Source organism: Dermochelys coriacea, chromosome 1 (genome assembly GCF_009764565.3).
Source record: "Dermochelys coriacea isolate rDerCor1 chromosome 1, rDerCor1.pri.v4, whole genome shotgun sequence".
Taxonomy (NCBI): domain Eukaryota; kingdom Metazoa; phylum Chordata; order Testudines; family Dermochelyidae; genus Dermochelys; species Dermochelys coriacea.
In genome coordinates this window covers 3,430,715-3,502,803 of record NC_050068.2, presented here as the reverse complement: position 1 = coordinate 3,502,803, position 72,089 = coordinate 3,430,715, and the positions used below count along the sequence as shown (strand labels likewise).

The 72,089-nt window shown below is 44.8% G+C and overlaps 1 protein-coding gene and 3 pseudogenes across 1 annotated transcript; 1 reads left to right on the top strand and 3 right to left on the bottom strand.

Annotated features, from left to right (window-relative positions):
- Positions 1-4,162: 4,162 nt before the first annotated feature.
- Positions 4,163-5,314, bottom strand: LOC119847008 (annotated as a pseudogene).
- Positions 5,315-25,712: 20,398 nt separating this feature from the next.
- LOC119849821 lies at positions 25,713-26,649 on the bottom strand (annotated as a pseudogene).
- A 25,438-nt stretch (positions 26,650-52,087) lies between these two features.
- LOC122457845 (olfactory receptor 52N2-like) lies at positions 52,088-53,519 on the top strand. Its single transcript, XM_043503932.1, has 2 exons — positions 52,088-52,125; positions 52,589-53,519. The coding sequence occupies exons 1-2, from the start codon at positions 52,088-52,090 to the stop codon at positions 53,517-53,519; spliced, it is 969 nt and encodes a 322-aa protein (XP_043359867.1).
- A 13,762-nt stretch (positions 53,520-67,281) lies between these two features.
- LOC119849253 lies at positions 67,282-68,787 on the bottom strand (annotated as a pseudogene).
- Positions 68,788-72,089: the final 3,302 nt, after the last annotated feature.

Sequence of the window (72,089 nt, the reverse complement as noted above, 5' to 3'; positions counted from 1 at the left end):
AACTGTTCCCTTGATGCTGGAGACATCAGTTCCTCATTGTATTGTGGACTTGGGCTTCGTCCCTCTGGAAGCAATGCAGGTAATGGGGCTGTTTCCATTGACTGTCAACCTCTCTCCGCTGGTGCACTATGTTGGGGTTCAGGTTCCAGCTGAGTCTCATGTGTAGGGTTATCTGCTGCTGCCAGTGGAGGTTTGGTGGGGCCCTCTGGTGACGTCTTTCCCCAAAATATCCCCCCAAGCCCTTACACCCCCTTTCCTGGGGATGCTTGAGAATATACAAGATGAGCACAAACCAGCCTTGGATTTTTAAGACCCAAAATACCCAGTCAGATTCTTAAAAACAGAATTTTATTAGAAGAACAAAAAAAGATAAGAGAACAACTCTGTAAGATCAGAATGGAAGATAATCTTAGTCCAATCTTGGTCCATCACCTCTGACAGGTCCTGGTAGAAGTTTCCAGAACAGAGCTAGGCGTGACGGCTGGTTTAGCCTGGCTGCGGGTGACCATTCCCACCCTCTTGGCTGACTTCACACAATTGGCCAAGTCTTCCCCCAACAGCGTGGGGATGGGATAATCAACATAGATTGCAAAATCATCATAGACTGAGTTTACATGCCCCGTCTCGTTACATTTAAACATCGTCCAGCTGATGGGTCACTGGGGCGAGGGGGGTTGCTGGAGAACAGTCTGGCGGGATGATAAGGTGTGTCATAAATATAAAGTGAAGGGTAAACACCTTTAAAATCCCTCCTGGCTAGAGGAAAAACCCTTGCACCTGTAAAGGGTTAAGAAGCTAGGATAACCTCGCTGGAACCTGACCACAATGACCAATGAGGAGACAAGATACTTTCAAAAGCTGGGAGGAGGGAGAAAAAAATCATCTCTCTGTCTGTCTGTGTGATTCTTTTGCCGGCAGACAGAACAGGAATGGAGTCTTTGAACTTAGTAAGTAATCTAGCTAGAGATGTGTCAGATTCTGATTTCTTTGAACGGCTGAGAAAATAAGCTGTGCTGAATGGAATGCATATTACTGATTTTTGTGTCTTTTTGTAACTTAAGGTTTTGCCTAGAGGGATTTTCTATGTTTTGAATCTAGTTACCCTGTAAGGTATTTACCATCGTGATTTTACAGAGCTGATCCTTTTTAATTTTTCTTCTATTAAAATGATTTTTTAGAGAAACTGAATGTTTTTTCATTGTTCTTAAGATCCAAGGGTTTGGGTCTGTGATCACCTATGCAAATTGGTGAGGATTTTTACCAAACCTTCCCCAGGAAAAGGGGTATAAGATTTGGGAGGATTTTGGGGGGAAAGACGTTTCCAAACTGACTTGTTCCCAGTAACCGGTGTTAGAGGTTTGGTGGTGGCAGCGAAAGTCCAAGGGCAAAAGGTAAAATTGTTTGTACCTTGGGGAAGTTTTAACCTAAGCTGGTAATAGTAAGCTTAAAAGTAATGAGGCTCCTCCATTAATGATGTCTCTGGTATGACTCAGTCACAAGCACCTGGCTGAAGGTGTGGGGGAAGGGTGGGTGTCCATGCCCCTTGAATAGCCCCGTCCACAGCTGGTGCAGTCCCCAGGGTTCACACAGCTCCCAGAGTGCTCAGGAAGGGCCAGAACTGTGACCACAAAACAGCATTGCAGCTTTTTTCATGGCCCAAGGATGTTTAACCAGAGAAGGGACAGTGACAGGCCAGGTATAATGGGATACAAAATCCACATCCCTTCTCTTTATTGAGAGTACTGACAGGATTTCTGAGATTGGAGCAGCTATCGATATGGCTCTTTATGGGCCAATATCCCATCAATCCCCTGGCTTTTCATGAACACAGTAACTCTGTAAATGCTGCTGCCTGCCTTGGTCTCCTTCCACCAGTGCACTGTCCTCCCAGACCAGTGGGTGGAATCATAGAATCATAGAATCATAGAATATCAGGGTTGGAAGGGACCCCAGAAGGTCATCTAGTCCAACCCCCTGCTCAAAGCAGGACCAAGTCCCAGTTAAATCATCCCAGCTAGGGCTTTGTCAAGCCTGACCTTAAAAACCTCTAAGGAAGGAGATTCTACCACCTCCCTAGGTAACGCATTCCAGTGTTTCACCACCCTCTTAGTGAAAAAGTTTTTCCTAATATCCAATCTAAACCTCCCCCATTGCAACTTGAGACCATTACTCCTCGTTCTGTCATCTGCTACCATTGAGAACAGTCTAGAGCCATCCTCTTTGAAACCCCCTTTCAGGTAGTTGAAAGCAGCTATCAAATCCCCCCTCATTCTTCTCTTCTGCAGACTAAACAATCCCAGCTCCCTCAGCCTCTCCTCATAAGTCATGTGCTCTAGACCCCTAATCATTTTCGTTGCCCTTCGTTGTACTCTTTCCAATTTATCCACATCCTTCCTGTAGTGTGGGGCCCAAAACTGGACACAGTACTCCAGATGAGGCCTCACCAGTGTCGAATAGAGGGGAACGATCACGTCCCTCGATCTGCTCGCTATGCCCCTACTTATACAACCCAAAATGCCATTGGCCTTCTTGGCAACAAGGGCACACTGCTGACTCATATCCAGCTTCTCGTCCACTGTCACCCCTAGGTCCTTTTCCGCAGAACTGCTGCCGAGCCATTCGGTCCCTAGTCTGTAGCGGTGCATTGGATTCTTCCATCCTAAGTGCAGGACCCTGCATTTATCCTTATTGAACCTCATTAGATTTCTTTTGGCCCAATCCTCCAATTTGTCTAGGTCCTTCTGTATCCTATCCCTCCCCTCCAGCGTATCTACCACTCCTCCCAGTTTAGTATCATCCGCAAATTTGCTGAGAGTGCAATCCACACCATCCTCCAGATCATTTATGAAGATATTGAACAAAACGGGCCCCAGGACCGACCCCTGGGGCACTCCACTTGACACCGGCTGCCAACTAGACATGGAGCCATTGATCACTACCCGTTGAGCCCGACAATCTAGCCAGCTTTCTACCCACCTTATAGTGCATTCATCCAGCCCATACTTCCTTAACTTGCTGACAAGAATGCTGTGGGAGACCGTGTCAAAAGCTTTGCTAAAGTCAAGAAACAATACATCCACTGCTTTCCCTTCATCCACAGAACCAGTAATCTCATCATAAAAGGCGATTAGATTAGTCAGGCATGACCTTCCCTTGGTGAATCCATGCTGACTGTTCCTGATCACTTTCCTCTCCTCTAAGTGCTTCAGGATTGATTCTTTGAGGACCTGCTCCATGATTTTTCCAGGGACTGAGGTGAGGCTGACCGGCCTGTAGTTCCCAGGATCCTCCTTCTTCCCTTTTTTAAAGATGGGCACTACATTAGCCTTTTTCCAGTCATCCGGGACTTCCCCCGTTCGCCACGAGTTTTCAAAGATAATGGCCAAGGGCTCTGCAATCACAGCCGCCAATTCCCTCAGCACTCTCGGATGCAATTCGTCCGGCCCCATGGACTTGTGCACGTCCAGCTTTTCTAAATAGTCCCTAACCACCTCTATCTCTACAGAGGGCTGGCCATCTCTTCCCCATTTTGTGTTGCCCAGCACAGCAGTCTGGGAGCTGACCTTGTTAGTGAAAACAGAGGCAAAAAAAGCATTGAGTACATTAGCTTTTTCCACATCCTCTGTCACTAGCTTGCCTCCCTCATTCAGTAAGGGGCCCACACTTTCCTTGGCTTTCTTCTTGTTGCCAACATACCTGAAGAAACCCTTCTTGTTACTCTTGACATCTCTTGCTAGCTGCAGCTCCAGGTGCGATTTGGCCCTCCTGATATCTTTCCTACATGCCCGAGCAATATTTTTATACTCTTCCCTGGTCATATGTCCAAGCTTCCACTTCTTGTAAGCTTCTTTTTTATGTTTAAGATCCGCTAGGATTTCACCATTAAGCCAAGCTGGTCGCCTGCCATATTTACTATTCTTTCGACTCATCGGGATGGTTTGTCCCTGTAACCTCAACAGGGATTCCTTGAAAAAATTCCTTGGAGTCATCTGCTATACTATTGCTTCAGGCCTTAGACCCCATCTGAACCTGTCTGTACAGAGTGGAGATTAGTAGCTCATGTCATCACATATATAAGGGTCCAGGATGAAATAAGTTGTCGTGTCCTGTGTTTCTTGTATCCTATGCCACCAATGCTGGGGCTGGGTCATAAACTGACCTTTCACTTCATGAACACCCTGATTATCCTTGAACTAAGGTGTTTGCTTTTCACGCTGTACACAATTGGGTTCATCAGAGGAGGAACCAGCAGGTTGATGTAGCCCAGGACAATCTGAAGTAAGGGAGAAGAGCCCGTCCCAAATCTATGTATCAAAGTCAGGCTGAACTCTGGTGTGTAGAAGAGCAGGACGGCGCAGAGATGGGAGATGCAGGTGTTCCGGACCCTGAGGAACTCCTTGTGGGACGCGATGCTCAGCACTGTTTTGAGGATCATCACATAAGAGAAAAAGATGAGCAGCGAGTCCAACCCCACTATTAAGACTGTAATAATCAAGCCATAGATATTGTTGACTCTGATATCTGAACAAGCCATCTTCATTACCTCCTGGTGCATACAGTAAGAATGGGAGAGGACATTCGCTCGACAATATCGGAACCGTTTCAGGAGAAGGGGGAGTGAGAGCATCACGGCCACCCCTCTTAGAACACACACCAGTCCCATCTTGGCTATTCTCGGCAGGGTTAAGATGGAAGAATATCTCAGTGGGTCACAGATTGCGATGAAGCAGTCAAAGGCCATCAACAAGAGCATGGATGATTCAATGCAGTGAAGTGACTGGATAAAGAACAACTGGACAAAACAGGTGTCGAAGCTGATCTCCCTAGAGTTAAATAAGTATATGCCCAGTATAGTCGGTATGGTGGCTATCGATAAGCCAAGGTCTGTGATGCCCAACATTGAAAGGAAAATGTACATGGGCTCATGGAGGCTTGGATCAGTTTTTATAATGAACAGAATGACTGAGTTTCCTAATATTGAAATGACATACATTAAGCACAAGGGGAGAGAGATCCAGAGATTTTGGACGTCTTCCTGCCCAGGTATCCCGTGAGAAGGAACACTGCAGATTTGAATTTGGTGTCATTGACAGCTGATATTATGTACTGGACAGATCCAAGGAGTTTTGAACTTTCCTTCCTGAAAGGAAAAAGAACAGGCAACTAGATGATATTTAATGAGACATCTTTCCTTTCTCTGTACAAGTCTAGAGACTCCCATGAGCTAAAGAAAAATCAGCAAAAACAAAGTCTAGGATTTACACCACCGATACCAAAATAGACATTCCCAGACTGCATGAGACCTGTAGTCCATCTAGCCCAGTATCCACTGGCCAGTTCCACATGCTTCAGAGGAAGGTGGAAGGAGTTCTGCAACAGGCATCTATGAGATAACCTGCTCCCAAAGTTTCCCCCTTACACCCACTAGTTAGAGATGGTGGTGTAAATCAGGAAGGTTTAGAGCCATTCCAACAGTTTTTAAAACAGTCCTCACTAGCATAATTGGAATTTCTGGTTACCCATATAAACATCCAGTCCCACTTTTAATCCTGCTGAGCTCTTTTTCCCATTGATATCCTGTGGCTGGGAGTTCTGCAGCCTACTTGAGTACTGTGTGATTTTACAATTGTGACCTTCCCACAGACAGCCTTTCTGGCCCTCCACTTCTGAGTGTGGCCCATTATATACAGTGGATGGTGAATACGGTCATTATATTTATCTGTGTTACATTGAAGATATTTTTAAACATGGTTCATTGCCTCATTATAATTTTTTTTCTCCACTCCTGAGACTCCAAATTATGCCACTGCCTTTCTGCAGCACGTGGGATAAATTTCCAGGGTCATGTTCTGTATTAACTAACATTGACTTCAACTGTGTCACTCCAGATTTACATGTGTAAATTCAATAAGAACCAGTCTCTATTCACAAAAAGAAAAGGAGTACTTGGGGCACCTTAGAGACTAACAAATTTATTTGAGCATAAGCTTTCGTGAGCTACAGCTTCATCGGATGCATTTGGTGGAAAATACAGAGAGGAGATTGATATACACACACACAGAGAACATGAAACAATGGGTTTATCATACACACTGTAAGGAGAGTGATCACTTAAGATAAGCCAACACGAGCAGCGGGGGGGTGGGGAAAGGAGGAAAACCTTTCATGGTGACAAGCATGTTTCCAAGCAAGTTTCCAGCAGTTAACAAGAATATCTGAGGAACAGTGGGGGGTGGGGTGGGGAGAAATAACATGGGGAAATAGTTTTACTTTGTGTAATGACTCATCCATTCCCAGTCTCTATTCTACCTGGTGGCTGAACTTTGTGACTTTGTCCTCACCCATAACTATTTCACATTTGGTGACAATGTATACCTTCAAATCAGCGGCACCTCGATGGGTACCCGCATGGCCCCACAGTATGCCAACATTTTTATGGCTGACTTAGAACAACGCTTCCTCAGCTCTCATCTTCTAATGCTCCTACTCTACTTGCGCTACATTGATGACATCTTCATCATCTGGACCCATGGAAAAGAAGCCCTTGAGAAATTCCACCATGATTTCAACAATTTCCATCCCACCATCAACCTCAGCCTGGACCAGTCCACACAAGAGATCCACTTCCTGGACACTACGGTGCTAATAAGCGATGGTCACATAAACACCACCCTATATCGGAAACCTACTGATCGCTATTCCTACCTACATGCCTCTAGCTTTCATCCAGATCACACCATACGATCCATTATCTACAGCCAAGCTCTACGATATAACCGCATTTGCTCCAACCCCTCAGACAGAGACAAACACCTACAAGATCTCTATCATGCATTCCTACAACTACAATACCCACCTGCTGAAGTGAAGAAACAGATTGACAGAGCCAGAAGAGTACCCAGCAGTCACCTACTACAGGACAGGCCCAACAAAGAAAATAACAGAACCCCACTAGCCATCCCCTTCAGCCCCCAACTAAAACCTCTCCAACGCATCATCAAGGATCTACAACCTATCCTGAAGGACGACCCATCACTCTCACAGATCTTGGGAGACAGGCCAGTCCTTGCTTACAGACAGCCCCCCAATCTGAAGCAAATACTCACCAGCAACCACACACCACACAACAGAACCACTAACCCAGGAACCTATCCTTGCAACAAAGCCCGTTGCCAACTCTGTCCACATATCTATTCGGGGACACCATCATAGGGCCTAATCACATCAGCCACACTATCAGAGGCTCGTTCACCTGCGCATCTACCAATGTGATATATGCCATCATGTGCCAGCAATGCCCCTTTGCCATGTACATTGGTCAAACTGGACAGTCTCTACGTAAAAGAATAAATGCACACAAATCAGACATCAAGAATTTTAACATTCAAAAACCAGTTGGAGAACACTTCAGTCTCTCTGGTCACTCGAGTACAGACCTGAGGGTGGCTATCCTTCAAAAAAAAAACTTCAAAAACAGACTCCAACGAGAAACTGCTGAATTGGAATTAATTTGCAAACTGGATACAATTAACTTAGGCTTGAATAGAGACTGGGAATGGATGAGTCATTACACAAAGTAAAACTATTTCCCCATGGTATTTCTCCCCCTGACCCCACCCCACCCCCCACTATTCCTCAGATATTCTTGTTAACTGCTGGAAATAGCCTACCTTGCTTGTCACCATGAAAGGTTTTCCTCCTTTCCCCCCCTGCTGCTGGTGATGGCTTATCTTAAGTGATTACTCTCCTTACAGTGTGTATGATAAACCCATTGTTTCATATTCTCTTTGTGTGTATATCAATCTCCCCTCTATATTTTTCACCAAATGCATTTGATGAAATGAGCTGTAGCTCACGAAAGCTTATGCTCAAATAAATTTGTTAGTCTCTAAGGTGCCACAAGTACTCCTTTTCTTTTTGCGAATACAGACTAACACGGCTGCTACTCTGAAACCAGTCTCTATTCACTTTCCGTAATAAATGCCTCCAGTGATAAACTCTGACCCCCAAGAATCCCTCAAGGAGAAGCTGAAGTACTTTGCCTGGCCAATGTTGACTGAATACAGAAAGTTTGATCATCCTATAGGTTTCTCTTCATCCTCACAGGAACTGCTCCCTCTCCCAGTGCAAGGATCTGTAGCTATCTGCAAAGATACAAACTGACAAGAAGAGTTACTTCAGATGGATTGGGAAGGGGTTGGCATCACAAATGTGCAAATAGTGCAAACAGTAGGTTTGCACGAATACCCTCTTCAGTGTGCAAGTTACTTCTGCCATGCTCATGTAACAGCTAGTGGTGAGAATTGCATACAACCACTATTACACTCCACTTTCCTGCACCTCTGCTCTGCTCTTCCCTGAAACACAGACCAGTGGTCTTTTTCTCAAAACTTTCTGCAAAGTCTTGCACAGGTATTGCACAGGTATTGTGTTCATGACCGTGATTAGAAACAGCTTCTTGTTAGTTACTATGAGAAAGTATCTTACAACTACTCAACACCTTTATTAATGATCTGGATGATGGGATGGATTGCACCCTCAGAAAGGTCACAGATGACACTAAACTGGGGGGAGCGGTAGATACACTGGTGGATAGGGATAGGGTCCAGAGTGACCTAGACAAATTGGAGGATTGGGCCAAAAGAACTCTGATGAGGTTCAACAAGGACTGGCTCAGCTGCAGTTCTGCAGAAAAGGACCTGGGGATTACAGTGGATGAAAAGCTGGAGATGAGTCAGCAGTGTGCCCTTGTTGCCAAGAAGGCTAATGGCATATTGGGCTGCATTAGTAGGAGCATTGCCAGCAGATCGAGGGAAGTGATTATTCCCCTCTGTTCGGCACTGGTGAGGCCACATCTGGAGTATTGTGTCCAGTTTTGGGGCCCCACTACAGAAAGGTTGTGGGCAAATTGGAAAGAGTCCAGTGGAGGGCAACAAAAATTATCAGGGGGCTGGGGCACATGACTTATGAGGACAGGCTGAGGAAACTGGGTTTGTTTAGTCTGCAGAAGAGAAGAGTGAGGGGGGATTTGATAGCAGCCTTCAACAGCTATCTGAAGGGGGGTTCCAAAGAAGATGGAACTTGGCTGTTCTCAGTGGTGGCAGATGACAGAACAAGGAGCAATGGTCTCAAGTTTCAGTGGGGGAGGTCTAGGTTGGATATTAGGAAACACTGTTTCACTAGGAGGGTGGTGAACCATTGGAATGACCTAGGGAGGTGGTGAAATCTCCATCCTTAGAGGTTTTTAAGGCCCGGCTTGACAAAGCCCTGGCTGGGATGATTTAGTTGGTGTTGGACCTGCTTTGAGCAGTGGGTTGGACTAGATGACCTTCTGAGGTCTCTTCCACCCTAATCTTCTACAATTCTGTGATTCACTGAACAAGTTCATAGCATAAAACCTTTCCAAATAGTATGTGGGGTATTTCTGAAATACTTTCTAAAGCAAAAGCCATTAGGCAGTAAAGTTACACTGCTCCTTCCTGTAGAGATTCTATCAACTCTGCTACTGGCTTTCAGTATATATACATGTCATGAAAGTTTGATGTGTAAATTTGTATTACAATTAAAAGTTTTGACATAACATTTACACATCTGAACTGTAGCACACACATGTCAACCCATTCTTTCCCCTCTAATCTTCTCTCAAACACGATTTTGCGGTAGCTGTCAGTAAACAAAAGTCTAGTGTCTCCCCATGTCCCTGGGTTAATAGCTGACGGGTTCTCCTCAGGTTCTGTTCTGTCAGTCTGTAGCCTGTATCCGTAGAGGTAACAGGCATTAATATCAGTACAGAAAATTCCATTCCCTGAGCTCTCACTCTCTAGTACGGGGTAGGCAAACTTTTTGGCCCGAGGGCCACATCGGCTTTGCAAAACTGTTTGGAGGGCTGGGTAAGGAAGGCTGTGCCTCCCCAAACAGCCTGTCCCCTGTCGCCTATCAGCCCCTCCAACTCCCCACTCCATGACTGCCCGCCTCAGAACCCCCAACCCATCCAACTCTTCTTGTCCCCTGACCGCCCCCTCCCGGGTTCCCCGCCCCATCTGCCCCCTGGGACACTATCCCCATCCAACCCTCCCTGCTCCCTGTCCCCTGACTGTCCCAACCCCTATCCAGACCCCCATCCCCTGACAGCCTCCCTGGGATTCCCACGACTATCCAAAGCCCCCTGTTCCCTGTCCCCTGACTGTCTCTACTCCAGAACCTCCACCCCATCCAACCATCCTCTGCTCCCTGTCCCCTGACTGCCCTCCAGGACCCCCTGCCCCTTATCCTTTCCCCTCCCCTCTGCCCCCTTACCATGCTGCTCAGAGCAGCAGGAGCTTGTAGCCACGATGCCCGGCTGGAGCCAGCCATGCTGCCCACATGGCCAGGCAGGAGTGGCAGGTCAGAGCTCTGGCGTTGTGGCACACTGAGGCTGCGGGGGAGGGAGGGCAGCAGGGGAGGGGCCGGGGAGTAGCCTCCCCAGCCGGGACCTCAGGGGCCAGGCAGGATGGTCCCACAGGCCGGATGTGGACTGCGGGCTGAAATTTGCCCACCTTTGCTCTAGTACATAGCAACCACAGCAGCAGTTATTCAGCCAGGATGAGGGTTTGCAGGAAGCGGATTTGAAAGTCAAATGCAGGAGTATTCATGGAAATGGAACTTCATTTCCCATAGGAAATAGTCTATTGCTCTCTCTCTCGCTCTCTCTCGCTCTCTCTCTGACTGTCTCTGTCCTGTTCTCCTAAATCCATAGCATCAGGGAACGGCATTGGGACAGACAAGGAGCTGAGCTGCCATAATGAATGTGGGTGTTAAACCTAGTTCTGGGGATGTTTGCTGTCTAACTATATTGGGTTAACCTTTGGGATGTTTATGTTACGACGATATTGGGTGAAACCAGTGTGGCTCTTCTTAATTTTATAGCAGGCTGCTGGAAAACAAACAGGATGGGAAGCCAAAAATCAAGAAAAGCCATCTCTCAGTCAGCACTTCAGGGAGGGTGCGAGACAACACCGGAGCTACAAGTTGGGAAGAGCCTATTTCCAGGCTCCAGCCACATTACTCAGCTTGTTTTCCAGTGCTGGGAGCCTGTCCAGAGATGGGGCAGCTTTTGTTGAGAAGCTCTTCAGACTGCAAGGACAGACACTGCTGGGGAAACCTGAAGGCCCTGGGCCTGCCCATGTTTGCTTCAGTGTGGGAGGACTTGGGGTCAGAGAGGTGTACAGACTGTTGTTTGAAAACACTCTTATTCTCCCATGATACACTTTCTTCCTGCTGTCTGATTAAACATTATTTTGGTTCAAGAAGGCTGACTGGTCACTCGTCTCAGCATTAGTCACATGCTCACAATGGGAAAAACCACAGGCGCCGAACCCACTGGAACCTGCTGAGCCAGGACAGTCCCCGCACAGTGAGCTGTAGCCAGGGCCCAGTCTGAGGGTGGGAGGATCGCAGGATTAAACCCCATGAAAGGCAAGGTTATGAGGCCTGACATCTGGCTCTTGGAGACCAGAGAAGGGGCAGACATGCAGGTAGTCCTGTAACTCTGAGGGGTATCTACAGGGCAGATGTGCTGGAGCCCTCAGCCAGTCAGGAATCAGAAATATGCCCTAGCAGACCTATTACACAGAGCAACACAGCTCTGAATTCCTTCCTTTACAATCGAGCCAGAGAATAAAACCTTTGAAAATGCATTTGCTGGTTCCATTTCCAGGAGCAAATAAACCTTAGGTGAGTTGGGAATTAGTCACGGATATTCCCCGGGGTCTCCTCTCACTCAGCCCCTGGTAGAATGGGGCCCAGAGCAAAGGACAATGAGACCGCTCTAGAAATGGAAGCCCTTGAGAAATCCTGACTCGGGGCATTAGGGTTTTAACAGTCCAAGCTCCCTTTGAATGTCAGGTTTCTGTGTAGCTTGAACAACCTATCGTGGAGCATGGACAGACATAGCAGAGGGGTTCCCAAGGTACCTTGCACAACCTGCCCTCCAGCCCCATCAATGAGTCACCACAACAGCCCAGTTGAGTCCTTTGCTGTTACACAAAACACCTGCCAATGTAAACAGCTTTCAGCCTTTACACATCACTTCGCTTTTTAAAGATAGTGAAATGTGCCAACCTACCCAATTCCTGCTAGAAGTTTAGCCACTGACACCAGAGATCTTATAAATGACAAGGATCCATCAAAGAGTTTACACGGGCAGAAGGCAGTATCTGTTCATATAGGGAGGCAACTTTGTTTATGAAGCATGCTTGCAAATTCCCTTGTGGGCCACTTGGCCATCAGGGAAACTCAGCTGCTTGGATAAGTGTGCACCAGCTTTAACCCCCATCACGGCCAAAGGCAAACTTCAGGAAGCCAAATGACAGGGGATGTTTGCTGATGCTACACAACTGGACTACAGCAGAAGCCACTGCAGGCTCTATTTCTGGAATCCGGGCTTGTTATCACTGTTCCTTTGATTCTGATTAATCACATTGCTACCCCAGGGGTGGTGAGTGGTAATGATGATGCTGTCACAGCTGTGATATTGCTGAAATTAAATAAATAATATAATAAAATAATAATAATATAATATAGGACCAGATTTATCCCCGGCAGCCACCTTTCCTGCATTACAAACCCAGGGTGCAGGCCATGAACGAGAGATTCCACCAGGCTCCATACATGGAAATTTCCATTGCATCGTTCCAGGAGGCGAGGTCCCTTCTCTTGCACAGATCTCAGTGATCCACAGCCCCTGGATGTTGGCTAGGGTGGCTATGCCACCTCTATAACACTGGCAGCCCCTGGAAATGGCCAGTCTGTAGCAGCCCATCGATCAGTGGAACAATTTAAGAACATAAGAACGGCCCTATTGGGTCATAGCAATGACGCGTCTAGCCCAGTGTCCTGTCTTCTGACAGTGGTTAGTGCCGATAGTTCAGAGGGAACTAACAGATGGGTGCAATTATTGAGTGATCCATCCCTTGTGTGTGCTCCCAGCTTCTTACTGTCAGAGGTTTTAGAGACACACAGAGCATGGAGCTTCATCCCTGATCATCTTGGCTAATAGCTATTGATGGAAATATCCTCAGTCAACTTATCTTGTTCTGTATTGGGCCAACTATACTTTTGATTTCAGAACATCCCCTGGCAATGAGTTCCACAGCTGACTGTACTTTGTGTAAAAAGTATTTTCTTTTGTTTGTTTTAAACCCAATGCCTACTAACTTCCTTCAGTGACCCCCTGGTTCTTATGAAGGGGTTAATAACACTTCCTGATTCACTTTCTCCACAGCGATTTTATAGACCTTTATTGTATCCTTTATTGTATACTGCCAAGAATGACCTTGAGCGGATCACTGCGGACTACGTGGCTCTGGGAAGAAGGATAAAGGAGTTGGAGGCGCAAGTGGTGTTCTCGTCCATCCTCCCCGTGGAAGGAAAAGGCCTGGGTAGGGACCGTCGAATCGTGGAGGTCAACGAATGGCTACGCAGGTGGTGTCGGAGAGAAGGCTTTGGATTCTTTGACCATGGGATGGTGTTCCATGAAGGAGGAGTGCTGGGCAGAGACGGGCTCCATCTTACGAAGAGAGGGAAGAACATCTTTGCCAGCAGGCTGGCTAACCTAGTGAGGAGGGCTTTAAACTAGGTTCACCAGGGGAAGGAGACCAAAGCCCTGAGGTAAGTGGGAAAGCGGGATACCGGGAGGAAGCACAGGCAGGAATGTCTGTGAGGGGAGGGCTCCTGCCTCATACTGGGAATGAGGGGCGATCAACAGGTTATCTCAAGTGCTTATATACAAATGCACAAAGCCTTGGAAACAAGCAGGGAGAACTGGAGGTCCTGGTGATGTCAAGGAATTATGACGTGATTGGAATAACAGAGACTTGGTGGGATAACTCACATGACTGGAGTACAGTCATGGATGGTTATAAACTGTTCAGGAAGGACAGGCAGGGCAGAAAAGGTGGGGGAGTAGCACTGTATGTAAGGGAGCAGTATGACTGCTCAGAGCTCCGGTACGAAACTGTGGAAAAACCTGAGTGTCTCTGGATTAAGTTTAGAAGTGTGTGCAACAAGAGTGATGTCATGGTGGGAGTCTGCTATAGACCACCGGACCAGGGGGATGAGGTGGATGAGGCTTTCTTCCGGCAACTCACGGAAGCTACTAGATCGCATGCCCTGATTCTCATGGGTGACTTTAATTTTCCTGATATCTGCTGGGAGAGCAATACAGCGGTGCATAGACAATCCAGGAAGTTTTTGGAAAGCGTAGGGGACAATTTCCTGGTGCAAGTGCTAGGGGAGCCAACTAGGGGGAGCGCTTTTCTTGACCTGCTGCTCACAAACCGGGTAGAATTAGTGGGGGAAGCAAAAGTGGATGGGAATCTGGGAGGCAGTGACCATGAGTTGGTTGAGTTCAGGATCCTGACGCAGGGAAGAAAGGTAAGCAGCAGGATACGGACCCTGGACTTCAGGAAAGCAGACTTTGACTCCCTCAGGGAACAGATGGCCAGGATCCCCTGGGGGACTAACATGAAAGGGAAGGGAGTCCAGGAGAGCTGGCTGTATTTCAAGGAATCCCTGTTGAGGTTACAGGGACAAACCATCCCGATGAGTCGAAAGAATAGTAAATATGGCAGGCGACCAGCTTGGCTTAATGGTGAAATCCTAGCGGATCTTAAACATAAAAAAGAAGGTTACAAGAAGTGGAAGGTTGGACATATGACCAGGGAAGAGTATAAAAATATTGCTCGGGCATGTAGGAAAGATATCAGGAGGGCCAAATCGCACCTGGAGCTGCAGCTAGCAAGAGATGTCAAGAGTAACAAGAAGGGTTTCTTCAGGTATGTTGGCAACAAGAAGAAAGCCAAGGAAAGTGTGGGCCCCTTACTGAATGAGGGAGGCAAGCTAGTGACAGAGGATGTGGAAAAAGCTAATGTACTCAATGCTTTTTTTGCCTGTCTTCACAAACAAGGTCAGCTCCCAGACTGCTGCACTGGGCAGCACAGCATGGGGAGGAGGTGACCAGCCCTCTGTGGAGAAAGAAGTGGTTCGGGACTATTTAGAAAAGCTGTAAGAGCACATGTCCGTGGGGCTGGACGAATTGCATCCGAGAGTGCTGAAGGAATTGGCGGCTGTGATTGCAGAGCCCTTGGCCATTATCTTTGAAAACTCGTGGCGAACGGGGGAAGTCCCGGATGACTGGAAAAAGGCTAATGTAGTGCCCATCTTTAAAAAAGGGAAGAAGGAGGATCCTGGGAACTACAGGCCAGTCAGCCTCACCTCAGTCCCTGGAAAAATCATGGAGCAGGTCCTCAAAGAATCAATCCTGAAGCACTTAGAGGAGAGGAAAGTGATCAGGAACAGTCAGCATGGATTCACCAAGGGAAGGTCATGCCTGATTAATCTAATCGCCTTTTATGATGAGATTACTGGTTCTGTGGATGAAGGGAAAGCAGTGGATGTATTGTTTCTTGACTTTAGCAAAGCTTTTGACACGGTCTCCCACAGCATTCTTGTCAGCAAGTTAAGGAAGTATGGGCCGGATGAATGCACTATAAGGTGGGTAGAAAGCTGGCTAGATTGTCGGGCTCAACGGGTAGTGATCAATGGCTCCATGTCTAGTTGGCAGCCGGTGTCAAGTGGAGTGCCCCAGGGGTCGGTCCTGGGGCCCGTTTTGTTCAATATCTTCATAAATGATCTGGAGGATGGTGTGGATTGCACTCTCAGCAAATTTGCGGATGATACTAAACTGGGAGGAGTGGTAGATACGCTGGAGGGGAGGGATAGGATACAGAAGGACCTAGACAAATTGGAGGATTGGGCCAAAAGAAATCTAATGAGGTTCAATAAGGATAAGTGCAGGGTCCTGCACTTAGGATGGAAGAATCCAATGCACCGCTACAGACTTGGGGCCGAATGGCTCGGCAGCAGTTCTGCGGAAAAGGACCTAGGGGTGACAGTGGACGAGAAGCTGGATATGAGTCAGCAGTGTGCCCTTGTTGCCAAGAAGGCCAATGGCATTTTGGGATGTATAAGTAGGGGCATAGCGAGCAGATCGAGGGACGTGATCGTTCCCCTCTATTCGACACTGGTGAGGCCTCATCTGGAGTACTGTGTCCAGTTTTGGGCCCCACACTACAAGAAGGATGTGAATAAATTGGAAAGAGTACAGCGAAGGGCAACAAAAATGATTAGGGGTCTAGAGCACATGACTTATGAGGAGAGGATGAGGGAGCTGGGATTGTTTAGTCTGCAGAAGAGAAGAATGAGGGGGGATTTGATAGCTGCTTTCAACTACCTGAAAGGGGGTTTCAAAGAGGATGGCTCTAGACTGTTCTCAATGGTAGTGATGACAGAACGAGGAGTAATGGTCTCAAGTTGCAATGGGGGAGGTTTAGATTGGATATTAGGAAAAACTTTTTCACTAAGAGGGTGGTGAAACACTGGAATGCGTTACCTAGGGAGGTGGTAGAATCTCCTTCCTTAGAGGTTTTTAAGGTCAGGCTTGACAAAGCCCTGGCTAGGATGATTTAACTGGGACTTGGTCCTGCTTTGAGCAGGGGGTTGGACTAGATGACCTTCTGGGGTCCCTTCCAACCCTGATATTCTATGATTCTATCCCCGCTTAGTCTTCTCTTTTTCCAAATGGAAATGTTCCAGGCTTTTTAATGTAACCTCATATGGAAGCTGTTCCACACCCCTAAACATTTTTGTCACCCTTCCTTGCACTTTTTCCAATTCTAATTTATATATATATATATATATATACATATATATATATATAAAATATCTTTGAGATGGGATGAACAGAACTGCACAAAGTATTCAAGGTGTGGGTATACCATGGATTTCTTATCATCTATCCCTTTCCTTACGATTTGCAACAAGAGCGGTAGGTGGAGCCCCCAGACCCCACTCCTTCTGCCCCACCCCCACAGTCGGAATATCATCCCCACCCCCCCGCTCCTGGAGAAGCCCAGGGCTTTCACAGACCCCATGGCTGGAATATGAGCCCCTCCACCCCAGATGTTGGAGGCTCCCCAGGCTGGTCAGAGCCTCCTCAACCTTACTGAGCCTACTTTCTTGAGACCCCAAGTCACCCCATGGGAGAAGCTTGTCTCTTCCCAATTAACTCAGCTTTTAATATGCCCAGTGCAGGTTCCAGGATAGCTGAGGAGGTGGTGGTGAAACTGCCCCCGATATTAATCACAGTGGTATGCTGATGATATGATTATGACATAGTTACATGCATCTTGTACAAAAATGTCTTGTGAGGTTCCTATGGAAAAGATATGGTTTTGAGAATATGATGATCCTATTTATATGCTTGTATCATTTTTGCATCTGAAGTTATGAATATTGATTATGTATCTGTATTTCAAATGTCGTTACACCTGGGTGACACCCACTAGGCAAAATACTTACGGTCCAGACAGCTGGTTGAGAAGGGCCTATTCCTAGTAATGGGACATTAGGGGAAACAGCCGTCTGTAGGAGAAGTTTATACCCCAGCTGGTGAGCCTTTGAGAGAACGCTCAGGACCATCTTTGGAAAATGCCTGCTATGACGCAGCAGCACATGCTAGGGCATGGGAACAGACCACAGGATACTAAACTCCATTTTGGTACCTGTATTTTTCTGCTACATAATGTGGGGAGGGACAGCATCTTTTGGCCTCACTCCCCACACAAGAGAACTCCTGGAAACACCTGAGGAATAAAGACTGTACTTGGGGAAGTGCTAGTCCCAGGAAAAGGGATTTCTACCCTGCATATGGAAACTTGGTGGACTGCTTGTATCATCAGTCAGGGTGAGAAACTGTTAATTCATATCCAATCTATCTAGCATGTTAGCCTTAGTTAGCATTTTTGTTTATTTGCTAGGCAATCTGCTTTGATTGGATTTCTATCACTTTTAATCACTTAAAATCCATCTTTTTTAATTTATAAACCTGTTTTATGATTTATCTTTACCAGTGTGTTTTCAGAAAAGTCTCTGGGGAAAATCTCAGCTCTGTATGAAAGGCTGTTACTTATCTTTCCCACATCAAGGGGAAAGTGACCTATATTAATGAGCTTATGATGTACAGACTCCTGTGCAGTGCAAGATGGTATAATTTTGGGTTTATACTCCAGCAAGGGTGCAAGGCTGGGGAGCTGTGAAATTGGCTGTTGTCTTCTGCCTGTCTTTGAGTGACTTAGGTAAAGCACTCAGGAGGCTCAGAGCGGTGCCACCTGCTGTCAGATTGGATGATTACAGGGCTTGAAGAGGCTGACTGTGTCACCAGCATCTGATGAAGTGAGCTGTAGCTCATGAAAGCTTATGCTCAAATAAATGTGTTAGTCTCTAAGGTGCCACAAGTCCTCCTTTTCTTTTTGTGAATACAGACTAACACGGCTGCTACTCTGAAACCAGCAAAGCAGTGTAAGATTGGCCAGCCCAATTGGAGGGTTAATGGGCAGAGCAGTTCCCACAGCTCCCAGACTGCACTCTGGGGGTGACAACCTTTCACAGCAGTATGTGCTACTCAGCTTCCTGATTTCATCAGTAATCTCCATGGAATGCAGTGAGATTACTGAAGAAGATGAGTAGCACATGCTGTCTCCTCAGCTACCCTGGAAGTTGCATGGCACATAATAATAAAAAGTTCCCTGTGTGAACTCTGCAACTGCTGGGCAGTGGCCACAGCTGCACCAGGGGAGGCTTAACCTGTCTTGGCCTATTACATTCACAAGCTGTGGTTCCCAACAGTTTTGATTAAGTTTTTCCAATGTGCATTATTTTGCATTTTTCAACTTTGAATTTCATCTGCTATTTTGTTGTTCAAGCTCCAAGTTTTGTGAGATCCCTTTATAACTCTTCATAGTCTGCTTTGCACTTAAATATACTGAATAATTTTTACTCATCTGCAATTTTTTCCACATCATTGCTTACCCCATTTTCCAGTTCATTTATGAATATGTGGAACAGCACTGGTCCCACTCCAGACCCCAGGACGACCCCACGATTTACCTCTCTCCATTCTGAAAACTGACCATTTACTCCTACCCTTTGTTTCCTATCTTTTAACCAGTTACTTATCCAGGAGAGACCCTTCCTTCTTTTCCCATGACTGCTTACTTTTCTGAAGAGCCTTTGCTGAGGGATCTTGTTGAAGTTTTTCTGACAGTCCAAATACACTGTATCATCTGGATCACCCTTGCCCACACGTATGTTGACCCATTTAAAGAATTCTAATAGATTGGTGATGCATGATTTCCCTTTGCAAAAGACATGTTGACTGTTCCACAGCAAATAATGTTCATGTGGGTGTCTGATAATTCTGTTCTATACTATAGTTTAAATCAATTTGCATGGTACTAAAGTTAGGATTTCAGGCCTGTAATTGCTGGTATTGCCTCTGGAGCCTTTTTTAAAAATCAGTATGATATGAGCTATTTGTCAGTCACCTGGTACAAAGCCTGATATAAGTGATAGGTTAGCTACCACAGTTTGTTGTTCTGAAATTTGATATTTGAGTTCTTTTGGAACTATTGGGTGAATGTTATATGGGCCTGGTGACTTTTAATGTTTAATTTATCAGTTTGTTCTAAAACCTCTGTGATTGGTTGTTCCCCCCATCTGGATGCCGGTGGAAGCACTGAACCCCCTATCCATTCAGCTCGGCTGGCCTCTCTGCAATGCTCTTCTGGTGACACAACCATTTTCTCCAGTCCCTGTTATCATCCAACATGACAGCAGTTGGTGTTGCACAACCAACTGAGCTACCTGAGTGCTTTACCTAAGCCACTCACGGACAAACAGGAGAAAACAGCCAATTTCCCATATCACCAGCCTTGCACCCTTTCTGAAGTATGAATTCAGAATTATGTCATCTTGTACTGCAAAGGGATCTGCACAATGCATGCTCATTAATATAAGTCACTTTCCCCTCATGTGGGAAAGATATGGAAGAAACTTTATTTACAGAGCTGAGATTTTCCAAGACACTTCACTCAAAACACACTGGTTATGATAAAACATAAAGTTTATTCACTAGAGAAAGAGAGATTTTTAGTGATTATAAGTGATAGCAAGAAGATCCAAGCAGATTATTTAGAAAATAAACAAACATACAAACTAAGCCTAACATACTAGATAGACTTTGCCCTCAGACTGCTTTCTCCAAGCCAGACCATCTATTTTATCTAAGCTGAGACCCCCATGGCCATTGCTCCATTACTTGTCAGTTAGACCCATTCAGCCTCAATGGCTCGCAAACACAGGTCCAGTGACTGTGCTGAAACCCCCAGCATAAGTGGGACACTCCAACACTCCTCTCAGAAATCCACTACCTACCCCTCACTGTCACTCCTGAGCACCCCCACATCTGTCACAGACACCAAGGTGCTGGGTTCTCAGGGCTTCCCAGAAGCCAGCTGTCACAGGAGGCTGTGGTAAGAGGCCATTTATAGGCAAATGTCAGAGGTGTTGCTCTGTGGAACCCTGACACCGCCCTGATCTTAGGGTCTCAGAGTATCTGAGCACCTTGAATGTCTTTATTCTCCCACAACTGTTGTGGAGTAGGGCAGGGCTTTATCCACCTGTGCAGAGGCTCAGAGACAGATAACAGCTTGCCCACAGTCACACACAACAAGGGAATCAAACCCAGTTGTCTTGAGTCGCAGAGCAGTGCCAGGCCACAGGGCCAGCCTTCCAGCCATGTGAGAGGTGATAGGCCTGACTCAGTTCTCTTCTGCACCCACAGAGCACCCCCTGAGCTGCAGACAGTGGGGATGGCCAAGAGCCTGTTACCAGGGCTGTCCTTAGGGATACACAGCATATGCGGCTGCATAGGGCACCCAAAAATTTGGGGCATCCCTGGTCCTTAGTCCCCAGCTCCCCCCCCCCCGCTTCTTCCTATCTCTGTTCTGACCCTTCCTGCAGGTTTCCACAGCTAGCTGCTGCAGCCTCGTGACTCTTACTTCCCAGGGGATCTAGTAACTTAAAAGTGAAAAGGTCTTCCAGCCTGCTGGACCGACAAGAACAGTTGTGCATTACTGTAATATTTACTCAGAACATGTTAGTCTACAGGACCTTCATTTAAAATTTGCTTTAAAAATACTTCATTAGTACATTGCTGAAGATTCTAAAGTCACATCTCTAAAAAAAAACCCTTGCATAGATTTTTAGATCCACAGTCTGGGTATTCATCTTTAACCTTAAATGCTTGGATCTTCAGGCATATAGTTTTTTAAATAAATCCTTCAAAAGACCACTCTTATCTAAAATGCACATTTTAATTTTAATTACTATAGTACAAAAAACTTGCTTCCAAAGTCTTCCTGTCCTTTCTGTCCATCCCTTTCTCCCTTCACCCCCCTGTTGAAAAGAGGCTAGCCCTTAAAGGGACAACATCCCTTTCCTTCCAGATAGCTGGACAAACGAGTTTCCCTTTCTTTACTTCTGACTATTTGATTAACTAGTTTTAAGAGAACCCTCCAGCAAAATCAGTAATGTAGTAAGATATAAAATCCTTTGTTATGCCTAAAATCTTTGGAAACATTTTTTTTAAAGTTGGTGAAATTTCATAAACATGTCTGTCATTATGGAGATCACACAAAGTAAATGAGTGTTCCCTTTTTCTAAAAGCAATGAACATTGTTATAAACACACTAAACCTCAGTGACTGATTAATTTAAAAGAATGTCTTTGTTTCAAGGAGTTAAGTATGTAGTAATCTGGAATGATTACTTTTTGAAGGCTTAAGAGTACATTTAAAATATGAAATCAGCTCAGAAATACTGGTTAAGAAAATGTAAAACAGAGAAGAGAATACATTGTGTATTCCATAATATTTAATGTTGTATTCAGCAGGACAGCGGACTTGCCCTTACTACAAAGTTTTGGCAAATAAATCTCTGACAAACTTCAGGGTATATCAAAATACCTGTGAGGGACATTTTTTATTCCTAAATTTAGTGCTTTTAATTCGGTACCTTCTGCGTATCCAGTCTTCACCTTCTGGCATGCAGTGGAAACCATGCTCCATTTTCTTCTGAAAAAAACCCACTCTTCTGTAATTTCTTTCTAATGTCATTTGCTTCATTTGAATTCAGGGATTTGGCTGGAAGAGGGTGATTAGGGAGTGGGAAGGAAGAGAGGAAGGAGACACTGGGGAGGGGCGGGGCCTGGGCAGAGTGCGGGCGGGGCCACAGACAGAAGAGGTGTGCTGTGGAGCGAGCCTCCCCACGCGGCAGCTTCTCCCACTGCCCATGACAGCAGGTAAGAGCGGGTCGGCTCCCACACACCCAGCGCACGCTGCAATGTCCTCAAGCATGGGCCGTATTCACAGCACCGAATGTGCCAGTGCCTTGCATTCTGCATGAAGGAGAGGGTATGGGGGTCTCTGTGGGGAACTGTAAAAAGAAAAGGAGTACTTGTGGCACCTTAGAGACTAACACATTTATTAGAGCATAAGCTTTCGTGAGATACAGCTCACTTCATCGGATGCATTTGGTGGGTTTTTTTTCCACCAAATGCATCCGATGAAGTGAGCTGTAGCTCACGAAAGCTTATGCTCTAATAAATGTGTTAGTCTCTAAGGTGCCACAAGTATTCCTTTTCTTTTTGCGAATACCGACTAACACGGCTGCTACTCTGAAACCTGTGGGGAACTGTGACTCTTTGCCACCATGAGGCAGGCCGGGCGGCTCGGTATCCTTGCTGCCTTGTTCCTTTCCCCTACCCCCAGGCTGTGAGACCAGGCTGCCATCAGGCATAGGGAAACCAGTTTAATAATACTGCATAGGGTTCCATAAAGCCTAAGGACAACCGTGCCTGTTACAGGGGTTTGATTCACTGGCCTGTTCTGCCCCTTCCTCAGCAGACTTTAGAGCAGCATTGGGGCTGGGCTGTTCTATGCCCGGTGGCAATGGCTTGCAAGAGCACAGCCCACTCTGGCCAAGACTTTCTGGACAGGGGCTGCCCCAGAGTGCCCCTTAGGGCCTGTCATAAATATAAAGGCACCTGACCAAAATGACCAATGAGGAAACAAGATACCTTCAAAAGCTGGGGGGAGGGAAAAACAAAGCCTCTCTCTCTGTCTCTGTGATGCTTCTGCCAGGGACAGAACAGGAATGGAGGCTTAGAACTTAGTAAGTAATCTAGCTAGAGATGCATTAGATTCTGATTTCTTTAAATGGCTGAGAAAAATAAGCTGTGCTGAATGGAATGGATATTCCTGTCTTTGTGTCTTTTTGTAACTTAAAGTTTTGCCTAGAGGGATTCTCTATGTTTTGACTCTGATTACCCTGTAAGGTATTTAGCATCCTGATTTTACAGAGATGATTCTTTTTTACTTTTTCTTCTATTAAAATTCTTCTTTTAAGACACTGAATGCTTTTTCATTGTTCTTAAGATCCAAGGGTTTGGGTCTGTGTTGACCAATGCAAATTTGTGAGGATTTTTATTAAACCTTTCCCAGGAAAGGTGGGTAATGTTTGGGAGGATTTTTTTTGGCGGGGAAGACGTTTCCAAACGGACTCTTTCCTAATAATAATACCGGTTAGATGTTTGGTGGTGGCAGCGAAAGTCCAAGGGCAAAAGGTAAAATAGTTTGTGCCTTGGGGAAGTTTTAACCTAAGCTGGTAAAAATAAGCTTAGGGGGTTTTCATGCAGGTCCCCACATCTGTACCCTAGAGTTCAGAGTGGGGAAGAAAACTTGACAGGGCGTGAGGCAGCCATGCAGGCACCCTGCCCTTCCCTCTAAGGTCCTTGCAATGACTTACTCTCATCCTGGGATACTTAAAACAAGAGCTCCCTTTGTGGAGTCACATTAATTCAGCCGTCTTCAGAACACAGGCTCTCCCCACCCCATCCTACTCTTTTACTCAGGAACACCCCCACCTCCTGCTTACTGGGGTCCCTGTTTCGCATGGAGTAAAGGGACCTACAAGGCCCCTGACCCAGGCCTTTACTAAAAACAGTAGTAAACACCCTGGGATTTCCCAAAGCCCTAACTATTCCCCGGGACCATCTTCCTGTCTCCCACGAGCTGGCTCTACAAAGCTTCTCTCAGCTCTAAAAGTCACAGGAATCTTAAAGGGCCACACCCTGGATATTAGGAAAAACTTTTTCACTAGGAGGGTGGTGAAGCACTGGAATGGGTTCCCTAGGGAGGTGGTGGAATCTCCATCCTTAGAGGTTTTTAAGATCAGGCTTGACAAAGCCCTGGCTGCGATGATTTAGTTGGGGATTGGTCTTGCTTTGAGCAGAGGTTGGACTAGATGACCTCCTGAGGTCCCTTCCAACCCTAATAGTCTATGATTCTAGGGGTTCACTGACCCCCCAATCTCTCCAGCAACAAAAAGGGGACACTCCCCAACACATCACCTCTAATGGCCACTGAATGAGTATGGACCACCCCTCCTGAATTGGGGGCAGAGTACCAAAATGCAGAATTCAAGTCCCAGTGTGGGCTGAAAGACACCGGAACAGCATTTGTCCCGAATTCCCTCCAATGCCGATCCGCACCTTCTCATGGGCAGAGCAACCCTTTTCACTGTTGGGGGGCTGATGACGTTAGCCCCCAATCACTATGAGGCCCCACCCTGCTCCTCTTTCCCTCAAGGCCACATCCCCTGAACAGGGCAGGTGGAGGGTCTGGAGTTCCCCAGAGTGGCACTTGCTCCCTGGGCTTCTTTTACCATGGCCTCGCTGTGACATCCAGCCTGGTCAGTGGGCCAGGCTTGGGGAAGAGAAGGAGCAGGAGTTCAGGGGGAAGAAGAGGGCCAGGGGTGAGGCCATGGAGGGGGCAGGGCTCCTGCATGTGTCTTGCTTTTTTCCTTTTGAAAAGGTGCTCACCCAACACTGAATGAGCTGGACTGGGACAGGAGATCATTGTGACTCTTTTAGGGAGCTGAGGCCCTTTTCTACCCCTTTGCATTGCTGGGGCAGCAGAAACAGAAGGAAGAGGAATATGGGCTTGAGTCTCTTGCCAGGACTCCTGTGTGTCAGACCCTCACTCACACAGACACCTCTGCTCTGCTTCCATGTGGAGTGGGCTCAGTAGGTGTGCGGTGCGCAGAGCCACAAACGGTGGTGGTGAGGGGGCAGCCTGAATGGCTTCTCTTGCGGCTCTTGCATAATGATGTCTCTGGCACGACTCAGTCACAAGCACCTGGCTGAGGGCGTGGCAGAAGCATGGGTGTTCGTGCCCCTGGAATAGCCCCTGTCCACAGCTGGTGCAGCCCCCATGGATCACACAGCTCCCAGAGCACTCAGGAAGGGCCAGGACTGTGACCTCAAAACAGCATTGCAGCTTTTTTCATAACCCCTGGATGTTTCCCCAGAGACAGGACAGTGACAGGCCAAGTGTAATGGGAAACAGCATCCACATCCCTTCTCTTTTTTGAGAGTATTGACAGGATTTCTGAGGCTGGAGCAGCCACTGATATGGCTCTTTATGGGCCAACATCCTATCAGTCCCCTGGCTCTCTATGAACACAGTAACTCTGTAAATACTGCTGCCTGCCCTGGTCTCCTTCCCCCAGTGCACTGTCCTCCCTCACCAGTGGGTGGAGACAACCGCTATACCATTGCTTCAGGCCTTAGAACCCATCTGACCCTGACTGTACAGAGTGGAGATCAGTAGCTCATGTCATCACAGATATAAGGGTCCAGAATGGAATAAGTCACTGTGTCCTGTGTTTCTTGTTTCCTATGACACCAGTGCTTGAGCTGGGTGATAAACTGACCCTTCACTTCACGAACACCCTGATTATCCTCGAAAGAAGGTGTTTACTTTTCACGCAGTACACGACTGGGTTCATCAGAGGAGGAACCAGCAGGTAGACATAGCCCAGGACAGTCTGAAGCAAGGGAGAAGAGCTGTTCCCGAATCTGTGTATCAAAGTCAGGCTGATGTCAGGCGTGTAGAAGAGCAGGACAGCACAGAGGTGGGACACACGTGTTCAGGGCCCTGAGGAACTCCTTGTCGGACATGATGTTCAACACTGTTTTGAGGATCATCACATAAGAGAGGAAGATGAGCAGTGAGTCCAACCCCTCTGTTAGGACTGTAATAATCAAGCCATAGATGTTGTTAACTGTGATGTCCTCACATGCCAGTGTCATGACCTCCATGTGCAGGAAGTAGTAATGGGCTTGGACATTGGCTTGGCAGTATCGGAACGATTTCAGGATAAGGAGCAGTGGGAGTATCACGGCCACCCCTCTTAGACCACACCAGTCCCATCTTAGCTATTCTCAGCAGAGTTAAGATGGAGGCATATCTCAGCGGGTTACTGATTTCGATGAAGCGGTCAAAGGCCATCAACAAGAGCACAGAGGATTCAATGAATGTAAATGAGTGGATGAAGAACAGCTGGGCAAGACAGGCATTGAGGCTGATCTCCCTTGAGTTAAACAAAAATACACCCAGTATTGTCGGTATGCTGGCTATCAATAAGCCTTGGTCTGTGATAGCCAACATGGAAAGGAACATGTACATTGGCTCATGAAGGCTTAGATCTGTTTTTATGATGAACAGAATGAGTGAATTTCCTACTATCGAAATAGCATACGTTAAGCAGAAGGTGACAGAGATCCAGAGATGGACGTCTCCCTGCCCAGGTATCCCAGTGAGAAGGAACACTTCAAAGTTGAATTTGGTGTCATTTACAGCTGACATAATGTACTGGGCAGGTCTGAGGAGTTTTGAGCTTTTCTTCCTGAAAGAAAAAAAGAATAGGAGATTAGACGACTAGATGATATTTAACAAGATATCATTCTGCTCTCAGACTGCTAGGAGGTCAAGAAAGGTGAGCAAAAGCATAGTCTGGGATTTACACCACTGATAGGAGGGTAGGCATTGCCAGACTGGATCAGACCTGTGGTCCATCTAGCCCAGTATCCAGTGGCCAGGTCCAAATGCCTCAGAGAAAAATGGAAGAAGCCCTACAATAGGCAGCTAAGAGATAACCTGCTCCCAGGGAAAGCTTCCTCTGACACTGATTAGTTAGACATATTTTGCAATGTAAATCAGGAACATTTATAGCCCTTCCAAGAATTTTTTTTTAAATCCTCACTACCGTAGTTGACTTTTCTGGTCATCCATATACACTTCCAGTCCCTCTTTCAGTCCTGCTAAGCTCTTTTCCCCATTGATATCTTGTGGCTGGGAGTTCCACAGCCTACTTGAGCACTGTGTGATTTTACAATTGTGACCTTCCCACAGACACCCTTTCTTGCCCCCCACTTCTGAGTGTGGTCCATTGTATCATGACATGTATAAACACATGGAATGTGTATGATGAAAATCATCATTGTATTTATCTGTCCTACATTGAAGTTATTTATAAATTTATTTCATTGCCTCATGACAGATAGATAGATAGATAGATAGATAGATAGATAGATAGATAGATAGATAGATAGAAACAGACTTGTTGAAAGTCTCTGGATGAGGATAAAAGGTGTAAAAAACAAGGATGATGTTATGGTTGGGGTCTCCTGCAGACCACCTAACCAGGAAGAAGAGGTGGATGAGGCTTTTTTTAAACAACTAACAAAATCAATCAAAGCACAGGGCTTGGTGGTGATGGGGGACTTCAAGTCCCCAGACATCTGTTGAGAAAAAAACACAGCAGGGTGCAGAATATACAAAAGTTCTTGGAATGTATTGGATACATTTTTTTTATTTCAGAAGGTGGAGAAAGCTACTGTGGGGGAGGCTGTTCTAGATTTGATTTTGACAAATAGGGAAGAACTGGTTGAGAATTTGAAAGCAGAAGGCAGCTTGGGTGAAAGTGATCATGAAATGGTACAGTTCATGATTCTAAGGAATGGTAGGAGGGAGAACAGCACAATAAAGACAATGGATTTCAAGAAGGCAGACTTTAGCAAACTCAGGGAGTTGGTAGGTAAAATTCCATGGGAAGCAAGTCTAAGGGGAAAAATAATTGAAGACAGCTGGTAGTTTTTCAAAGAGACATTATTAAGGGCACAAGAGCAAACTATCCCACTGCGTAGGAAAGATAGGAAGTCTGGCAAGAGACCACACTGGCTTAACCAGGAGATCGTCAATGATCTAAAACTCAAAAAAGTGTCTACAAAAGTGGAAACTTGGTCAAATTACAAAGGATGAATATAAACAAGTAGAAAAGCCAAGGCACAAAATGAGATCAAACTAGCTAGGGACATAAAACGAAACAAGAAAACATTCTGCAAATACTTTAGAAGCAAGAGGAAGACCAAGGACAGAGTAGGCCCGTTACTCAGTGAGCGAGGAAAGACAATAACTGAACATGTGGAAATGGTAGCAGTGCTCTTTGTTTCGGTTTTCACCAAGAAGGTTGGTGGCGATTCAACATCTAACAAAGTGAATGCCAGTGAAAATGATGTAGGATCAGAGTCTAAAATAGGGTAAGAACAAGTCAAAAATTACTTAGACAAGTTAGATGTCTTCAAATCACGAGGGCCTGATGAAATGTATCCTAGAATACTCAAGAAGCTGACAGAGGAGATATCTGAGCCATTAGCAATTATCTTTGAAAAGTCATGGAAGACAGGAGACATTCCAAAAGACTGGGAAAGTGCAAACATAGTGCCCATCTATAAAAAGGGAAATAAGGACAAACCTGGGTATTACAGACCAGTCAGCTTAACTTTTGTACCCGGAAAGATAATGGAGCAAATAATAGGAGACAATAAGGTGATAAGTAACAGTCAGCATGGATTTCATAGATTTATAGATAGATTCATAGATATTAAGGTCAGAAGGGATCATTCTGATCATCTAGTCCGACCTCCTGCACAACGCAGGCCACAGAATCTCACCCACCCACTCCTACAAAAAACCTCACCTATGTCTGAGCTATTGAAGTCCTCAAATCGTGGTTTAAAAACTTCAAGGAGCAGAGAAGCCTCCCTCAAGTGACCCGTGCCCCAGGCTACAGAGGAAGGTGAAAAACCTCCAGGGCCTCTCCAATCTGCCCTGGAGGAAAATTCCTTCCCGACCCCAATATGGCGATCAGCTAAACCCTGAGCATATGGGCAAGATTCACCAGCCAAATACTACAGAAAATTCTTTCCTGGGTAACTCAGATCCCATCCATCTAATATCCCATCTCAGGGGATTAGGCCTATTTACCCTGAATATTTAAAGATCAATTAATTACCAAAATCACATTATCCCATCATACCATCTCCTCCATAAACTTATCGAGTAGAATATTAAAGCCAGATAGATCTTTTGCCCCCACTGCTTCCCTTGGAAGGCTATTCCAAAACTTCACTCCTCTGATTGTTAGAAACCTTTGTCTAATTTCAAGTCTAAACTTCCTGGTGGCCAGTTTATACCCATTTGTTCTTGTGTCCACACTGGCGCTGAGCTAAAATAATTCCTCTCCCTCTCCTGTATTTATCCCTCTAATATATTTATAGAGAGCAATCATATCTCCCCTCAACCTTCTTTTAGTTAGGCTAAACAAGCCAAGCTCCTTAAGTCTCCTTTCATAAGACAAGTTTTCCACTCCTCGGATCATCCTAGTAGCCCTTCTCTGTACCTGCTCCAGTTTGAATTCATCCTTTTTAAACATGGGAGACCAGAACTGCACACAGTATTCTAGGTGAGGTCTCACCAGTGCCTTGTATAATGGTACTAAAATCTCCTTATCCCTACTGGAAATGCCTCTCCTGATGCATCCCAAAACCGCATTAGCTTCTTTCACAGCCATATCACATTGGCAGCTCATAGTCATCCTATGATCAACCAATACTCCGAGGTCCTTCTCCTCTTCCGTTACTTCTAATTGATGCGTCCCCAACTTATAACTAAAATTCTTGTTATTAATCTCTAAATGCATAACCTTACACTTCTTATTATTAAATTTCATCCTATCACTATTACTCCAGTTTACAAGGTCATCCAGATCCTCCTGTAAAATATCCCAATCCTTCTCTGAATTGGCAATACCTCCCAGCTTTGTATCATCTGCAAACTTTATTAGCACACTCCCACTTTTTGTGCCAAGGTCGGTAATAAAAAGATTAAATAAGATTGGTCCCAAAACCGATCCCTGAGGAACTCCACTGGTAACCTCCCTCCAACCTGACAGTTCGCCTTTCAGTAGAACCTGTTGCAGTCTCCCCTTTAACCAATTCCTTATCCACCTTTTGATGTTCATATTGATCCCCATCTTCTCCAATTTAACTAATAATTCCCCATGTGGCACGGTATCAAACACCTTACTGAAATCTAGGTAAACTACATCCACTGCGTTTTCTTTATCTAAAAAATCTGTTACTTTTTCAAAAAAGGAGATCAGGTTGGTTTGGCACGATCTACCTTTTGTAAAACCATGTTGTATTTTGTCTCATTTACCATTGACTTCAATGTCCTTAACTAATTTCTCCTTCGAAATTTTTTCCAGGACCTTGCATATTACAGATGTCAAACTAACTAGCCTGTAGTTACCTGGATCCCTTTTTTTTCCCTTTCTTAAAAATAGGAACTATATTAGCAATTCTCCAATCATTCGGTACAACTCCTGAGTTTACAGATGCATTAAAAATTCTTGCTAATGGGCTTGCAATTTCAGGTGCCAATTCCTTTAATATTCTTGGATGAAGATTATCTGGGCCCCCCGATTTAGTCCCATTAAGCTGTTTGAGTTTCGCTTCTACCTCAGATATGGTAATATCTATCTCCATATCCTCATTCCCATTTGTCATGCTACCATTATCCCCAAGATCCTCTTTAGCCTTATTAAAGACTGAGGCAAAATATTTGTTTAGATATTGGGTCATGCCTAGATTATCTTTAACCCACACTCCATCCTCAGTGTTTAGTGGCCCCACTTCTTTCTTAGTTTTCTTCTTATTTATATGGCTATAGAACCTTTTACTATTGGTTTTAATTCCCTTTGCAAGGTCCAACTCTACTCGACTTTTAGCCTGTCTCACTTTATCCCTACATGTTCTAACCTCAATTAGGTAGCTTTCCTTGCTGATCCATTCCATCTTCCACTCCCTGTATGCTTTCTGCTTCTTCTTAATCACCTCTCTAAGATGCTTGCTCATCCAGCTTGGTCTACAACACCTGCCTATGAATTTTTTCCCCTTTCTTGGGATACAGGCTTCCGATAGCTTCTGCAGCTTTGATTTAAAGTAATCCCAGGCCTCCTCTACCTTTAGATCCATAAGTTCTTCAGTCCAATCCACTTCCCTAACTAATTTCCTTAATTTTTGAAAGTCAGCCCTTTTGAAATCAAAAACTCTAGTTGCAGATTTATTTTTGTTAATCCTTCCATTCAGTTTGAACTGAATTAGCTCATGATCACTTGAGCCAAGATTGTCCCCTACAACCATTTCTTCTATGAGGTCCTCGCTACTCACCAAAACCAAATCTAAAATGGCATCCCCTCTAGTCGGTTCAGCAACTACTTGATGAAGGAATCCATCAGCTATCGCATCTAGGAAAATCTGAGCCCTATTATTATTACTAGCACTGGTCCTCCAGTCTATATCTGGGAAGTTAAAGTGTCCCATGATCACGCAGTTTCCATTAGTATTTACTTTATTAAAAACATTAAATAGGGCTCTATCCATATCCAAATTAGATCCCGGTGGTCTATAGCACACCCCAAGCACTGTCGTAGGAGAGGCTCTACTAGTTATCTTCCCCAATGTAATTTTTGCCCAGTCGGACTCTGTCTTATCCATTGCATCGCTTCTTATTTCTTTACATTCTACCTCATCATTGATATACAATGCTACTCCACCACCTTTACCTTTGTTTCTGTCTTTCCTAAACAGCACATACCCTTCAATACCTGTAGTCCAGTCATGACTACTATTCCACCATGTTTCTATTATTCCTATAATATCTGGTTTCACTTCCTGCACCAGTAGCTCTAGTTCCTCCATTTTGTTACCTAGGCTCCTCGCATTGGTGTACAAACATCTTAATTTTTGCTGTTTGGCAAGAACAAATCATGTCAAACCAACCTGATAGTTTTCTTTGACAAGGTAACAAGCGTTGTGGATAGGGAGGAAGCAGTGGATGTGGTATATCTTGACTTTTGATACTGTCTCGCATGACCTTCTCATTAACAAACTAGTGAAACACAATCTACATGGAGCTACTATAACGTGGGTACATAACTGGTTGGAATATTGTTCCCAGAGAGTAGTTATCAGTGGTTCACAGTCATGCTGGAAGGGCATAATAAGTGGGGACCCACAGGGATCAGTTCTGCATCCAGTTCTGTTCAATATCTTCATCAATAAAGTTTGCAGACAGTACCAGGCTGGGAGGGGTTGCAAGTGCTTTGGAGGATAGGATTAAAATTCCAAATGATCTGGACAAACTGGAGAAATGGTCTGAAGTAAGTAGAATGACATTCAATAAAGACAAATGCAAAGTACTTCACAAAGTAGGAAGGAACAATCAGTTGGACACAAACAAAACAGGAAATGACTGCCTATGAAGGAGTACTGCGGAAAGGGTTCTGGCGGTCATAGTGGGTCACAAACTATATATGAGTCAACAGTGTAACACTGTTGTAAAAAAAGCAAACATCATTCTGGGATGTATTAGCAGGAGTATTGTAAGCAAGACATGAGAAGTAATTCTTCCACTCTACTCCGCACTGATTAGGCCTCAACTGGAGTATTGTGTCCAGTTCTGGGTGCCACATTTCAGGAAAGATGTGGGCAAATTGGAGAAAGTCAGGAGAAGAGCAACAAAAAATATTAAAGGTCTAGAAAACATGACCTATGAGGGAAGATTGGGTTTGTTTAGTCTGGAGAAGAGAAGTATGAGAGGGGACATGATAACAGTTTTCAAGTATGTAAAAGGTTGTTACAAAGAGGAGGAAGAAAATCTATTTTTCTTAACTTCTGATGATAGGACAAGAAGCAATGGGTTTAAATTGCAGCAAGGGAGGTTTAGGTTGAAGTTTAGGGAAAACTTCCTAACAGTCAGAGTGGTTAAGCATTGGAATAAATTGCGTAGGGAAGTTGTGGATTCTCCATCATTGGAGACTTTTAAGAGCAGGTAAGACAAACACCTGTCAGGAATGCTCTAGATAATACTTAGTCCTGCCACGAGTGCAGGGGAATGGAGTAGATGACTTCTCAAGGTCCCTTCCGATTCTATGATTCTATATATAGAAAATGTTCTTCACTTCTTAGAGTCCAAATTATGTCACTGCCTCTTTGCAGCACATGGGATAAATACTTAGGACCAGATTCTTAATTCAATTATATTGATTTCAGTGGTGCCACTCCACATTTACATGTGTAAATTCAATCAGAATCGGGCTCTATTAATCCCTTACCAAATACTCTCAATGATGCATTCTGACCTTGAAAAATTCCAAGAGAAGCTGATGTCCTTTGCCTGGTCAATGTCACAGACAATTACTTCAGCTGGGGGAGGGAGGGATTGGTGTCACAAATGGGTGAATAGTGGAAAAACTGGGTTTTCACTAATATCCAGTTGAGTGTGCAAGTTACTTCAGCCATGTTCTTGGGATAGGAACATTAAAGACAATATAATGCTCCCCTTTCCTGCACCTCAGCTCTACTCTTTGCTGAAACACAGACCAGCAGTTCTGTTCTCTCAGGACTTTTACAAAAGTCTTTCACAGGTAATACAGAGGAATTGTGTTCGTGACCCTAAATGTAAGTATTAGAAACAGTTATTGGACTTTTATGGGAAGACAGTATCATACAAACAGTATGTGGAGTACTTCTGAAATACTTTCTAAAGCAAAATCCATTAAACAGGTAAATTACCACTGCTCCTTCCTCCAGCAATGCCAAGAACTCTGCTGCTGGCATTCGACATGCATTCATTTCACGAAAGATTGGTTTGTAATATTTGTATTCCAATGAAATATTCTGTCACAAGGTTTACACATCTGTACTTTCATGCACACATGTCAAAGCCAGTGGTACCAAACCTAGGCGGACCTGCTGGGCAAGCACAGATGATCCACAGTATGTAGTCATAACGTATCGGAGCTATTACCACAGAGCAACGCAGCTCTGAATTCCCTTGCCTTCAAAATTGAGCCGGAGAATAAAATTGTTGAAAATGGATTTGCTGATTAAATTTCCTGCAGCAAATAAACCTGAGGTGATTTGTGAACTAGTCACTGATATTCCATGGGGTCTCCTCTGGCTCAGCCCCTGGCAGAATCGGGCCCAGAGCACACAGCACCTCTAGAAATCAGACCCATTCAGAAATCCTGACATGGGGTGTTGGGGTTTTAACACTCTGAGCTCGCTTTGAATGTCAGAGTTCTGAGTAGCTTGAACAGCCCACTGTCGAGCTCAGGCAGATGTGGGGAGGGGTTCCAAGCTACCTAGCGCTACCTGCCCCCCAGCCCCATTACTGAGTCACCCCAACAGCCCTGCTGAATCCTCAGCCGCTGCACAGAACATCTCCAAATGGAAACAGTTTGCAGCCTTTCCCCTTCCCTTTGTATTGTAAAGATAGTGAAACCTGCCAATGTACCCAGTTCCTGCTAGAAGGGGAGCCGCTGACACCAGAGCTTTTCACCCTAAAGGACAAGGAGTCATCGGAGAGATAGCACAGGCAGCAGGCAGTATCTGTTCAGATAGGGAGGCAGGTGTCTTTATGAAGCATGTCTGCACAGTCCCTTGGGGGCCACTTGGCCATCAGGGAACCTCAGCTGCTTGGCTTAGTGTGTACCAGCTGTAACCCCCATGACAGCAAACGGCAAACTGCAGGATGCCAAATCACAGAGGATGTGTAGTGATGCTACCCAACTGGACTTCAGCTCAAGCCCTGTTGCAGGCTCTATTACTTATGATTCCAATTAGTCACAAGGCTACGTTGGGGGCGGCAAAGTGGTAACAATGATGCTGTCACAGCTGTGATCTCATTGAAATAAAATAAAATATAAAGAATAATAATCATTATAATGTAGGACCAGATTTCTCCCCGGCAGCGCCCTTTCCTGCATTACAAACCCATGGTTCAGGGCAGGCAAGGGAGATTCCACAAAGCTCCCTATATAGAAATTTCTCTCAAACTTTTCCAGGAAGGGAGGTCCCTTCCATTTTCCCTGAATGTAAAAGGGGACCCAGGATCCAGGGATCTCCAAAGTTAGGAACAGATCTCAGTGATCCACAGGTAGCTAGGGCCACGCAGCCACAATCCTTGTGCCATCTACTACTGCTCTAGGACCCTATCTATCTCCCTGCTAGCACAGGTTCATCAGAGATGTGCTACCAGGGTCTGTCCTTGAATACTGCATGCAGATATGGTCGCCACATCTCAAAAAAGATATATTGGAATTAGAAAAGGTTCAGAAAAGGGCAACAAAAATGATTAGGGATATAGAACGGCTTCCGTATGAGGAGAGATTAATAAGACTGGGACTTTTCATCTAGGAAAAGAGATGACTTTGGGAGGTATGACAGAGGTCTTTAAAATCATGAGTGGTATAGAGAAAGTAAATAAGGAAGTGTTATTTACTCCTTCTCATAATATAAGAACAAGGGGCCACCAAATGAAATTAAGGTTTAAAAAAAACAAAAGCAAGTATTTTTTCACTCAATGCACTGTCAACCTCTGGAACTCCTTGGCAGAGGGTGTTGTGAAGGCCAATACAATAAGGGGGTTCAAAAGGAAGCAAGATAGATTCATGGAAGACAGGTCCATCAATGGCTATTAGACAGGATGGACAGGAATGGTGTCCCTAGCTTCTGTTTGCCAGAAGTTGGGATTGGGTGACAGGGCATGGATCACTTGATAATAACCTGTCTGTTCATTCCCTTTGGAATTGGCCCCTGTCAGAAGACAGTATACAGGACCTTTCGTCTGACTCAGTACGGCCGTTCTTATGTAAGGGTTTCCACAGGTATGTTAGCAACAAGAAGAAGGTCAAGGAAAGTGTGGGCCCCTTACTGACTGGGAGAGGCAACCTAGTGACAGAGGATGTGCAAAAAGCTGATAGGTTTCAGAGTAGCAGCTGTATTAGTCTGTATTCACAAAAAGAAAAGGAGTACCTGTGGCACCTTAGAGACTAACAAATTTATTTGAGCATAAGCTTTCGTGAGCTACAGCTCACTTCATCGGATGCATTCAGTGGAAAATACAGTGGGGAGATTTATATACAGAGAACATGAAACAATGGACGTTACCATACACACTGTAAGGAGAGTGATCACTTAAGAGGAGCTATTACCAGCAGGAGAGTGTGGGGGGGGAGGGAGGAAGAAAACCTTTTGTAGTGATAATTAAGGTGGGCCATTTGCAGCAGTTGACAAGAACATCTGAGGAACAGTGGGGAGTGGGGGGGGCAAATAACATGGGGAAATAGTTTTACTTTTTGTAATGACCCATCCACTCCCAGTGTTTATTCAAGCCTAAATTAATTGTATCCAGTTTGCAAATTAATTCCAATTCAGCAGTCTCTCGTTGGAGTCTGTTTTTGAAGTTTTTTTTGTTGAAGGATAGCCATTCTCTGGTCTGTAATTGAGTGACTGGAGAGATTGAAGTGCTCTCCAACTGGTTTTTGAATGTTATAATTCTTGATATCTGATTTGTGTCCATTTATTCTTTTATGTAGAGACTGTCCAGTTTCACCAATGTACATGGCAGAGGAGCATTGCTGGCTGATCTACTCAATGCTTTTTTTGCCTCTGTCTTCAAGAACAAGGTCAACTCCCAGATTATTACACTGGGCAGCACAATATGGGGAGGAGGTGACCAGCCCTCTGTGGTGAAAGAAGTGGTTTGGGACTATTTAGAAAAGCTGGACGAGCACAAGTCCATGGGACCGGATGCGCTGCATCCGAGGGCGCTAAAGGAGTTGGCAGATTTGATTGCAGAGCCATTAGCCAATATCTTTGAAAACTCATGGCAACTCTGGTAGGTCCTATATGATGTAGTGCCAATCTTATAAAAGGGAAGAAGGAGGATCTGGGGAACTACAGGCCAGTCAGCCTCACCTCAGTCCCTGGAAAAATCATGGAGCAGGTCCTCAAAGAATCAATCCTGAAGCACTTAGAGGAGAGGAAAGTGATCAGGAACAGTCAGCGTGGATTCACCAAGGGCAAGTCATGCCTGACTAATCTAATTGTCTTCTGTGACAAGATAACTGGCTCTGTGGATGAGGGGAAAGCAGTGGACAGGTTATTCCTTAACTTTTGAAAAGCTTTTGATACGGTCTCCCACAGTAATCTTACCAAAAAGTTAAAGAAGTATGGGCTGGATGAATGGACTATAAGGTGGATAGAAAGCTAGCTAGATCATCAGGCTCAATGGGTAGTGATCAATGGCTCCATGTCTAGTTGGCAGCCGGTATCAAGTGGAGTGCCCCAAGGGTCAGTCCTGGGGCCGGTTTTGCTCAATATCTTCATAAATGATCTGGAGGATGGTGTGGATTGCACCCTCAGCAAGTTTGCAGATGACACTAAACTGGGAGGAGTGGTAGATACGCTGGAGGGTAGGGATAGGATATAGAGGGACCTAGACAAATTAGAGGATTGGGCCAAAAGAAATCTGATGAGGTTCAACAAGGACAAGTGCAGAGTCCTGCTCTTAGGATGGAAGAATCCCATGCACCACTACAGACTAGGGACTGAGCGACTAGGCAGCAGTTCCACAGAAAAGGACCTAAGATTTACAGTGGACGAGAAGCTGGATATGAGTCAACAGTGTGCCCTTGTTGCCAAGAAGGCTAATGGCATTTTGGGATGTATAAGTAGGGGCATTGACAGCAGATCGAGAAACATGATCATTCCCCTCTATTTGGCATTGGTGAGGCCTCATCTGGAGTACTGTGTCCAGTTTTGGGCCCCACACTACAAGCAGGATGTGGAAAAATTGGAAAGAGCCCATCAGAGCAACAAAAATGATTAGGGGCCTGGAGCACGATATATGGGTGTGGTAACGGCTCGATGAAGAGTCCGCCAGATAGGGCTCAAGACAGCAGCTTCTTTATTTCCGACCCCCACAAAGTCCCACAGGTCTTTCCCCACTGTTTTCCACACCGAGGAGTCAAACACATTCTTTTCATTAACCAGGACACCCCGTCGCTTTCCCCACCGAAGCAATTTTTGAAGAGCTTCTGGGGAAAATTTTTCTCCCTGGTTATTAAGCAGATTGCTTAAGACCTTAAACACGGCCTGCTCATCTGCTGATGCTGCCGCTCCAATTATGAGAGATATTCCACGCCGCTCACCTTTCAGTGGGAGCTCCCCCGCCTCTTGGGCGTCCCAGTTCCTCACCCGAACGGAGGACACCGGCAGCGGCGGTCCCTGCTATTTCTTCCTCTGTCCGTGGTACCAAATTCACAGAATTCTATCACGTTGGGGTCACCATTTGTTGCTGCTAGCAGGCTAGCTTACAGGACAACTGACACAGTTGCTGGTAAAAAGCACTTTATTTCCCTTCCCACAGCCATATATATACAGCACTTGTTTATTCCTTTTCTGTTGTTTATCACCCAATGTTCTCATCATTCTTATCTTTGGGTTCCATTATCTTGTGGTGGTAAAGACTTTCAGGTGCTGCTTATATCATTAGTCCTTAGTTCAGCCAAAGTTTAGTCCTCAGTCCAGCCAAAATCTTCTGGCCTTGTCCTTTATTTCTTGTACTGTTATTTTCCATTACTTGGCACACATTTCTAAAACATCTGATACTCAGCATTTCCCACATATGGGAGAAGCTGAGGGAACTGGGATTATTTAGTCTGCAGAAGAGAAGAATGAGGGGGGATTTGATAGCTGCTTTCAAGTCCCTGAAAGGGGGTTCTAAAGAGGATGGATCTAGGCTGTTCTCAGTGGTAGCAGATGGCAGAACGAGGAGTAATGGTCTCAAGGTGCAGTGGGGGAGGTTTAGGTTGGATATTAGGACACACTATTTCACTAGGAGGGTGGTGAAGCACTGGAATGAGTTACCTAGGGAGGTGGTAGAATCTCCTTCCTTAGAAGTTTTTAAGGTCAGGCTTGACAAAGCCCTGTTTGGGATGATTTAGTTGGGGATTGGTCCTGCTTTGAGCAGGGGGTGGGACTAGATGACCTCCTGAGGTCCCTTCCAACCCTGATATTCTATGATTCTATGATTCTATCCAATAGGGTATCTTTGGATCCATTATCTCCCACAATGACAGTTGTCCTAAGCCTCCTCAATCCCATCTTAATCTACCATTTCCCACTCCTGAGACCCAGTTTCCAGTGGGAGCTATTTGTAAATATTGTAAATAGAACTTGTGATTTTACTCAATATGTGTCAGATATCATGACATCAGCCTCCTTTATTGGGGAATGAGTGACAGGAAAAATGTATCAAAACATTTCTATTCATCATGTTGTTATTCCTAACCTTAGCCTTATGATGTGTCAACATTTTCCTGTTATCTTTTGGAATGTGTTTGGTATTGAGGTTTTCAATATCAGCCCTGTTCTTGCAAGATTTGTGTGTGCCGGAACTGCCTCTTGCTCACAACTTAACTTTCCTTTAAGATGCAAAGTTTTAACAGCTTTAGTCCAGGCCTCGGATGTCATACCAGGCCTCTGCTACAAGGCTTCAAGTCTCTGACCCTCTTCCTAGTACCTGGCCTATATACATTGCCTGAGGTCTTTGCTATTCTGTATTTCACCAAGCAAGACTGGAAAGCCTGGAGGGTGCTTCCCAAACAGCAGTTCATAGGGAGAAAACTTGGATGCTTCAGGCAGGTGAGACGAATTCCTATCAGGGATGGTATAGATGGTGCTGGTCCTGCCATAAGTGCAGGGGACTGGACTTGATGACCTTTCAAGGTCCCTTCCACTCTGTGATGGCGCTATTGCCCCACACTGGTGAAAAAGGGGTTAAGAACAGCCCTGAGAGAGGGTTGTGCCAGGAAGCCAATTGGAGAAAGGTTGGAGGCAGCCTATCAGGGCCAGGCTGGGCCCTATAAAAGGTTGCAGGGCCAGTAGGAGATGAATCTCTCTCCATCTCTGGTAGGAGATGGACCTGACTGCCTGATAATTAGAAAGGGGTACCTTGAACACAGCAGTGCTGGGAAGGGCAAGAGGAGCTGGGGAGCTCCAGCCTGGCTAACTTCCAGGCTGAGGTTCTGGTACAGGACCACAAGGAGGTACAAGGGCTGCAGAGGTGCAGCTGGGGGTAGGAAGAGTCAGCCAGTCCAACCCCCTTGCTGATGATGAGTGGCCATTTCAGACTGCAGTTTGCCCCTGAAGGACAGGGCTAGATGAAGACTGGAAGTGGGTCACTTAGGCAAGGTGGGTGAAGGGAGTTGGGGTTCCCTGGTGAGAGGAGGACCCCTGATTGAGATTTGGGAGAAGCAGGCAATGACAGGAGAGATACCGGCCAATGGACGGCACTCTGGAGCTGGAAATGAGCTAATTCCGGTTGTAACCAGCAGGAGGTGTCGCAGTCGTGAGTCTCGATGTGCTACACACTCCTATGATTCTCTGATTCTATGAGAGGGTATAGGGGAGGGGAGAGGAGGACTTCACTAGTGGTGGGCAGCGAAGATCCAGGGAGAGGAGAGATGGAAGGAATCAGCGAGCAGCAGTTGGGGGGACCACAGAAGAGAAGGGGTGGAACAGGGGGTAGGGCCATGGTCCAGGCACCAGGGGAGCTTCCAGTGCTCAGGCCAGTCTAGCCAAATGCTAGAGCCATGCATCACCCATGCCTCCTTATCATCCCTGGTTGTCAGAGCACTGATAGCCCCCAAAGCAACTAGAGTCAAAACCCACCCTGCATATCACAGGTATAAGCCCTGACCACTAGTCAGGACTTCCCTGCCAGCCAACCCCAAGTTATGGCCATCACAAGGTGAAAGACATGCCAACTCAGAAAGTCTTTTTCAAAGTAAATATGTTTTACAAGTATCTCAATGCAATAAATGCACAGCTTTCCAGTTGCTTTCAAAGCTTACATGCAAGTCCTGATCAGTTTGTGTCATTAAGTGAAATGCACTTTAACCTTTAAGTGATAACGATCTGTATGAAGGAGTTGAAAAATTGGCCAATCATTCCAACAGACATTTCTCATACTTTTCCTGGACAGTTGCTTTCATTCAAATCTATTTAGAGTAGTGGTTCTCAAAGTATGGTAGGTGTGGGAATGTATAAAGGGAAGCAGAAGCCTTGTTTTTTGTTTTGTTTTTTAAAGAGCTCCAGCTGCCAGCACTGGGTGAATGCAGCTCATGCAGAAGGACCATGTACATTCAGGGGAGGAGTACTTGTGGCATCTTTTGATGAGCGTACAGTGTACAAATACCTGTGCAGTGCAAGGCAGTATAATTTTGGGTTTATACTCCAGTGTGGGGTGTGAGCCTGGGGAGATGGGAAATTGAATGTTGTCTGCTGTTTGTACTTTGGTGCCTTAGGTAAGTTCTCACTTTGGGTGTGTGGTGCTATCTCCTGTCCTGTTGGGTGATAACAGGGCCTTGAGATGTAAATCACCAGCAAAGCAGTGTGAACGAGCGCCAGCCCATCTGAATAGTTATTGGGATGCAGCAGTTCCCACAGCTCCCAAACTGCATCCCAGGGTTGCAAGTACCTGTGATGCAAGCAAGATCCAGATGTAGCAATAACTTCTTTCCTTTACTGCTGTATTCTCACCCTAGCAGGGAACACCTACATAAAATAACACCATACTGAAATGGCCCCAGGGAAATACATTAGGCAAACTCCGTAACTATTCACTCATAAAATGTGGAATACAATGTGAAATGAACTCTAGATGATTTTGACCCTGAGAATGGTGAAGGAATCACTCAGTGAGTGGAGAAGTCCTATTGTACTAGTTCTGATGCAGGATGTCACAGCTCATTTCTGCACTTATTTCTGAGAGATCAACACAGTATTGAAATGTGATGCTTACCTGATGCACAGAGTAGATGAATTATTAGAACAGTTGGAAGCTGCAAAATATATATTCATTTTAGACCTCAAAAAGGGATATTAGCAAATACCTTTGATGCTAATATCCTGAGAGAAAAAAGGCTTTTTCCATGTCCTTTGGCTTGCATCAATTCAGGATCACATCATATAGCCTCAAGAAGGATGGCAGTGACTTTTCTGAGGTTAATAGACTGGATATCATAACCACGTGGGAGGTATGCAGGTACGCTGCTACGATCAATTCAAAATGGTTTTTGGTCCTCTATCTTCTGGCAGCATTCCCACACATAGTGCAGATGGTAGTACATGACACACAGCAAAGAAAGCTGTCTTCAATTATTAGGCTGAACAGTCTACAAGAGTCAGTTTGTCATGACAATCTGAACCCCTCTTACTGGATAAACATTTCTTCACTCCCTGGGGAAAGTGTCAAGCTGTAGTTCTTCAATGTCTGTTTTATGCTCTTCCCACTGCTCATGGAGCCCAGGGAATTGTCTGTGAATCCTGACCAACAGAAGAGTCTTCAGGGACTATGCAGGGGAATCATAAAGGTCGCTGTCCAGCACAGGTTTCAGAGTAGCAGCCGTGTTAGTCTGTATTCGCAAAAAGAAAAGGAGTACATGTGGCACCCTAGAGACTAACAAATTTATTTGAGCATAAGCTTACAGCGAGTGTCAGAGATGTGAGATTCATACACTGATTCTCAGGGCTTCCTGTCACTTTAAGGAGATTTCCTGTCTGCGCTGAGTGGGATTTTGGTGAGTTGCCTGTTTCTGCATTAAAATTAGTGCTGAGGACTCAGGAAGGGTTCCAGGATTCCAGTCAAGAATCATCTGGGCAGGAATTCACCAGCACGGTGACTTGAACTTTTAAGTATTGTCAGAAATGCAAAGAGATTTACCTGGTAAAATTGGAACTACAAATGTTTTGGAAATAGTTTAGACAAATATTTGTTTTTCAGACCAGGTCCTTGTCTCTTACTGTGTCCTTCTACCTGTCTCATTAGTTCCCTGTTTTGGGCTGTGTGGTTTTCCCTCTGATTAACTCAAGTTTTCCAATTCAGCAACTTCACTATGCCATTAGGAAGCTCAGCCAAAGCCTCTGCCACAGGTATCTGTGTTACCAGAGGGTTCACAACAAGAATGGGTCGCACACTGGCCAGATTCTGCTCTCACATTCTGCCTTCACTGGGTCACTCCAGATTGACACTGGCCTTCCTTATAGCAAAATAAGGGCCCCTGTGTTTTGAAATCCCCATCTTTCATACTCGATCTCAGAATGCAACATGAACTGCGGGTTTCTTTCAGACTCTTTCAGCACCTTTACAGAATAACACTCCGTAACAGGACCCAAAGCCATGATTTTTGCATCTCAGAGCCAACTGTTAAACACTAAGGGTGAATCTGGTCCCATTAGATCAGTGGTAAAACTTTGAACACAGCCAGAGTTCACCCTAAATCCACATGTAGGGACTTTAAGCAATGGCTTGATTTACACTAGTTGTGAGCCTCCAGCAACTTGAACTGGAGTCTTCCAGAGACCTCTAAGCATGGGTGAGCTTGCTTGCACTAAAGAAGAACTGACAGGAGAGTTGCTGAAATCTCAAACTCACAGAGTTATATGTTCAAGAAATTGGGGGGGGGAATCAGAAAGGGAAGGGGTCTGATCTCTCCATGCCCTTGCATCTCTGGTTCTGAAGATGACAAGGAGAACAAAAATGCAGTAAAAATGAAAGCATATTTCTGGCGTAGAGGAAACCAGGTAGTGTTGGAAATCTCACCAGGGGAGGTCCAGGAATGCACAGTGTGCATGTGGGAGCAGGGGTGGGACACGGCACATGCAGTATCCATATCACAGTGGTGTGGAGTCCTAAAACCGAGTGAAAGAGGGAATTCACATCCGGCCTAATGCACAGACCAAAGAGGTTTAATGAGGTCTCCTGGGGCAGGGAGGTGTCTCAGATTATATTGTAAAGTGGACCACACTGTAGTAGATTGTCTCTGACACCTTCCCCTATCAGGACCATCCCATCTCCCATGAGTAATCCCACAACATCCTTATGGCATTAGCAATTTTCAACATATAAAGCAGCCTCAGGAAGGGGTGTCTGGGTTTCTAGCAGGCTGCAATATGTTAAAGCTTTGTGTCCTTTTGAGGAACAATTGTGTCCTTTTGAGACTCCTTCTAGTCTCCACATCCTTTCTCCCTTCCACTGGGTCTGTCCATCTCTCCTTCCCCCCTGCACAGGCTGAGCTACTGCTGGGGTTCCCTTCCCCTCCACAAAGGCAGTTCAGGCTGATCTCCCCATTTTCCCTGGTGCAGGCAGACACTGAGTTTCACCTGGCCTGAGGAGGTATTTCTGTGAGCTGTCGCTGTGCAGTCTTGTACCTGAATGAGGGGTATTGCTGTGTGACCAGGTTGGAATTTGCAGAGTGGGTACCACAACCTTTACTCAGTTTTGTTTCCAATTGTTGTTGGTTTTGTTCTTCTGTAATTTCACGCATTTCACCAGTGGAAAGACACATTGATCTTTCTGTGACATGGTGTCCCCTATTCTTCATAGTGATAGGTATATTCTGATATGATAATAGCATAAGTATGATAAATTTTATGCAAGTTGGGTCATGTAAGATGTCATTGGAAAAAATATGATTTCCTGAGTGCAATTATCCTATTTGTATGAATGTATAATTTTTGTCTCTGAAGTAATGAATATAGACTATATATTTGTATTTCAAATGTAGTTACACCTGGGTAATGTGTCAGTCTAGATAGCTGGTTGGGAAGGGCCTATTCAAGACAATGTGCCATTAAGGAGAACAGTACGCCTTAGGAGAAACTTAGCTCCCACATAGTAAGACTTCCTGAGAACGCTCCAAACAGCCTATAGAGACAGGTAACCATCAAGTGATCCATTCTCTCTCTCCCATCCCCATCTTCTGGCAAACAGAGGCTTGGGACACCATCCCTGCCCATCCTGGCTAATTGCCATTGACGGTTCTATCCTACATGAATTTATCTAGTTCTTTTTTGTACCCATTTATAGTCTTGGACTTCTCAACATCCTCTAGCAAGGAGTTTCACAGGCTGACAGAGTGTTGCATTAAAAAAAATACTTTCTTTTGTTTGTTTTAAACCTGCTGCCTATTAATGTCACTTGGTGGCCACTAGTCCTTGTGTTATGAGAAGGAGTAACACTTCCTTAGTTACTTTCTCCACAGCAGTCATGATTTTATTGACCTCTATCATATCCCCTCTTAGTCATCTCTTTTCCAGTCTGAAAAGTACGAGTATTATTAATCTCGCCTCCTATGACAACCATGCCATACCCCTAATCATTTTGAAGATGTGGGCATACTATGGATTCATAGAGAGGCAATATGACATTTTCTGTCTTATCATCTATCCCTTTCTTAATGAGTCCCAACATTCTGTTTGGTTTTTTTTGTCTGTCGCTGCACATTGAGTGGATGTTTTCAGAAAACTATCCACAATGACTCCAAGATCTCTTTCTTGAGTGGTAACAGCTAATTTAGACCCCATCATTTTATATGTATAGTTGGTATTATGCTTTCCAATGTGCATTACTTTGCATTCATCAACCTCTCCTTGAGATACCCAGGTTAACATTGGCTCTTTTCACTGCAGGAAAAGCTCATATTTAGAAAATTATCTCTTTATGCCCCCAAATCTTGTTCACAGTCATTGCACTTCCCATGATATTTCCACATTGTGTAAGCATCACCTACATTCTTGGTTCCTAGATTAGAACACTGACCAACAAATTCAGATTGCTCTGAATGAGTGACCTGTCCCCTTCATTATTTATGATCACCAGTTTTTGTATCATCTGCAAACTTCAGGCATGAGAAAGGTAGTCAGATAAATTGCTGACGTGTATCTCTGCTTACACTCAGAGAGAGGGCCGTGGACTAGCTGAACCACAGGTTTCATCCATGATACAAGTTCTATATTGAAAAGGAGCCAAAGAGATATAATCATGCTGGGCTATGACTTTGTGCTCAATAGAATGGGCATAAAGGCCAAAAGGGTCTTGGTATTTATGGCTACAGGCCTGCATGTCTGTTACTTCCCTTGTTTCTTTTGATGAGAGACTTTCTTGCAGGCACCGAGCTTTGAATGAGACATAAATTACAGGTGTTATCTGAGACACCGTTCTGAGGGTGTCACCCTAATACCTAACTTGTAGAGATTTTCTTATGCCCTGAAACACGTGGGCATATAGGTTTTACAGCAAATATTTATTTAGCTGTACCTATTGTAACTGAATAGTCTCATTATCCATGCACATTTACAAGCCCTACCTGATTCTTTTTAGCTCATGGTCTCAACTATCTTTTGTGGCAATGAGCTCCTACTTAGGCATTGAGTGCAGAAAGACCTATTTTTCCATCTGTTTTGAATTTGCCACGTTTCAGTTGAATTGAATGTCCTCTTCACATTGTGTAAAGAGACAAGGAGATTAGAGTCTTGATCTGTTATCTATCAGTCAGTATTTTATAGACTTTTCTCATATCCCCTTTTATTTATCTCCTTTGAAAGATAACAATTCCAGTCTTTTCAACCTCTCTCTGTATGAGAGTTTCCCCAGGCGCTCGATCATTTTCATTGCCCTTCTCTGAACCTCTCTAGTTCTGCAATATCCTGTGTGAGAAGGGTGCCCAGTACTACACAGAGGAGACCAGAGGAAGGTGAAACGTTGGCTAATGGATCTCGTGGCATTGCATTTCCTGTACAATTCCCCATCCCACTCCTCCTGGATCCCAATGTTTTGCTTAGTTTGTGGCCATACTTGCACTGTGAGCAGGGTTTCACAGAGCTGTGTACCATGATGCCCAGATCCCTATCCTGACTTCATACAGTTAAATTACAACCTTGTAAGGTCTTTGAGGAGTTCAAGCTTTTCCCTCCAAAGGGCATAAACATTGCATTTAGTGACGTGGGAGGTCATCTGCCATCCTGCTGCACATTCACCTGGTTTGCTTAGCTCCCTCTGAGAAGTTGTCTGGACTTGACAATGACCTAAATAATCTGGTGCCATCTCTCAATGTTGCCACCTCACTGTAAATAACTATAAAATGTTTATTGTAATTTTGAAGAAGTGGAATTTTATTCATCTTGTTAAGTTGCATGTGAGTCTTACTGTCCTATTTTGCTGAGCCCCTGGGACAGGTGAGGCTGCCCAGTTATTTGCACCTATGTAACCTGAGACCCAGGAGGGGTTATGAAACCAGGTGACACCTTTTGCCCAGGAAGTGAGACAAACAGAAGGAGGAGGAGCATCAAGGGGGGTGTCAGAGGTCAGGTGGCTGGAAGCTGGCAATCTGCATCGGGGACTGAAAGAGGGGGAATCCAGGGCATCTGGCCCAGGATTCCCAAGATGGACTTGGCTGAAATTCACTGATGTCTGTAATAGGACGGTCTGCTCTATGCTGTGTTCTTGTCAATTAGTAAACCTTCCGCTTTACCAGCTGGCTGAGAGTCATATCTAACTGTGGAATGGGGTGCAGGACTCTCTGGCTTCCCCAGGAGCCCCGCCTTTGTAGATTTGCTGCCGGAAGTGCACGGTGTGGAAGGGGATGCTGAATGCTCTGAGGTCAGACCCAGGGAGCTCGAAGTTGTGTAAGATTCTTGTCCTGGAGACAGTATGCTCAGAGAGAGGAGGCATGCTCACCCAGAGTCCTGATTGGCTTCATAGAGAGTAGTTCCAGAGTATCACTCGATGACTCCGTGACATTAATATATATGGCCCGGTCTACACTACAAGTTTAGGTCGAATTTAGAAGTGTTAAATTGATTTAACCCTGTACCCATCAACATGACAAATCCCTTTTTGTCGACTTAAAGGGCTCTTAAAATCGATTTCCTTACTCCACCCCCGAGGAGGGGATTAGCACTGAAATCAGCCTTGCTGGGTTGAATTTGGGATACTGTTGACGGAATTCGATGGTATTGGCCTCTGGGAGCTATCCCAGAGTGCTCAGTTGGGACCGCTCTGGACAGCACTCTCAACTCAGGTGCACTGGCCAGGTAGACAGGAAAAGGCCTGCGAACTTTTGAATCTTATTTCCTGTTTGGCCAGCGTGGCAAGCTCACCTGTACAGGTCACCATGCAGAGCTCATCATCACAGGAGACCATGCAGTCCCAGAATCACTGAAGAGCTCCAGCATGGACCGAACAGTAGGTATGGGATCTGATCGCTGTATCAAGAGACAAATCCATGCTGTCAGAACTCCATTTGAAAAGACGAAATGCCAAAATATTTGAAAAAAATCTCCAATGGCATGAAGGACAGAAGCTATAACAGGGACCCACAGCAGTGCCACATGAAAATTAAGGAGCTCAGGCAAACCTATCAAAAAACCAGAGAGGCAAATGACCGCTCTAGTTCAGAGCCCCAGACATGCTGCTTCTATGATGAGCTGCATGCCATTCTAGGGGGTGCAGCCACCACTATCCCAACCCTGTGCTTTGACTCCGTCAAAGGAGTGGGAGGCAACACGAATGTGGGTTTTGGGGGTGAGGAAGATGATGAAGATGAGGAGGTTGTAGATAGCTCACAGCAAGGAAGCGGAGAAACTGGTTTCCCCAACAGCCAGGATCTGTTTATCACCTTAGACCTGGACTCTGTACCCCCCCAACCCACCTAAGGCAGGGCTCCAGGACCCTGAAGGCGGAGAAGGGACCTCTGGTGAGTGTACCTTTGTAAATATTATACATGGTTTAAAAGAAAGCGTGTTTAATGATTAATTTGCCCTGGCACTCACTGCCAATACAGCTACTGGAAAAGTCTGTTAACGTGTCTGGGATGGAGCGGAAATCCTCCAGGGACATCTCTGTAAAGTTCTCCTGGATGTACTCCCAAAGCCTTTGCAAAAGGTTTCTGGGGAGGGCAGCCTTATTCTGTCCTCCATGGTAGGACACTTTACCACGCCAGGCCAGTAGCACGTAGTTGGGAATCATTGCAGAACAAAGCATTGCAGCGTATGGTCCTGGTGTTTGCTGGCATTCAAACAACATCCGTTCTTTATCTCTCTGTGTTACCCTCAGGAGAATGATATCATTCATGGTCACCTGGTTGAAATAGGGTGGTTTTAGTAAGCGGACATTCAGAGGTGCCAGTTTTCTGCTGGGCTGTTTGCCTGTGGCTGAACAGAAATCTTACCTGCTGTTAGCCATGCGGTGGGGGGAGGGGTGAAGCCATCATCCCAGAGAATTGGGTGTGTGTGTTGAGGGGGGAGGGGGTGTTAGCTGGGTTTCTGCTGCATGTGAACCCGGAAACTGCAGCCCCTCCTTTTAAATTGCCAACCCATTTTAAATGGCCAACCCAACGGCTACTTCATATGGGAAATGAGGGCGCTGCTGTTTGAAGCCATTCCCACATGTTATGAAGGTTAAAGAAGCCAAAAGACTGTGGCTTACCATGGCTGCCTGCAAGCCGAATTCTGATACCCGCTGGCCCTGCGTGAGTGATCTCTCACACCAAATCGGCATACCCTCAATAAGAGGCAAAATTTGACCTTGTAATGAAAGCACATGTGCTATGTAATGTTAAGAGCAAGATTTACCATGAAAGAGTGTACCCATTGTTCTATAAAATGTATCTTTTTAACTACCACTCTCCCTTTTTTTTCCTCCACCAGCTGCATATGTTTCTCCTTCCCAGAGGCTAGCGAAGATTAGAAGGCGAAAAAAACACACTCATGATGAAATGTCCTCTGACCTCATGCTGTCCTCCCACACTAACGAAGCACAGCAAAATACGTGGAGGCAGACAATCTCAGAGTGCAGGAAAACACAATATGACCATGAGGAGAGGTGGCGAGCTGAAGATGGTAGGTGGCGTCATCTTGCTGAAAGAAGGCAAGAGTCAATGCTCAGGCTGCTGAAGGGTCAAACTCATATGCTCCAGTGTATGGTTGAGCTTCAGGAAAGGTAGCAGGAACACAAACCGCCGCTACAGCTCCTGTGTAACCAACCGCCTTCCTCCCCAAGTTCCATAGCCTCCTCACCCAGATGCCCAAGAACGCAGTGTGGGGGCCTCTGGCCACCCAGCCAACCCACCCCAGAGGATTGCCCAAGCAACAGAAGTCTGACATTCAATAAGTTTTAAAGTTTTAAAATGTTGTGTGACCTTGTCCTTCCCTCCTCCACCACCCCTCCTGAGCTACCTTGGCAGTTATCCCCCTATTTGTGTGATGAATAAATAAAGAATGCATGAATGTGAAGCAACAATGACTTTATTGCCTCTGCAAGTGGTGATTGAAGGGGGGAGGGGGTGGTGCTTAGCTTACAGGAAAGTAGAGTGAACCTGGGAGGTGGGGGGTTTCCATCAAGGAGAAATAAACAGAACTTTCACCCCGTAGTCTGGCCATTCCTGAAACTGGTTTTCAAAGCTTCTCTGATGCGCACTGTGCCCTCCTCTACTCTTTGAACTGCCCTGGTGTCTGGCTGCACGTAATCAGTAGCCAAGTGATTTGCCTCAACCTCCCACCCTGCCATAAATGTCTCCCCCTTATTCTCACAGATATTGTGGAGCGCACAGCAAGCAGTAATAACAATGGGAATACTGGTTTCACTGAGGTCTAACCGAGTCAGTAAACTGCGCCAGCGTGCTTTTAATGCCCAAATTCACATTCTACCACCATTCTGCACTTGCTCAGCCTGTAGTTGAACTGCTCCTGACTACTGTTGAGGCTGCCTGTGTATGGCTTCATGAGCCATGGCATTAAGGGGTAGGCTGGGTCCCCAAGGATAACTAGAGGCATTTCAACATCCCCAACAGTTATTTTGTGATATGGAAAGTAAGTCTTTTGCTGCAGCTGTTGAAACAGACCAGAGTTCCTGAAGATGCGAGCGTCATGTACCTTTCCTGGCCATTCTATGTTGATGTTGGTGAAATGTCCCTTGTGATTCACCAGTGCTTGCAGCACCATTGAAAAGTACCCCTTGCGGTTTATGTACTTGCTGCCTTGGTGCTCTGGTGCCAAGATAGGGATATGGGTTCTGTCTATGGCCCCAGTTAGGAATCCCATTGCAGCAAAGCTATCCACTATGATCTGCACATTTCCAAGAGTCACTACCCTTGATATCAGCAGCTCAGTGATAGCATTGGCTACTTGCATCACAGCAGCCCCCACAGTAGATTTGTCCACTCCAAATTGATTCCTGACTGACTGGTAGCTGTCTGGTGTTGCAAGCTTCCACAGGGCTATCACCACTTGCTTGTGAATTATGAGGGCTGCTCTCATCTTAGTATTCTTGCACTTCAGGGCAGGGGAAAGCAAGTCACAAAGTTCCATGAAAGTGCCCTTACGCATGTGAAAGTTTCGCAACCACTGGGAATTGTCCCAGACCTGCAACACTATGCGGTCCCACCAGTCTGTGCTTGTTTCCCTGGCCCAGAATCAGCGTTCAATGCCATGAACTTGCCCAATTGACACCATGATGTGCACATTGCAGGGCCCGTACTTTGTGAGAAGTCTAGGTCCATGTCCTCATCATTCTCGTCACCGCACTACAGTTGCCTCCTCCTCACCTGGTTTTGCTTTTCTTGCAGGTTATGGTTCTGCATATCCTGCTGGATAATGTGCACGGTGTTTATAGTGCTCATAATTGCTTCGGTGATCTGAGCAGGCTCCATGTTCCCAATGCTATGGCGTCTGCACTGAAAAAAAGTGCGAAACAATTGTCTGCCGTTGCTCTGATGGAGGGAGGAGCGACTGATGACATTGCTTACAGAATTGGCTTACTGGGAATTAAAATCAACAAAGGGGGTGGATTTGCATCAACGAGAAACAGAATGGCCCCCTCAAGGATAGAACTCAAAACCCTGGGTTTAGCAGGCCGTTAAGGGAGGAAGGGAGGAGAAAATGAATACAAAACAAATCTGGTCTATTTCTTGTTTTGATCCACTTCCTCTATCTTTATACATCTTGCTGGCAGCAGATGGTGCAGTATGACTGCTGGCCATCGTCGTCTCCTGGCTGCTCATTAGAACATGGTGCAGTAGGACTGCCGGCAGGACTGAATCGCCATGAGATGAAATTTAAAAAGGAAATGACCTGGCTGAGTCACTCCCATGTTTTTCCAGGCGCCCCTGACTGACCTCACAGAGATAAAAAGAGCACGCTGGAGTACGGCGACGATGGCTACCAGTCATACTGCACTGTCTTCTGCCAAAAAGCAATAAGCTGCTGCTGTGTAGCAATGCACTACCTTGTCTGCCAGCACCAAGGAGACATACGGTGAGGGTGAGCTGAGTGGGCTCCATGCTTGCCATTGTATGGTGTCTGCATGGGTAACCCAGGAAAGAAGGCACAAAACGATTGTCTGCCGTTGCTTTCACGGAGGGAGGGAGGGAAGGGGGGCATGACGATATGTACCCAGAACCACCCACAACAATGTTTTAGCCTCATCAGGCATTGGGATTTCTACCCAGAATTCCAATGGGCAGCGGAGACTGCGGGAACTGTGGGATAGCTACCCACAGTGCAACGCTCCGGAAGTCGATGGTACTGTGGATGTACTCCACTGACTAAATGCTGACTAAATGCACTTAGAGCAATCGACTGTAAAAAAACGCTTTCTACAAAACCGACTTCTATAAGTTTGACTGAATTTTTTAAATCTCATCGCTATTCTTTTCTCCCTTCACAGATACTTTGAGCATTTAGCAGCCTGATCGACACATCAACCTCTTCATGGCAGCTTTCAACCTCACCCCTTCTGGCCCTTCAACATTCATCCAATGGGCATCCCTGGCCTGGAAGCTGCCCACGTCTGGGGTTCCATCCCTTTCTTTATGTGCTACATCATCAGCCTATTGGGAAATTTCACGTTTCTGTTTGTCGTAGGCAAAGAGCAGACCCTGCACAGGCCAATGTACCTGCTGCTCTGCATGCTGGCACTTACAGACATCACCACTTCTACATCCGTCATACCAAGGGCACTGTGTATATTTTGGTTCAATTTGAAAGGCATTCCTATGGGTGGCTGCCTCATCCAGATGTTCTTCCTTCATGCAGTTTCTGTTATGCAGTCAGCTGTTCTCATGACAATGGCCTTTGATTGCTACATTGCCATATGTAACCATCTGAGATATTCCACCATCCTCATCAATGCACAAATAGCTAAGCTAGGGCTAGTGGGTTTGACAAGAGCTGTTCTCTTCATTCTTCCCCTGCCCCTGCTCCTGAGCAGGCTGCCATTCTGTGCCAACCGTATTATCCCTCATATGTACTGTGACCACATGGCTGTAGCGAAGATGTCATGTGGGGACATTACAGTCAACAGGATGTATGGCTTGGTGATAGCATTTGTAGTCTCAGGGTTAGACTTGTTGCTCGTTGCCCTGTCCTATGGTCTGATCATCAGGGCCATCATCAGAATCTCCTCCAAGAAAACCTGCCAGAAAGCCCTCAACACCTGCACCGTGCACATCTGTGTGATGCTCATGTCTTGTACTCTCTTGCTGTTCTTCTCTCTGACACACTGGTTTGGTCAAGGCATAGCTACCCACATTCACATCATCTTGGCAACCCTGTACTTCCTTGTCCCTCTCATGTTCAACCCTATCATTTATGGTATCAAAACCAAAGAGCTTTGTGAGAAAGTGGGCAAATACACCTGCAGAAGGTGATTGCTGGGGATAATTATTTTAAACCTGACGGGGAAAGGATATTGCCTCATTAATCAAGGATGCTGTCCCAATTTGGGTGAGCTCAGCACTATGGAAGTTCAGAGTCAGAGTTCCTCACACCTAATGTCTTATAACTCCATCACCAAGCACTGCTTTCTCCATTGCTGAGTTCCCTCGATCTGACCATCACCTGATCTCTTTCAGGCATCACTCATCAGTCCCCTCCCCAGCTGAACCCTGTCACTCATCCTTTCTGTTACTTCCACACCAAGAGAATATACTGCAATTTTCTGTTGTAAGGTGACTTTGCATTAGACCCTGTGTGAACAGGGTTCTTCATCAGTTCAACAAACTAAAGTTATGCTTTCTGATAGCCAAAGACAGATTAAAAAACTACAGTGTTGAACTTATTTATCCTATGTACAATGATCTAGTCAGAAAATTTACCTGACTTTTCTACGTCCAATCCTTCAGTATGCCTGGAGGAAATATCAATGTTTTCACTTGATAGGTGCTAATACAGGAAAGTTGCTGCAGGAATTGAGGACATTGTACTAGAGCCTGATAGTGAGAGTTGTGAAACTGTACGGTTTTGAGACCTGGACTGTGCTACTGAGCAACTATGAATTAATACGATAGAACACCACATAGTTAAGGGTTAATTGAAAAGCAGGCTTTTAGATACAAGGTCAAAATCTAGATGACAGGTTCCCCAATCAGAATGGGCGAAGGAGACAGACATGTAAATAAGTGACAATGAAAGAAGATAGGTGGATGAAAACCATGAGTCTAGATGCTTGTGATATTAGAGGTTTATTGAAAGTTAGGAAAAGTGATGGTCCAGTAGGAGTCATTATGACCTATATGTTTTGCAGAAATTATAAAAGATTAGGCAATACAGTATACTTTGGAGCAGTTTTCTGAATCTATCTTTAGAGATGTTTTTCTGACATCCTTTCTCCCCAGCAGGTGAGCACCAGGCCGATTACTCAATCCAGCTGCTAGGTAAATATCTGGAATGGGTTATCTAGGGAAGTGGTGGAATCTTGATCCTTTGAGTTTTTAAGGCCCGGCTTGACAAAGTCCTTCCTGGGATGATTTAGTTGGGGTTGGTCTTGCTTTGAGCAAGGAAGTTGGACTAGATGACCGCTTGAGTTCTTTTCCAACCCTAATCTTCTATGATTTCATGATTCGATAATGTTCTAAAGCTATTACCTATGTCTCTGTGTACTTAAATCTAATAAACTGCAGTGTTAGACTAGAGCATACTTACTAGGATTTGATCATACAGAATTGTTCTGATTGCTTTATTCCTGACACGATGAGGAGTGAAATAGTTAAGCTGCCACTGCTGGGGATTCTGAAAACTCCAGCAAACAGACTGCTGTGTTAAACTATGACATTGTCTTGGAATCCAATAACTTAGCACTTTACACAGTTGGTTTTGGAGTCACTTTCAGCTGAAACTTTGAAAACACATACTAACAATTCCCTTTGTCAAAGACATCAAAAGTAGGCATAGAGATTTCAGCTTGGAGTTTGTGAAGCAGATGAAATAGAGATTCCCACAAAATGTCCAGGTGATGGAAACTCATTCAGTGCTAAGTCCTTCATGACCTGGTGTCATAAATATAAAGGGAAGGGTAAACACGTTTAAAATCTCTCCTGGCCAGAGGAAAAACCCTTGCACCTGTAAAGGGTTAAGAAGCTAGGATAACCTCGCTGGCGCCTGTCCACAATGACCAATGAGGAGACAAGATACTTTCAAAGCTGGAGGGAGGGAGAAACAAAGGGCCTGTCTGTCTGTGTGATGCTTTTGCCAGGGACAGAACAAGAATGGAGTCTTAGAACTTAGTAAGTAATCTAGCTAGATACGCATTAGATTCTGTTTTCTTTAAATGGCTGAGAAAATAAGCTGTGTTGAATGGAATGGATATTCCTATTTTTGTGTCTTTTTGTAGCTTAAGGTTTTGCCTAGAGGGATTCTCTATGTTTTGAATCAAATTACCCTGTAAGGTATTTACAATCCTGATTTTACAGAGATGATTCTTTTAACTTTTTCTTCTATTAAAATTAATCTTTTAAGAAACTGAATGCTTTTTCATTGTTCTTAAACTTCAAGGGTTTGTGTCTGTGGACACCTATGCAAATTGGTGAGGATTTTTATCAAACCTTCCCCAGAAAAGGGGGGGTATAATTTGGAAGGATTGTGGGGGGAAAGATGTTTCCAAATGAACTCTTTCCCAGTAAGCGGTGTTAGAAGTTTGGTGGTGGCAGCGAAAGTCCAAGGGCAAAAGGTAAAATAGTTTGTACCTTGGGGAAGTTTTAACCTAAGCTAGTAAGAATAAGCTTAGGAGGTTTTCATGCAGGTCCCCACATCTGTACCCTAGAGTTCAGTGTGGGGAAGGAACCTTGACACCTGGTTTGGCTAATATCTCATTTTTGGCATTGTTTTCTGGATTCCTTAGACTGTTAAAGCATTAGTGGAGCGTTTTGCCTATGATTCACTAACCTCATACTGAGAACAGTCAAGTAGAGCAGTTTTCGATAGGTCTTGAACATATGGATGCCGCTGGGGACAGAATCTTTAGTGAACTTGGCTTGTTTGCTCTTTTATTGCTGGCCATCAGAAGAAGCATTCTACTTCCGATGAAGACTGGGAAGAAGAAATATTGCCTTTTAGAGACTAACAGTAACAAATTAATTCAACTCAAAATATGGACTTTGACTACCATCATTGAATGCAATTACAAATTAATAACATAATAATGTTATTCTTATTTTTACACTACATATGTTTTGGGCTTCTTTTGGGCTATTTTTAAAACTGTTATCCACCGCATTTTTGTTTGAAATACCTGCCAACCCTCAATCGGGATACAAGTACCAGTACCAGCAGCTCAGAGGTGTGTGGCCTCCACCTGAAACCCAGCATCTGAGAGGTCCAGAGGTACTGATTCCCCAGCATCATAGAGTTATGGGGGTCTCCACCACCTGTGGCACCTCAGAGCTGATGGTCCCCCTGCAACCCCCAGTGGCAGAGAGCTGCGGGGTCCTTAGCCACTATGGCAGCTGGGAGCTCGGGGGCCACACTGGCTCTCAGCTCTGGCTCTGCAGCCCCTGAGCTGAAGTGAAAAATGTCACGGGGGTCTCTGAAAGTCACGGAATCTGTGACATAATCTTATCCTTAGCCAGGCCTATGAACAACTCGCTGTGGTGACTGGGGAAGTGGTGGAACCCCAGCGACTGAGGCAGTGGCCGCACTTTGGGCAGGAGATACAACTTGCTCCAGACTGTAGAGTTCTTCACCCTGGGCTCAGAGTGTCCGCGGGCTGCTGTTAAGTGCTGAAGGCTGGAACGTTGTTGTTTTGGTAACAAAAGTCCTTGGAACCCCAGTTTTATCAGAATTCACTGATATGGCAACCTGCTAATTCAGCAGAGCTCAATGTTACTCATAAAGAAAGACCACAGACACAGTTCAGTGACAAAGGCACAAAGCTGTTTTTATTACCCTCTAGGCGTAATACTATGAGACAAAAGAGCAAAGGAGTTTATGAAATTCTTCTCCTGGGTGCTAATATCCCAAGAAATCCTTACTGATCAAGGACTACTACGGATAAATGTTTTGCTATGAGGAAGGTGCTTCAAGCTTCTGAGTTTTCTTTCTTTGAACTGCTGTATTGGAAGCAGCCTCAAGGCTTCCCTGTCTTGCTTGGAGAAACATGGAAGACCAAAACCACAGGCAATGAAGATAGTTCAATACATTGTTCAATTAAGAAATTGACTCAATACTTTATGGGCATTTACTAGAAATACTTTGCTAAATGCACAACAGGTACAAGAGAAGGCCTATAACAAAGGGGTACAGCTCTGAGTGTTCAGACTGGGTGATTGAGTGTTCTTGTTACTATCAAATTTACTGTTCAAATTACTGGTTCAATGACAGGGACCATTTGAGGTACTGAGGCATGTGGTCCTCATCGACTGTGTGGTCCAGCTTCCACAGAAGAAAAAGAAGACTCAAATGAGAACATATGAACAGCCATACTGGGTGAGACCAATGGTTCATCGAGTCCAGTATCCTGTCTTCTGGCAGAGGCCAATGCCAGGTGCTTCAGAGGGAAAGAACAGAAGAGGGCTAGTGCTGAGGAATCCATCTCCTGTCATCCAGTCCCATCATAGGGCAGTCAGAAGCTAGGGACACCCAGAACATGGGGTTGCATCCCTGAACACCTTGGCTAACAGCCATTGATGAACCTGTCCTCCATGAATGTATCTAGTGGAGAAGTCCCAATGTACTAGTTCTTATGCATGACTTCACAACCCATTTCTGCGTCAATTTCTGAAAGATCAACACAGAATTGAATTTCATCCTTACCTGATGCAGATAGTAGATGAACTATTACAACATTTGGAAGCTTCCAGATATATATCCACTCCCAGGGGAGGCTCTCAAAATGAAGATCTGCAGGGTCCATTTTCTGCTCATCCTGCTGCTCACAGAGACGAGGGAACTGTCTGGGAGTCCTGACCAACCTGAGAGTCTGCAGGGACTGTTCAGGGGAATCATAAAAGTCACTGTCCAGCACTTTGAGTGTCAGACATGTGACATTCATACTCTGGTTCCCAGGGCTCTGCCTTCATATCACACGATGGAGATTTCTTCTCTCTGCTGAGCAGGATTTCAGTGAGTTGCCTGTTTCTGCAATAAAAGTAGTGCTAAGGGCTCAGAGAGCATTCCAGGGTTCAAATCCAGAACCATCTGGGCAGCAATTTACCATCATGTCAACTTAGAACAACAAATGTATTGTAAATAATTCAGACACATATTTGTTTTTCAGATTGGTTCCTTGTCTTTTACTGTATCCTTCTATCTGCCTCAGTACCTTCCTGTTTTGGGCTGTGTGATTTTCCCTTTGGGTCACTCAAGTTTTCCAATTCAGCAACTTCATTGCACCCATAGGAAGTTCAGCCAAACCTTCTGCCGTGGGTATCTGTGTTAACAGAGGGTTCACAACAAGAAAGGGCTGCACACTGACCAGATTCTGCTCGCACATTCTGCCTTCACTGGGTCACTCCAGATTGACACTGGCCTTCCTTACAGCAAAATCAGGCTGATGTGTATTGAAATCTCTGTCTTTCAAGATTGGTCTCAGAACGCCACATGAACTGGGGAGTTGACTCTTTCAGCAAACTCACAAAATAGTGTTCTCTAGCTTGATCCAAAGCTGTAATTTTTACACCTGGAAGCTGAAAGTTAAACACTGAGGCACCCCCTCCCCTAGTTCATGTCCTGTAGACTGTAAATAAGAGATCAGAAGTCCAAAGTGAAGGCAATGTGATGTTTATTGGGGTTAATTTCCAGCAATCACATGTTCCATAATTCTGATGCTGCAGAGCCTTCTGTCCCAGTGTCCCACTTTCCTCCTCCTTACTAGGTATAATTATACCTGAAATGCATGACATGTATTTGCATAAGATATAGAAGAATATGTAGATATCAGAGTATCAAAAATCAAAGAGGCAAACAAGACCCAAAATTCTATCTCAGGCAAAGATAGAGGCCTGAATCTGACATTATCACTAGCTCTCCTAACACCAGCCAATTTCCCAGTTCCCCAGACTCACAGTGTTACCCAGGGTTCTTTCAATCCAAAACTCTTGGTAATAATCTTTATTCTGATTATTGATTAACCAGGTGTGGATTTTTCCCAGAGTTTGCAGCCTTGAGGACCTAACAGACATTCCTGAGGGCACATCCTCCTCTTCTAAAATGCATGTATCAGCCACTTCAACACAATTCTTATCAGGCAGGATGCGGGGTCAAGCTGCCCTTTCTGTGGCACCAAAACCCCTCCCCTCCTGCCTTGGTCAAACTGAGGCTGCTGCATGGTCATTTACGGCCTGCTGACTTGGCTGCTTTTAGCAATAAGCCATAATGGTTTCAGGCACTTTGCTGGTTTGCCAAAATCTCCCCGCACAACAGCCCTAGTGGAGTATAACCCCCAAATGTTAATGTCTTGCACTGCATAGGGATCTATACAATGTAAGCTCATTAATAGAGTTCACCCTCCTCTCAATGTGGGAAGCATATAGAACAAGCCCAGGGTAACCAAACTGAGATTTTCCCCATCTAGTGAGGCCACTAGATGTCACATGCCACCTTATATGGCTTTACCTTACGGCAGCAATCCTTTGCTCCAAAAACAGTTCCCAATTCATCTTGTGAAAAAATACAGGTATCCAAAAGGGAGTTCAGTGTGATGTGATCTGGTCACATGGCTTTCAATGTGCTGCAAAGTCTTAGCAGCCATTATCCATAGGCTGTCTGGAGCACTCTCAGGAAGGCTCATCAGGTGTGGGATAAGCTTCTCTTAAGGCCTATTGTTTCCCTTATTGGCCCATTACCCTGAGTAAACCCTTCACAACCCGCTGTCTAGACTGGAGGCATTTTGCCTAGTGGGTGTCACCCAGGTGTAACTACATTTGAAATACAGATACATAGTCAATATTCATAACTTCACATTAAAAAATGACACATTCACACAAATAGGTGTGACAAGATGGCCAATGTTCATATGGTGGGTTCTGCGCTTTTCACAGGGTGGGGGCAAGACACCACCCCTTACCCCTGCACTCGGGTGCCCAGGGCCCGACTAGTGCCTCAGGAAAGTGATAGAGGAGGGGTCTGGGTTTGCTCCTCACTCTGAGTCCCAGCCCCTCTCAATCCCTGCGGGTTTCTTACCCTCAGTGCTTAGATGCTCGGGAGAGGGAGTCTCCCTGTCCTGCTGGGGCAGGGTCTCCCTTACTTCAGTTCTCTGGTCTTCCAAATCTCACAACACACCTCCAAGCTCTAGTCCTCTCTCCTTCCTCCTCCATCTCTGACTGCCTGGAGCAGGAGGTTTTATTAGGTTCCTGACAGGACCTTAATTGACAACAGGTGCTCCAATTAACCTGTAGCAACCCTCCCTAGTCTACATGGAACCATGTCTTAATTAGCCTAGGGCTTATATATTTCCTCTCTGACACTCTACCACTTCTCCCTGGCCCTCCTGTATCATGTAGGAAACAATTTTCTGAAAATTATAACATTTCCAGTGACACCTGAGAAGACCTATCTTTTACAAAATGTATCATAATTAGGCCATAATTATACCATAATTATACAACTATGAAGAATATGGGGTGCAGTGTCATAAAGAAGTTAGGAGTATCTTCTTATAGGCTATTAAAATATTCATGTGATAGCAGAAAAACACATTAGAAAACATGATCCCAATTATACATACCAAATGATGGGGTCTAAATTAGCTGGGTTATCTCTCAAGAAAGAGACCTCGGGGTCATCATAGATAGTTCTTTGAAAACATATTCTCAATGTGCATCAGCAGTTAAAAATAATATAATGTTAGAAACCTTTAGGAAAGACGTAGATCAGAAGACAGAAAATATAATAGTGCCACTATACAAATACCAAATCGTGAATGCTGCCTGCAGTTCTTGTTGCATCATCTCAAAAAAGATATATTAGAAATGGAGAAGGTACAGAGAAGGGCAAAAAAAATGATTAGGGGTATGAAACAGTTTCCATCTGAAGAGAGATTATAAAGACTTGGACATCTAAGCTTGGAAAAGAGATGACTAAGAAGGGATATGATAGAGAGCTATAAACTCACAAATGGTGTGGAGAAAATGAAAAGACATGTCTTGTTTAGTCTGTCCCATAACACAAGAACCAGGTGTCACCCAAGGAAATCAATAGGCAGCAGGTTTAAAATAAAAAAGGGAAGTAACACACACAACAAAGAATCAACCTGTGGAACTCATTGCCTTTCCCATTTCCAATATATCTTTTTTTGAGGTGGGATGATCAGATCTGCATGCAGTAATCAATATGTGGACTTGCCATGGGTTTATGTAGAGGCAATATGATATTTTCTGTTTTATGATCTATCCTTTTCCTAATGATTCCCTATATTCTGTTAGCAAAAAGAAAAGGAGTACTTGTGGCACCTTAGAGACTAACAAATTTATTAGAGCATAAGAATGCATCCGATGAAGTGAGCTGTAGCTCACGAAAGCTTATGCTCTAATAAATTTGTTAGTCTCTAAGGTGCCACAAGTACTCCTTTTCTTTTTACGAATACAGACTAACACGGCTGCTACTCTGAAACCTATATTCTGTTAGGTTTCTTTTACTCCCACTGCACATTCATTGAATCATAGAATCATAGAAGATTAGGATTGGAAGAGACCTCAGGAGGCCATCTAGTCCAACCCCTGATCGAATCAGGACCAACCCCAATTTAATCATCCCAACCAGGGTTTTGTCAAGCCAGGCCTTAAAAACCTCTAAGGTTGGAGATTCCACCACCTCTCTAGGTAACCCATTCCAATGCTTCACCACCCTCCTAGTGACAGAGTGTTTTCTAATATTCAGATTAGACCTTCCCCACTGCAACTTGAGACCATTGCTCCTTGTTCTGTCATCTGCCACCACAGAGAACAGCTGAGCTCCATCCTCTTTGGAACCCTTCTTCAGGTAGTTGAAGGCTGCTATCAAATCGCCCCTCACTCTTCTCTTCTGCAGACTAAACAAGCCCAGTTCCCTCAGCCTCTCCTCATAAGCCATGTGCCCCAGCCTGCTAATCATTTTTGTTGCCCTCCACTGGACACTCTCAAGTTTGTCCACATCCTTTCTGTAGTGGGGGCTCTAAAACTGGACAAAGTACTACAGATGTGGCCTCACCAGTGCCAAATAGAGGGCAATAATCACTTCATTTGATCCACTGGGAATGCTCCTACAAATGCATTAAGTGGATGTTTTCAGAGAATTATCCAATATTACTTCAAGATCTCTTTCTTGCATGTTAACTGCTAATTTAAACCCCATCGTTTTATATGCATAGCTGCGGTTATGTTATCCAATGTGCATTATTTGCGTTTCTCAACATAGACTTTCATCTGCCATTTTGTTGCCCTTTCACAGAATTTGGTGGGATCCCTTTTTAACTCTTTGCATTCTGCTTTGGGCTTATATATCTTTGCCACATCACTGGTTACCTTTTTTTCCTGACCATTTAAGAATATGTTGAACAGCAGTGTTATCAGTCAGTTTGAAATATTTACTGCAACTGAAAGAACATTGCTGAGCTCTTCTGCGAACTTCTCAGCAGCCAATTCCTGTTTGAGAATCATACAAGGATTCTAGGTTGCTGAGGGAGCTACTTCTTGAATTCTTGTCAGAAGCCTGCTACACCATCCAATGATTGACTGTACTCCATTGTTATAAATTCCAAAGCAATGTTCCCAATCAAGGCCTGGGTCTTGGACAAAAAGTATTTCATAGTTTAAGAAGCTCTTCACCAGTTGCTTGGATTCACAGTAGATGCTAAAGCAGAAATTTCTCTTTTAAATTTATTACTGTAGCAACATGAATGTACACCATGCTATGCAGCTGTGCAGCATTTGATATATGGTGAAACCTCACAGTAATAAATACCTTGGAAATGGAGGGTGTTTGCAACTCTGAAATCTTCATAACTCTGAACAAAACTTTATAGTTGTTCTTTCAAAAGTTCACAACTGAACATTGACGTAATACAGCATTGAAACTTTACTATGCTGAAGAAAAGAAAGATGTGTTCCCTTTATTTTTAGTAGTTTATGTTTAATACAGGACTGTATTGAATTTGCTTTTTTTTGCTTTTTTTAAATCTGCTGCTGCTTGATTGCATACTTCTTGTTCCAAATGAGGTGTATTGTTGACTGGTCATAATTCTGAGGTTTAATTGTATCTATAAAAAAAAAGGAGTACTTGTGGCACCTTAGAGACTAACAAATTTATTTGAGCATAAGCTTTTGTGAGCTACAGCTCACTTCATCGGATGCATTCGGTGGAAAATACAGTGGGGAGATTTATATACACACACAGAGAACATGAAACAATGGGTTTTATCATACACACTGTAAGCAGAGTGATCACTTAAGATGAGCCATCAACAGCGGGGGTGAGGGGGAGGGAAGGAGGAAAACCTTTCATGGTGACAAGCAAGGTGGGCCATTTCCAGCAGTTAACAAGAACGTCTGAGGAACAGTGGGGAGTGGGGTGGGCAGAGAAATAACATGGGGAAATAGTTTTACTTTGTGTAATGACCCATCCATTCCCAGTCTATATTCAAGCTTAAGTTAGTTGTATCCAGTTTGCAAATTCATTCCAATTCAGCAGTCTCTCACTGGAGTCTGTTTTTGAAGTTTTTTTGTTGAAGGATAGCCACTCTCAGGTCTGTAATCGAGTGACCGGAGAGACTGAAGTGTTCTCCAACTGGTTTTTGAATGTTATAATTCTTGACGTCTGATTTGTGTCCATTCATTCTTTTACGTAGAGACTGTCCAGTTTGACCAATGTACATGGCAGAGGGGCATTGCTGGCACATGAATGCATATATCACATTGGTAGATGCGCAGGTGAAGGAGCCTCTGATAGTGTGGCTGATGTGATTAGGCCCTATGATGGTATCCCCTGAATAGATATGTGGACAGAGTTGGCAACGGGCTTTGTTGCAAGGATAGGTTCCTGGGTTAGTGGTTCTGTTGTGTGGTGTGTGGTTGCTGGTGAGTATTTGCTTCAGATTGGGGGGCTGTCTGTAAGCAAGGACTGGCCTGTCTCCCAAGATCTGTGAGAGTGATGGGTCATCCTTCAGGATAGGTTGCAGATCCTTGATGATGCATTGGAGAGGTTTTAGTTGGGGTCTGAAGGTGATGGCTAGTGACGTTCTGTTATTTTATTTATTTATGTAGTAGGTGACTTCTGGGTACTCTTCTGGTTCTGTCAATCTGTTTCTTCACTTCAGCAGGTGGGTATTATAGTTGTAAGAATGCATGATAGAGATCTTGTAGGTGTATGTCTCTGTCTGAGGGGTTGGAGCAAATGCGGTTATATCATAGAGCTTGGCTGTAGACAATGGATCGTGTGGTGTGATCTGGATGAAAGCTAGAAGCATGTAGGTAGGAATAGCAGTCAGTAGGTTTCCGATATAGGGTGGTGTTTATCTGACCATTGCTTATTAGCACCGTAGTGTCCAGGAAGTGGATCTCTTGTGTGGACTGGTCCAGACTGAGGTTGATGGTGGGATGGAAATTGTTGAAATCATGGTGGAATTCCTCAAGGGCTTCTTTTCCATGGGTCCAGATGATGAAGATGTCATCAATGTAGCACAAGTAGAGTAGGGGCATTAGGGGACGAGAGCTGAGGAAGCGTTGTTCTAAGTCAGCCATAAAAATGTTGGCATACTGTGGGGCCATGCGGGTACCCATCGCAGTGCCGCTGATTTGAAGGTATACATTGTCACCAAATGTGAAATAGTTATGGGTCAGGACAAAGTCACAAAGTTCAGCCATCAGGTTAGCCGTGACAGTATCGAGGATACTGTTCCTGACGGCTTGTAGCCCATCTTTGTGTGGAATGTCGGTGTAGAGACTTCTACATCCAGAGTGGCCAGGATGGTGTTTTTAGGAAGATCACCAATGGACCGTAGTTTCCTCAGGAAGTCAGTGGTGTCTCGAAGATAGCTGGGAGTGCTGGTAACGAAGGGCCTGAGGAGGGAGTCTACATAGCCAGACAATCCTGCTGTCAGGGTGCCAATGCCTGAGATGATGGGGTGTCCAGGATTTCCAGGTTTATGGATCTTGGGTAGCAGATAGAATACCCCAGGTCGGGGCTCCAGGGGTGTGTCTGTGGGGATTTGCTCTTGTGCTTTTTCAAGGAGTTTCTTGAGCAAATGCTGTAGTTTCTTTTGGTAACTCTCAGTGGGATCAGAGGGTAATGGTTTGTAGAAAGTGGTGTTGGAGAGCTGCCTAGTAGCCTCTTGTTCATACTCCGACCTATTCATGATGACGACAGCACCTCCTTTGTCAGCCTTTTTGATTATGTTGTCAGAGTTGTTTCTGAGGCTGTGGATGGGATTGTGTTCTGCACAGCTGAGGTTATGGGGTAAGCGATGCTGCTTTTTCATAATTTCAGCCCATGCACGTCGGCAGAAGCACTCTATGTAGAAGTCCAGTCTGTTGTTTCGACCTTCAGGAGGAGTCCACTCAGAATCCTTCTTTTTGTAGTGTTGGTAGGAAGGTCTCTGTGGGTTAATATGTTGGTCAGAGGTGTGTTGGAAATATTCCTTGAGTCAGAGATATCAAAAATAGGATTCTAGGTCACCTATATCTATAGACTCATCTGAATTGTATAATATATGATCTGATGATTAATTTCTAGGAGCTGCTGTTTTAAAGCAGTGGCCATCTCCACAATATGGTGAGTAATTGTGTCATTGGAAAGTGGGATCACATCTAGCTGTGATGGTGCTTTCTCTCCTAACATCAATGTGCACATATCCTTTAAATCTGGAAGTAGTCGTTTCTCACCTCCGTTGTATTGCTTACCAGTCTTACCAGCTTTGGCAATGTGCAAAGCCGCATAGTAAGAAGCCTAAGTAGCCTCCATGTTAACAGTTTTGTATACTTCTACAGCATTTTTTTTTTTGTTAACTCAATGAGCTCCTTCTGAAACAACTTTAGAGGTTTATGCCTCAGAGGGTTTCCCATGTCATTTGTCCCTATATACTTCCCTCAACTTCATATACTTCCAAGATATGTTTCACATCACATCTGCTCCCCTTTGAGGCTGATTCCCACTATCCCATCCTCTACCTACTTGGGGTGGGCTGGACTGCACTCTCTCCCTCTTCCGCTGCCTCCTGGTCTATAAGCACCCTCATTCCAATACAGTGGCTGGTTGCTCACCTGCTGTGGAGAAAGTCTGTCAGGAAAAATGACTCTCAAGATGTCTTTAGAGGACTGCTCCAAAATACACTGTATTAGCAAATTTTTATATCTTCTACAAAACATATAGGTCATAGTGACCCCTACTCAATCATCCCTTTTCCAAACTTTCAATAAAAATATCAGAGGCATCTAGATCCAAGGTTTTAATCCACTTATCTTCTTGCATTATCACTCATTTACTCGTATTTCCATTCCTCCCATTCTGATTAGCAGAAACTGACAGCTAGATTTTGACCTTGAATTTAAAAACCTGCTTTACAATTAACCCTTTATTATGTGGTGTTTATCTTAGTAACTCATAATGGCTGAGTGCACATCATATGGTTGCTACTGGTTTGATCACATTCTGGGGTACACACCCCTCACGGTAACAATGTTCAGTTCTCCAAAACACAGTTTCACAACTCTCAACAATAAGCTCTAGTAGGATGTCCTCATTTCTTCTATTAGTACTTTCCAATAGAAATATTTGGTTTGTCCTCCAGGCTTCCTAAAGTATTGGGCATGGAAAACTCAGGAACATTTTAGTCACTGGATCATTGCACGTGTGATAAAGAAGTTCAACACTGTAGTTTATTTCTTTTCTTTGGATATCTGAAAGTGCAGCTTTAGTTAGTCAAACTGATCAAGAATCATGTTCACACAGGGTGTAATAGAAGAACACCTTAAATCAGAAAGCTGCAGTATATTCTCTTAGTATGAAAGTCATGGAAAGGCCGAGAGACAGTCATGGAAGGTTGTAAGCAGGGCTTGGTGATGGAATGATAAGACATTACGTGTGAGGAATTTCTCAGACTATGAAATTCCACAATTTTGAGCTCATCCAAATTGGGAGAGAGCACCCTTGATTAACAAGGCGATATCTCTTCCCAATCTTCTCATACAGCTTTAAAGTCAGTGCCCCCAGCGATCATCTTCTGCAGGTCTATTTGCCCATTTTGTCACAAAGCTCTTTGGTTTTGACCCCATAAATGATTGGATTGAGCATGGGGAGATGAGGAAGTGGAGGTTGGCTAAGATGATGTGAACGTGGGAGCAATGCCCTGACCGAAGCGGTGTGTTACCGTGGAGAAGAGGATGAAAGTGCAAGACATCAGCATGACACAGATGTGGGCTGTGCAGGTGTTGAGTGCTTTCCAATGAGCTTTCTTAGAGGAGATTCTGAGGATGGCTCTGGTGATCAGACTATAGGAGAAGGCAACAAGCAACAGGTCTAACCCTGAGACTACAAATCATAGAATCATAGAATCATAGAATATCAGGGTTGGAAGGGACCCCAGAAGGTCATCTAGTCCAACCCCCTGCTCAAAGCAGGACCAAGTCCCAGTTAAATCATCCTAGCCAGGGCTTTGTCAAGCCTGACCTTAAAAACCTCCAAGGAAGGAGATTCTACCACCTCCCTAGGCAACGCATTCCAGTGTTTCACCACCCTCTTAGTGAAAAAGTTTTTCCTAATATCCAATCTAAACCTCCCCCATTGCAACTTGAGACCATTACTCCTCGTTCTGTCATCTGCTACCATTGAGAACAGTCTAGAGCCATCCTCTTTGAAACCCCCTTTCAGGTAGTTGAAAGCAGCTATCAAATCCCCCCTCATTCTTCTCTTCTGCAGACTAAACAATCCCAGCTCCCTCAGCCTCTCCTCGTAAGTCATGTGCTCTAGACCCCTAATCATTTTTGTTGCCCTTCACTGTACTCTTTCCAATTTATCCACATCCTTCTTGTAGTGTGGGGCCCAAAACTGGACACAGTACTCCAGATGAGGCCTCACCAGTGTCGAATAGAGGGGAACGATCACGTCCCTCGATCTGCTCGCTGTGACCACCAAGCCATACGTCCTGTTGACTGTGATGTCCCCACAGGACATCTTTGCCACAGCCATGTGCTCGCAGTAGGTGTGGGGGATAATGTGGTTGGCACATAATGGCAGCCTGCTCAGGAGCAGGGGCAGGGGCAGGACGAAAAGAATAGTTCTTATCAAACCCAAAAGCCCGAGCTTAGCTATTCGTGCGTTGGTGAGGATGATGGTGTATCTCAGAGGTTTACATATGGCAATGTAGCGATCGAAGGTCATTGTCACAAGGATGGCTGACTGCATAACAGAAACCGAATGAAGGAAGAAAATCTGGGTGAAGCAGCCACCCACCGTAATGCCTCTCAAATTGAACCAAAATATACACAGGGCTTTCGGCACGGCTGAGGTAGATGTGCTGATGTCTGTGAGCGCCAACATGCAGAGCAGCAGATACATCGGCTTGTGCAGGGTCTGGTCTTTGCATACAACAAATAGAACCATGCAATTTCCCAACAGGCCGATAATGTAGAACACAGAGAACGGAATGGATATCCACATGTGAGCAGCTTCCAGGCCAGAGATGCCGGCAAGGATGAATGTTGAAGGGCCAGAGGGGGAGAGGTTGAAAGCTGCCATAAGGTGGTTGATGCGTCGATCAGGCTCCGAAATGCTCAAGGTTCCTGTGAATTGAAAGAAACACAGGGAGGGTCTTTAAACACTTTATAACAAATAGTTATTATGAATCTAGAAAAGCGGGTGAGCAGTGAAATGGCAACATTTACAGATGGCACCAGATTATTTAGGTCATAGTCAAGTCCAAAGAACTCCACAGAAGGAGCTAATCAAGTCAGATGAATGAATGACAGATGAATTTCCATGTCAATAATTTCAATTTATATGCTCATTGGAGGGAAAATCTTTAACTCTTAAAACACCTTACAAGGTTCTAATTTAAATGTATGCCCCCAGGACAGGGATCTGGGTGTGAAGGTACAGAGCTTCTCACACAGAGTATTGCAAAACTAGAGGTGTTCAGGCAAATGCAACTAGAATGATCCAGGGCCCGGTGAAACTCATATGAAGAGAGGTTGAAAAGACTGGGGTTGTTACCTTACAGAGGATTTGAAGAAGAGGGGACATAGGAAAAGTTTATAAAATACTGACTGGTAGAGGGGAAATGGAGAATGTGTTCTCCCCTGTCTCATATCAAAAGATCAAGAAGACATTCAATTAAACTGAAATGTGGCAAATTCAAAAGAGATACAAAATGAATGCTTTCTCCACTCAGTGCTAATCAGACTGAGGAACTCCTTGCCTCAAAAGTTAGTTCAGGCCATGAGCTAAGCAAGAATCAGGAAGGGTTTGGACATATACATGGATAGTGAAGCTATCCAGTTTCAATAACTACAGCTTAATGAATATTTCAGGAAGCCTAGGCCCACATATTTCAGGGGAAAAGCCTATCTGTAGCTGTTAGGCATCAGGGTGATACGGTCAGGATGGCCAAATCACCACCCACCACATGAACCTTTAGCTGGATTTCTTACATCTTTTTGTACAGCCCTTGGGCCGTCACTGTCAGAGAGAGAGAACACTGGACTGCATTGGAACATAGGTCTGTTTCATGATGCAATTCCTATGTTGGAAATGAGCCAAGTTTACTCCATGGAAACAAAAAGAAAAGGAGTACTTGTGGCATCTTAGAGACTAACAAATTTATTAGAGCATAAGCTTTTGTGAGCTACAGCTCACTTCATCGGAAGCTGTAGCTCACGAAAGCTTATGATCTAATAAATTTGTTAGTCTCTAAGGTGTCACAAGTACTCCTTTTCTTTTTGCGAATACAGACTAACACGGCTGCTACTCTGAATCCATGGAAACAGACATTTTCATGCTTGGAAATGAAATAGCACCCAGCAGAAAGGGCATGAAACTACAAGGATTTGGGTATTTAGGTATACAGGCCTGCACATGTGGGAGATCACAGAAAATGTGTACAGGTTACCGATTCAGAGCAATCTGGATTGGTTGGTAAACTAGGTCAAAGCAAACAATGTGCATTCTAATATAGCTATGTAGGTATCTACATCTAGGGACAAAGAATGTAGGCGATGCTTACATAATGCTGGACTCTCGTGTGAAGTTCAGTGACTCTGAACATGATTTGGGGGTGTGAAGACATAATTATCTAAACATTAGCTCCCAGCGTGAGCCTGTGGCCAAAAAAGCCAATGTGATCCATGGATGATAACCAGGGGAACCTAAAGGAGACTAGAGACATTATTTTAACTCTGTATTTGGCACTGGCACACCTGCTGTTGGAATCCTGTGTCCAGTTTGGTGTCCATGATTAAAGATGGATGTTAATACATTGAAGAGGGTTCAGAGAAGAGTCACAAGAATTATTTAAGGATTAGAAAACCTGTCGTATACTGACAAACTCAAATAGCTTATTCTATTTTGTTTAAGAAAGATGGTTAAGGGATGACTTGATAACAGTCTGTAAGTACCTACACAGGGAACAAATATTTAATAATAGGCTTTTCAGCCTCTGTACAGAGGAGTAATATGATCCAATGGCTGGAAGTTGAAGTTAAAGAAATTCAGACAGGGAATAAGGCATGCATTTTTAAATTGTGAGAGTAAACATTCGAACAATTTACCAAAAGTATGTGGATTCCCCATCACTGATAATTTTGAAATCAATTATGGATGTGAACCCTGGATCTGGGGTACAATTGATCCCTCTGACTCAACAACCTGGGGTCCCTCTCCCAATGTCTTGCTGGGTCAAACTGCAAACTACTCCTCGTCCTACTCCTCCACCAGCATTCGTACAGGGAGCTACCCTTCCAGCTGCAGACACATGCAGGGTCTCTGACCAGCCACTGTATGAACCAATAATAGAGAGGCTACAGCCAAAATAACCCCCAGCTCCCTAGCCTAGAACCCCATCGCTGTACCATCCTGCCCTGGTCCAAACTCCGACCAATATGAATTTGTTACCCAGTTCGCTCCTCCCTCAATGTGGGGAGACAATAAAACATAAAACAAGTTTCATTAACTACAAAAGATAAATTTTAACTTAATATAAGGGATAGCAAACAGATCAAAGTAGATTACCTTGCAAATAATCAAACATGCAAACTAAGTTTAACGCACAAATTAGATTGACTATGAATTAGCAGTTTCTCACCCTAATTGATAATACAAGCAGTCTGGAAGAATCTCAAGGAACAACCTACATTTGCTTTGCGGCTTGGGTTTCTCAGGTTTCCATACACTCTTTTTTTTTTTTGAAGGTGTGTCCAGGAGTCCTCTTATGTAAGGAGTGAAGAGCCACCAAATATGTCTCTCCCTGCCTTATGTAAATTTAGCATACGAAAGGAGCCCTTTGTTTCAAAACTTGGAAAACTACAGGCATCCCAAAATGGAGTTCAGATTCATGTGGCCTGGTCACATGTCCCTCATGAGAAAGATAAGCCACCCTGCCTTTTAAAATGAGTCTAAGCCACCCAAAACAACCAATCCTGTTTTGTCTGGCATGACTTTGCATCCATAGCACCACCGGTCAATTGCCAATACAGTGGCAGTCTACTTCCCCACCAGGTTTGTGGAGCCCCTGCTCCAACTTTGCCATCCCCTGCCCCTTCCCCCACACAACACCCTCACAGCCTGCATCCCCCTTGCCCCTCGCATCCACCCCCAACAGATATCCAGAGATGCACCACCGGAAAGACCACTAACCACAGCTGAACTTTAAATAATAATAATAATAATATATTTTTTAAAAGCACAAGCACTGCACAACCAGCAGCCAGCCAAGTGCAGGGAAATCACAGGCTGCTGCTGTGCAGCTGGTCAGCCTTCTGCTATCAGTACCCACCCCTCTACCAAACCAAGCAACCCCACTGTAGCTAGTAGTCCAGGCAGGAGGC

Coding starts and splice junctions, on each gene's coding strand:
- LOC122457845 (XM_043503932.1), top strand. CDS start 52,088: ATGCACTACCTTGTCTGCCAGCACCAAGGAGACATACG. Junction 52,126..52,588: donor CAGCACCAAGGAGACATACG/GTGAGGGTGAGC, acceptor TCTTCATGGCAG/CTTTCAACCTCACCCCTTCT.